Source organism: Pinus tabuliformis, chromosome 8, assembly GCF_031772625.1.
Source record: "Pinus tabuliformis cultivar Carrire ecotype Pingquan chromosome 8, CPIR1, whole genome shotgun sequence".
Lineage (NCBI taxonomy): Eukaryota > Viridiplantae > Streptophyta > Pinopsida > Pinales > Pinaceae > Pinus > Pinus tabuliformis.
The window spans coordinates 544,795,210-544,867,298 of NC_142294.1; the positions used below are offsets into that span (position 1 = coordinate 544,795,210).

Genomic DNA, 72,089 nt, shown 5'->3' on the forward strand with positions numbered 1-72,089 from the left:
AATTATGGGCGATAGGAGTAACTTCTTAGAATATATGTTGCAGGATAGAAATGAGAAGCAATTGTGTATTCAGAGAGGTACAGTGGGTGAAATACTTATAACTGAGGCACATATTAGAGTTCTAGTTCATTTCGAAAAGGACAAAACCCTTGGGCAATTGGAAGAACATCATTATTGGTCAAGCATGACCAAAGAGGTCACTATGTAGGTGAACAAGAGTTGCATTTGTCAAGTTGCCAAGGGTAAGCAACAAAATATCAGTGAGGACCAACCTTTACCAAAACCAGATAAATCATGGCAACACTTAATCATGGACTTTGTGGTGGGGCTACCACAAACTCAAAGAGGCAATAATATTAAATTTTTAAATTTTCAATAGCTTTCCTACAATGTACATGTTAGATATTGTAATAAACATGGAGATGCATCACACATTGTAAGTTATTTTTCAAGGAGGTAGTGATACATTTCAAGGAGGTAGTGATTCATTTTAATGTAACTCTCTTTATCACCTCTGACAGGGACACCAAATTCTTGGGCTACTTTTGTTGAACACTATGCAAGATGTTGGAGATGCATCTTTAGTTCATATCACTGTCAAACTGATCAGTAGATTGAAATATTGAATCCACCAGCTGGGAATGTGTTACAATGTATAGTCCAAAACCAACAAAGATGAACTTCTTGTGTACTCACACTAAGTTTGCTTGTAACAATTTTGTTAATATTGCTACAGGTTATTCAACTCCTAACATATAATAGAGACACACTGACAAAATTGAGACCTCTGCCAGTAGATGCCAATGTTTCTAATGAAATTTTTCACAAGGTGTAGTGTACTTCCTAGAGGAAAAAAGAAGAAACATTGAATAAAATAATGAGGTCTATAAGTATAAAACCGCTATGGAGGAAAGGAGAAACAATATCAAATTGGTGATATGGTGATCAAATATTTATAAAAGTCTCAGTTCCTGAAATGCCAATATAATAAATTAAAATAAGGAATTCAGCCGCTTGCAATTTTGAGAAAAATGGGCTACGATCCTTATATTTTGGGTCCGCCAAGAATATCAGATGTCTCTCCAATTTGAAGTATATTCACCCGATAGGATCATGCAAGGGATAAAGACATTGGTGTAGCGATAGAACTACAGCCAAGTTGAGTTGAAGATTTGCTAGGTTTGCTCAAAAAGCCATTTAGGACAGTGGAAAGAATTTTGGCAACAAAAGTTGACTGCAGTACCATCGTAGCAAATATAAAGAACAGTAACTATCGGAATGGAAAAACCCACTGATAAATGATGTCATGTTAGCCAGTAAGTAACTAAAAAGACTTGCACCAGAGATGGTGTAAGAATTTCATCGGAAGACTATATTTTCTGTTTTGAATCAGAAGGTTCAATACTTTCCAACAAAGAGAGCTTGATGCAGAAGCATATCCAATTTCTTCCTATAGCAGGATGAATCATGGTTACCAAGTTCAAACTTTGAAAAGTCTCTTGGTTTCAAGCGGGAGAGATATAGAAAAGTTCATGATTTCAAAAAAGCTCAGAAAGAGTTTAGGAAATATGGAACATATAAAATTTTACATATTACTCAGAAATTCAAATAAAACAGAAAATGCATAAACATACACAATGCTATATTAAACTCTGCATATTATGAGAATTTACGAGTGAATATAGAATTAGTAATCCTTAACTGATAGTATGCGGTGAAGACCAGAAATCCATAAATTCCAAATTAGTAATCCTTGACTGTGTGTATGCAGTAAATACCAGAATTCCTAAAATTTCATTATGGATGTATGTACAGTTAAACCCTGCAAATTTATTTAACATGAAAATAAATTAACTCGACATTCCATGTGGATTTCGCGAGGGCTGATTTCGATCATCTGAATGCATTCAAAAACTCATTAATCACCTTGAATCCCCAAAGCTGCCTATGAAGCGGCTGAGCGTTTGACTGTTCGTTACAGAGCCAAGGTGTCCTGTATCATGAAAAATCTGGAAAATTGGTTCAACCGCGGGAGCTCTGGGGAGGAAGGTGAGTGAGGGAGCAACCGCGGGATTTCGCCTGACCGGGATTTCGAATTGGAGCGAGCGAGACTTTCCGTGTTCGATCCACTCGAGCTGCGCCAGATCCATTGTCAGGGGATGTCAGGATTTACAGCTGCGCCGGTCAGGCTCTGTCAGAATGGCCAGGGAAGGGTGGCGGCGAGGGAGGGTGGTTGCGAAGGAGGGAGGCGGAGCGAGAGGGAGGGTGGCGGAGGGCGCCCGTTTTGCCGGCGGCCGGAGCCAGACGATTTTCCGGCCGGTGCTGGAAAACGGGCCATTCTTCCGCCCAGCTAGACTACTCCGTGCTAGAATATTGTATTTGTGAGAATCTATGTGCGTTGATTCAAATTTGGTTGGGTACTGCAACGTCATGTGTTTTGGGGATATTATACCTGTCATATTGGATAATGCTGGAGGAGTTCTTACATAATTAATAAATTTACTTATCTTTTCTCGCCCACTGCATATTCCATTCAGATAATGGGATTATTTTTTCCATTCAGATAATTATCAGATTAATTTCTATCATGCCGCACTGCAATAATTCTTAATTTGGGGACTATGTTGAACAATCCCGTGAAAGAGTGGCACTGGTCTCTTTATTGTTGCAGTGCAAGAATTCCCAATGTGGAGACCATGTAGTACATATGACTGGGGATTACGATTTTATTGATACATTCACTGTTCGTGGATAGGAACACAGGCATTTCTAATGGGACTCGATGAATTAGTTGTTAACAGCCCTGCAGTTCACGCGGATTTCTCCCTGGTTGCCAGTCAATACCTCAATCTTTCCCATTTTGACCATCGCAGCAACAAAGTTTTGCTGCCATGTGCACACGCTAAATGCGTCGGCGTTTGCAAAAACCAAATTGCTGGTGTTTACATTCGTCAACCACGTTGCGTCGGAGGTAAACAGATCGCGATTCTTTATAACGCCGTCGTAGTAGAGATTGTCGAGAATATTGGGCGTATTCACTTCCATGGGCACCGTCGTTTTATTATTAGGGTTGCCATTGGGGCACCTTGCCTTCAGCTGCATAGCGTACACAGGATCAAGCGACGGGTCAGTCGGATGCGTGTTGTTGAAGTTGTAGAGCCTGCTCACAAATGAAGAGCAATGGGAGACACCAATTGTGTGCGCTCTTGTATGAACGCTCAAAGTGTTGGAATTTAATTCTAACTGGAATTTAATTCCAACTGCAAGATAAACAGCTGGACAGAAATCTGATTTTCTGTAGATATTCCAAGCTGTTCGATGTATCAAAGTAGCGCTTGATATTTTGCACATTAATGTGCATTAAATTTTCAGCATTGAATTCCCCTGCAACTGGCGACTTAATTTCTCGAGAAAGGCATTACCGCTTTGTTGCATTCAATACGCAAATAAGCGTTAAGAGATATTTTGATTATTTTATTGTTTAAATCAGATATGTTTTAACATATAAATGTATCACATAGCAGTTCTATTTGAAGTTAAAAGAATGTAAAAAAAGACAGAGAAGCAGGCACAGCAAAGAAAACAGCAAGAAAACAGAGTCGCTGTGTTTTGGAGCAGCAATGGATTCTACAGGCTGTAACAGCAACTGTCTGTGTGTTTCAACAACAGACTGTGTTGCTGAAACTGTAATTTTCTGAGACAGTGAGAAATTAGTTTGTGGAACTGAAGCATTCATGTTGTAATCCCTCTGTCAAGAGGAAGATGCTTTTCAGCATAAATCTTTTGTGAAAATCCCTCTATGTGAGGAAGACGAATTTGTATGAGTTGGTTTACTGTTTATAAATACAAGTTATTTTTACGTTGTTACATCGTTGCACGTTGTTGTTACGCCGTAAGCAAAAAATAATCTCGACGTCCAAACAACGTGTTGCTGTTACACGATTTTCAGCGTTGCTGAAACACTGTTGCTGTTACACTGCAAACAACAACTGACGAAACTGCGTTGCTGAAACACCAGTTTCCGCGTTGCTGAAACATCGTATTCCGCAAACGATTTTTATTTCCGTTGTGTTAAAACAGAGTATTGTTCTGTTTTTTACAGTTTTTTTTAGAATTATCAGAAATTCCAACATGGTATCAGCGCTAGTCTAGGCACTCAGTGAGTCAAAAACAGAGCTTGTTTTTCACTGTAGGAGCTGTAAGAAGCTTGTTGAGCAGATTTTTCTCCAGCAAAGAAAGTTTCTGCTTGTGTTTAATTATACAGTCAGTATCTTTTCTTTATTTTATACAGAGTGAAGATGGCAGATGCTGGAACAGGTTTGACAAATTCCCAACTGCCACAGTTTAATGGGAAAAATCACAGTTATTGGTCCATAACAATGAAAGCATTGTTTGCTTCTCAAGGAATATGGGAGCTAGTTGAAACTGGCTATGCTGAACCTGCAGATGCAACAGCGTTGGTTGCTTTGACAGTAGCAGAAAGAGACCAGTTGAAGAGCGACAGGAAGAAGGATGCCAAAGCCCTCTTTTTTCTCTTCCAATCAGTACATGAAAGTGTTTTTCCATGGATTGCAGCAGCAACAAAATCCAAGGAGGCATGGGATATTCTCAAAACTGCCTATCAAGGCATGGAGAAGGTGAAGACTGCAAAGTTGCAGATGTTGAGGAGAGACTTTGAAACACTCAACATGAAGGAATCTGATACAATAGATTCATTCTTCACTCAGGTTATTGGGTTGATAACCCAGATAAGATCTCATGGTGAGATTCTTGAAGAAAGAAGGATTGTAGCGAAGATATTGAGAATTTTACCCTCAATTTTTGAATCTATTGTGGTAGCAATAGAAGAAACAAAGGATCTCTCACAGTTCACAGTAGATGAACTGAGTGCTTCTATTTTGTCTCATGAACACAGACTAAGTAGAGGAACAGATTCCTCTTTTGAGCAAGCATTCAAGACTCAGATGTCTTTTGGCCAAGGAAAAGGTCGAGGCAGAGCATATAACAGAGGTCGTGGAAGAAGCCAAAACAGAGGCAGAAATTATCCTGCAAGCACAAGCGGAAGGAGCTGCAATCAGAACCAACATGAAGGTTCAAGCAAACAACAAGCTCATGGACAAAGGTATGACAAATCCCAAGTCCAATGTCATTATTGTAAGAAATATGGGCACTACGCCAATGAATGTAGGAAAAAACAAAATGACATGAATAATAGGCAGAATGTTAATTTTGCAAATGAAGAAGATAAGAATCCAAAGAATGTGCTGTTAACATGTAACATTGCACAAGACAAACAAGAAGATTTTTGGTTCTTAGACTCAGGTTGTAGTAATCACATGACTGAAAATATTGCAATGTTTGCCAATCTGGATGAAAATGTGAAATCTGAGGTAACAACAGGGACTGATAGTAAGATATATGTCAAGGGTAAGGGCAGAGTCAGTATCCGAGCAAGAAATGGAGAACAGATGATTGTGCCAAAGGTATACTATGTACCTGGTCTGAAATGTAATCTTTTGAGCATTGGACAACTCATTAAAAAAGGTTACAATGTGTTCTTCAAAGATGATATGTGTACAATCAGAGACATACCTCCAAGTAAGAAGATCATTGCACAGGTGCAGATGACCAGCAATAGAATGTTTCCTCTCAAACTCAGGGCAGATTTGAAGGAAGGAAGAATTATTGCAGCTGTTACACAAGAAGTCTTTCAGGAACAAGTGAAAGATGAGAATTGGTTGTGGCACTTGAGATTTGGACATCTCAATTTCGGAGGCTTGAATCTGTTGCACAGAAAGGGAATGGTAAAGGGATTACCATTGATTGAGAAACTGGACAGCCTTTGTGAGGGCTGCATCTTGGGAAAGCAACACAAACAAAGCTTTCTAGTAGGAAAGAGTATAAGGGCAAAAGCACCCTTGGAAATTGTTCACTCTGATGTATGTGGACCAATGCAAATACCATCATTTGCCGAAAATAAATATGTCTTAACTTTCATTGATGATTACACCAGAAAGACATGGGTGTATATGCTGAAACAGAAGAGTGAAGTGTTTGAGAAATTCCGCCACTTCAAAACTCTTGTTGAGAAGCAGTGTGGGCATTATATCAAAGTGCTCAGAACAGATAGAGGAGGAGAGTACATCTCCAAAGACTTTCTGCGTTTTTGCAGAGAGAATGGCATACAAAAGCAGTTCACCGCAAGGTATACACCTCAGCAAAATGGTGTTGCCGAAAGGAAGAATAGGAACATTCTTGACATGGTCAGAAGTATGTTGAAGGCAAAACACTTGCCACATGAGTATTGGGCAGAAGCTGTCATTTGCGCAGTTTACATCTTGAATAGATGCCCAACTAAAGCTGTCATGAACAAAATACCAGAAGAGGCATGGAGTGGTCAAAAGCAAACTGTCACTCACATGAGAGTATTCGGTTGTGTTGCATATGCACATGTACCAGATCAGCTAAGGAAGAAGCTTGACAGTAAGGGGGAGAAGTGTGTCTTTATTGGCTATTGTGATGAGTCAAAAGCATACAAACTCTATAATCCATCCACCAAGAAATTGATAGTAAGCAGAGATGTGTAGTTCATTGAAGATGAAGCTTGGGATGGAAGCTTGGAAAAGACAGTGAATGTGAAGACAATAGTGTCTCATGAAGAAGAAGAGGAAGGGACAACAACAAATAATCCTTCCTTGGTGGCTCCTCCTCCACCACAGCAAGTACAACAAACCACACCACAAGCTGGAATTCGAACAGCCTTAAGAAGTCAAGGAAGTGCTTCTCCAAGCACACCATAGGGATCAGAAATACCCTCAAGTTCGGATGGAACCCCAAGTACACCAAGAAGACCAAGATTCATAAATTTGAATGAGATTTATGAACAAGGAGAGGTAAGTAACAATACCGGTCTGAATTCATTATTCGCTTTGTATTGTCATGTTGATGACCCGGTTCTTTTTGAAGATGTTGTAAATGAAGACAAATGGATTGAAGCTATGAATGAAGAAATTGGTGCAATTGAGAAGAGTAAAACATGGGAGTTAGTGGACCTCCCTAAAGGCAAGGATGCCATTGGAGTTAAGTGGGTCTATAAGACCAAAAGCAATGCTGAAGGCAAGATTGACAGGCACAAAGCAAGGCTTGTTGTGAAAGGCTACAAGCAGCAACAAGGCAAAGACTATGATGAAACCTTTGCACCGGTAGCAAGGATGGAAACAATCAGAACAATGTTGTCTATTGCAGCACAACACAAATGGAAGATTTATCAGATGGATGTTAAATCTGCATTCCTGAATGGAGTGTTAAAAGAAGAGGTTTATGTTGAACAACCTCCAGGTTATGAAGTTGAAGGCCAAGAGCATAAAGTTTGTAAACTGAAGAAGGCTCTTTATGGGTTGAAGCAAGCTTCAAGAGCATGGTACAGTAGAATTGATACTTATCTGATTGAGAATGGGTTTGATAAGTGTGATGGTGAACCCACACTCTACATAAAACAGAATGACGGTAAGATTATTATTGTTGTTTTATATGTAGATGATGCTTCTTTCATTGCTGATTTTAAAGCAGTCATGAAAAGTGAATTTGAAATGACTGACTTGGGCTTCTTAAGATATTTTCTTGGAATTGAAGTAGACCAAAGTGACAATGGTGTTTTCATTTCTCAAGATAAATATGTAGAAGCAGTGTTGAAGAGATTTAATATGCAGAACAGCAAGGCAGTTGTGACTCCAACTGTAATGGGGTTGAAATTGACCAAAGAAGACAGCAGCAAGGATTTTGATCCAAAATTGTACAAGAGCATAGTTGGCAGCCTTATGTACTTGATTGCAACTAGGCCAGACATTATGCACGATGTGAGTTTAATCTCCAGATTTATGGAAAGACCGAAAAAAACTCATTGGCAGGCAGCCAAGAGGATTCTAAGGTATGTGAATGGAACGAAGGGGTTTGGTATTTTATACTCCTCTTCTGAAAGTTTCATGTTGACAGGTTACACTGACAGTGATTGGGCTGAAAGTGTTGATGATAGGAAAAGCACATCGGGATATGTGTTTCATATGGGATCGGGAGCCATCTCATGGCCTTCCAAGAAGCAACCAGTTGTGTCTTTGTCAACAGCAGGGGTAGAGTATGTGGCAGCAACAGCAGCAGCATGCCAAGCAGTGTGGCTGAGAAGAGTTCTCAGAGATTTGTGTCATGAACAAGAAAAAGGCACAACCATTTATTGTGACAATAGCTCAGCAATAGCATTGTCTAAAAACTATGTTTTTCATAAAAGAACAAAGCACATAGACACCAAATTTCACTTCATACGTGAATTGGTTAACAATGGTGAGATTGTTTTGCAGCACTGCAGAACAGAGGATCAGCTAGCTGACATCTTGACAAAACCATTAGCAAAGAAAAGTTTTGATCATTTCAGGAAATGCCTGGGTATGCAGCAGTTGAAATTAAGGGGGAGTGTTGGAATTTAATTCCAACTGCAACATAAACAGCTGGACAGAAATCTGATTTTCTGTAGATATTCCAGGCTGTTCGATGTATCAAAGTAGCGCTTGATATTTTGCACATTAATGTGCATTAAATTCTCAGAATTGAATTCCCCTGCAACCGGCGACTTAATTTCTTGAGAAAGGCATCACCGCTTTGCTGCATTCAATACGCAGATAAGCGTTAAGAGATATTTTGATTATTTTATTGTTTAAATCAGATATGTTTTAACATATAAATGTATCACACAACAGTTCTGTTTGAAGTTAGAAGAATGTAGAAAAAGACAGAGAAGCAGGCAGAGCAGAGAAAACAGCAAGAAAACAGAGTCGCTGTGTTTTGGAGCAGCAATGCATTCTACAGGCTGTAACAACAACTGTCTGTGTGTTTCAGCAACAGACTGTGTGGCTGAAACTGTAATTTTCTGAGACAGTGAGAAATTAGTTTGTGGAACTGAAGCGTTCCTGTTGTAATCCCTCTGTCAAGAGGAAGATGCTTTTTAGCATAAATCTTTTGTGAAAATCCCTCTATGTGAGGAAGACGAATTTGTATCAGTTGGTTTACTGTTTATAAATACAAGTTATTTTTACGTTGTTGTTACACCGTTGCACGTTGCTGTTACACCGTAAGCAGAAAATAATCTTGACGTCAAAACAACGTGTTGCTGTTACACGAGTTTCAGCGTTGCTGAAACACCGTTGCTGTTACACTGCAAACAGCAACTGACGAAACTGCGTTGCTGAAACACCGTATTCCGCAAACGATTTTTATTTCCGCTGTGTTAAAACAGAGTATTGTTCTGTTTTTTCAGTTTTGTTTAGAATTATCAGAAATTCCAACACAAAGAACAAGATGGTCACTAAACTCGCTCTAACTTTAAGATAATAAAAACACTATTAGGTTATGCAGGTCTTTAATTAATATACCAGACAGTATAACCATCTCGTCCTGGGATAGTCCTTTGGTTGCAAATCTCTGAGTTAGCTGAGTTACATTGAAGGTAGCGGGTGGTAGATTTGTCGGGATATTTGAATCTAGTGAAATATTTCCATCCCTTTGTCCAACTGGGACATCCCAACTGAGGGGATATTGAGGTGGAGATGCCTGCAATTAATTTGCACATTATAATTAGAATGAATTGAACAATATTTTCTCCTAAGCTATATCCAGTTTGAAGGACAATAAACCAGAAGATTACCAGCTTTGCACTATCTCTTGCAGCAAATGCGAGGATATCTGCGCATGAAACTGTTTGGGGACATTGGCCTCTAGCTTGGCTTTAGCCATGTCAATCACATCGAATCCATGAAGACTTGGATTGTTAGCACGTGAATCTTTCTCTGCCACGTTTTCCCCTATGGAATCAATGAGAACTGACTCGTCACATCCCTGTCAGTCCACGTCAACAAATTTTTACATTTCAAAAAACTAATACAATTGTATGGGAGTAAACAATTATATTTATAGTATGGATACAGGAAAATCCTTACCCTCATGAAACAATCGTGAAAATGCATCCGTATGAGTACAGGAACTACTGCTGGATTGTTTGTGAATGCATTTTTCACCAACTCAAACACAGCGAATTCTACATTCGGACAGGTCAAATTCACTAACGCATAAAGGGGGTGTTAAGAGAAAGGGGGTTTTAAGACAATTTTTGGGTATTTGTCTAAAAAAATTATTGTCTCAAAGTTTATTGTTTTGAAAATTATTGTCTTAAAAAATATTGTCTTAAAGATTATTGTCTTAAAAATTTGTTTCTATAAAGACAATATATAACACAAGCGTTATTGTCTCATAAAAGACAATTTCATTTTTGTCTCTCTAGAGTCAACACTCGGATTAGAGACAATATGTCTTCAATACTAGCTATTCTCTCTAGAGACAAAAAAATAAATAAATGAATTTAAAGATCACTTTTGTCTCTCTAGAGACAATATAAAACAATGAATCCATAAATATCTCACCATTCAAATAAATCGATATAAAAAACATTTAATTAAAAATAAACTAAAAAACATTTAATTAAATATAAATTACAAAATCATTGATTAATTCATGTTACACCAACCTCATGTTTAAAGCAGGTGCTCTTCCACTGAGCTAGCACACTTTAAAGAATTAAGAATTAAAGTTAAGAGTTATGTCTTTTCTATCTTGATTTATTAAAATATAATTCCAATCTTAAATTCATTTGATATTTCAAGTTTCCTACAAATTTTATAAATTTCCAGAATGTTTGGGATACAGTTCCCTGTTGTGCCCCATTCATAAGAGAGTTCTTGAGAAGCACCATTTATAAATAATTCAATGCTTCCATAGTTTAAGACTCTTGTTTACAAATATTCTATCATCAGGTATTGTGACAAACAAAATAAGTGAAGGCAAAAATGAAATTTTTTAACAACGCCCTACTTCCATAAAAAAGTTGTTCCACCTAAATTTGAGGATTGTTTAAAATTGATATTCTAGCTTTGAAACAGAACATGCTAATTTGTTTGCAAACAATATATCACAAATTACTTCAAAATATCAAGGCAAAGATTGCATGTATAAACATTATGCCTGTACCATGGTAAATTTGTCAAAATCATATAATGATATCTATGACAAGTCAATTATGAGTTCTAAAATCATATCCATCGGAATTTATTATTGCATTCCTCTGATGTCAAATAAATTTGCACTTCCTATCCTCTCCAATCAGGAATAGTTTTAGTTATGACACAATGTTCATCTTCTAGACTTAATCCTACAATAGCATGTATCCATATATTTTGTTGCATCACATTTGTTTTTGAAGATCAGCATACACTACAAAATGCACAGGCAGGAAGTAGTTTACCTTGACTAGAACTGGCTGCAAGACTTATCTTTGTGCACTTGCATGTGATTGCCATCAAACTTGCACTCAGTAGTAATTTCTTTCGCTTTCATCTAAAACATGGGACAAAATGATCAGAATGCGTAAAAATCCAATATATAGTGGAACAAAGTTAAAATGGAGAATTTATACATTATAAGTTTTTATAAACACTGTTTGTATTTGGGCTATAGAAAACAATGTTTCGTTACATAAACAATGCATACAAAAGGCCTTATTTCCAAAGGGAAGGTAGAAATATCCATAGTAAGATTACTATCAGGAGTGACCACTGAAGGCATATTACGCTTTGATACCAAATTTCAAGTTATTCCTTTCGAAAAAATGGGCAAAAGATTAATTAAGTTTGTAGAAGAAGGTGGGATGTTGTTTCCAGCAGAAGTCTTCAATTAGCAACTTCCCATGACAACTTGTACAATGTAATTCCATTCTGAATGTGGATCGCAAGGTGAGGATTAGAAGATAACATTGCTAACCCACATAGACGTTAAAAACTACCCTATGTATTTCCCTATACAGATAAACATACGCTTGAATTTGAGTGCAAATTTGCATCCACGTAATCTGCTAAGTTAAGGACTAGTTTCAAGGATGGTAGGATTGTCCACATTTGAAGTTTCATAGACTAGTTGGTCTTGTACATGCTAGTCAATCCAGTATTGGCATCCCCTCATTGAATTTGTAATGCGCAACCATAGATGTAACAACACCTTGTGTGTGTATTCGATATCTATGCCTTGGGAGATGGCATATGTTTTTGGTCCCAAAGGCATGCCCCCTAAGACTTCTGGCAAATCAGAGCTTACTGCTAAGTTGCTAACTATTTTCATCAAAAGAATAATGTTTTTCCTTCCCAATTTATGTTATATCACTCTAACTGACTACACAATAAAACTACTAGTAAACATTATACACGTACAACAGAATTGGTAAATATTATTCTCTATCTCTATGTGCAAATTGTAGAGACAAAACAATTCAGATGTCGTAACAATATTAACAAATATAATCACACTAGCCGCAAACAAAAAGTAGCTACAATATTGGATAAATTAAGCAATAAAGGTTTATGTCTTACAAATTCCAAAGTAGTGTCAATAGAATTCATTCGCTTGGAGTGTTGACACTTGAACGACTTGCCTACCACAAGATCTTGATGAAGCTTTGACAAGAAAATATATTAACTCAAGCACAAAATATAATATGATTGCAATTAATATAATAATGAATAGCATTTCTGGTTTAAAAAAAAAGCAAAACCTTTAAATGGAGCCAGAGAAAGCAAAAATAACGAAAATGGTTAACATACACCATAACTTAAATGACTAAATGAAAGATATATTTATCAGTTTTGATGGGTCAAAAGAAGTGCTGATAGGTATCATTCATATCAAATATCAATGGAGGATCCAAAATAAACTTGGGGCATATATCGAACAGAACGACTGTGTAGATGTAAGCAGACAATTTTTAAATCTACACAAGAAACCATCTTGTCCCAAGCATCAGGGTGAATCTCATCAAGAACAGAATTTTCTCCCAACCCAATCCTGAGATCTGCAAATATGGATTTTGAATAAGATATTGGTTGGAAAAGAAGATATTAATACAAACCAAAGACCATGACCTAATGAAATAAACACCATCTCTGCCTCCTCATTTGTAAAGAGTAAAAATGTAGTTAACTATTACATAAGCCAGGCCTATTCTATTGAGACTGGGGATGGAGGATTGGGTAGCCCTTCTACATCTGCTTGACTAAGGATCTTTCATATTTGTGGTATGCCTAGACACCCCACTGACATTGCCCCTTACTTGGACAAATAATGGATGGCCAAGGATCCTATGGACTACTGGTTGACAAGGTACCAGTCCACCTGAAAATAACATTCTAATAAGCACAAAGTTTGGAGATAGATTCTCCTTCTACAAGGGTCAGTTGCCAATAGATTGGGGATGGCTTTTGCTTTTGATTTGTGTCACAAGGATGAAATAGAAGTTGCAAAAATATTTATTTTGGACGTGGTATCAGGCTAATTTTGATTTCTTTAGCCCTACCCTGCTTTCGTGGAAAGGTCCTCTTATGGGTGAGACTTGGATTGTTTAGAACAGCTGCAAATCTCTATGGCATCTATCACATTTGATTGTTATTGCCTTTCTACCGAAGCATCATTGTAAAGTTATTATTTAGGACCCCTCTTCTTTTAGCCTAGGGGATTTTAGAATCTTTAAACAGGAGTTGGCTCTGCTTATGGGAGTCAAACTCTGTCCATGTCATGATGTTGAGTCTCTCTCTTGATGTGAAAGCTCATATGCTTTCCTGTTTTAGTAATTTCTATGGCAGGATTTTTATAAAATCAATAGCTATCACATTGCACGTGAAAAGGAACTAAGAATGAGGTTGTTATCCCTCTAAAGTCCTTCCACTTTGTTGTAATCTGGAATATTGGGGAATTTGCAGCTATAACTACAAATTTTGTATGGCACATGTTATGGCTTGCTGATTCATGAGTTGCATGTTATAATGTGAAAACTAGATGGGTTGTTCATTCATTAGAAGGCTCACTACCTAATCCTATTTCCTTATAACCTCATGTTATAATTTCCCTTCATCATTCTATGGTTGCACATTATCTTTTGGCTACATCTTCATAATGTTGATGGTGCATCTTACAGAAGGGCCCTCATGTACTCTCATTAACCTAAAGGATCTACTTGGACTAGTCACGATACATCAGTGTATGGCTTGACTACAACTTCTCCATATAAATGAAAACCCTCTTTGTTTGTATTACTTGTCTTCATAACCCTTGGTTTAGCCTCTGCTAGAAAAGCATCTTCAGGAATTGGAGAGATGGAAATAAAGAAAGACCACCCTCCAAGCATCTGCCTACGTCCTGCTGTAATTCCAGAGGGTAAGGAGGGGTAGTGATAGGGTCAGGGAGGGACAGGCAGCTCGGGATATGGTTGACAAAGTAGAAAGACTACATCACTGAGTACCCTTTGTCTTTTCTATCTTGATTTATTAAAATATAATTCCAATCTTAATTTCATTTGAAATTTCAAGTTTCCTACTAATTTCATAAACTTCCAGCATGTTTGGGATATGGTTCTTTATTGCTTCTTACTGTAATTACAGAGTGTAAGGAGGGGTAGTGATAGGGTAAGGGAGGGACAGGAAGCTCAGGATATGGTAGTTAGAGCAGAAAGATTGCATCATCGAGTACCTTGTGTCTTGTTTATCTCGCTTTATTAAAATATAATTCCAATATTAATTTGATTTGAAATTTCAAGTTTGCTACTAATTTCATAAATTTCCAGCATTTTTGGGATATAGTTCTATGTTGTGGCCCATTCATAAGAGAGTTCTTGAGAAGAACCATTTATAAATAATTCAATGCTTCCATAGCTTAAGACTCTTGTTTACAAATATTATGTCATTGGGTATTGTGACAAACAAAAAAAGTGAAGGAAAAGATGAAATTTTTTAACAACTCCCCACTTCCATAAAAAAGTTGTTCCACCTAAATTTGAGGACTGTTTAAAACTGATATTCTAGCTTTGAAAGAGAACATGCTAATTTGTTTGCAAACAATATATCGCAAATTACTTCAAAATATCAAGGCAAAGATTGCATGTATAAACTTTATGCCATTACCATGCTAAAATTTTCAAAATTATATAATGATGTCTAAAACAAGTCAATTATGAGTTTTGAAATCATATCCTTTGGAATTTATTATCGCATTCCTCTGCTATCAAATACATTTTCACTTGCTATCCTCTACAATCAGGAATAGTTTTAGTTATGACACAATGTTCATCTTCTAGACTTAATTCTATCATACATAGAATGCATCCATATATTTTGTTGCATCACATCTGTTCTTGAAGATCGGCATAAACAAAAAAATGGACTGGCAGGAAGTATTTTACCTTGACCAGAACTTGATGCAAGACTTATCTTTGTGCACTTGAATGTGATCGCCATCAAACTTGCACTCAACAATAATTTCTTTCCCTTTCATCTAAAACATGGGACAAAATGATCTGAATGCCTAAAAATCCAACATATAGTGAAACAAAGTTAAAACGGAGAATTTATACATTTTAAGTTTTTATAAACACAGTTTGTTTTTGGGCAATAGAAAACAAACATTCTTTAAATAAACAATGCACACAAAAGGCCTTATTTCCAAGGGGAAGGTAGAAATATCCATAGTAAGATTACTATGGGAAGTGACTACTGAAGGCATATTATGCTTCGATACCAAATTTCAAGTTATTCCTTTCCAAAAAATGGGCAAAGATTGGTTATCTTTTTAGAATAAGGTGGGATGTTGTTTCCAGCAGAAGTCTTCAATTGGCAACTTCACATGACAACTTGTACAATGTGATTCCATTCTAAATGTGGATCACAAGGTGAGGATCAGAAGATAACATTGCTAATCCACATAGACGTTAACAACTACCATATGTAGTTACCTATATAGATAAACATACACTTGAATTTGAGAGCAAATTTACATCCACGTAATGTGCTAAGTTACGAACTAGTTTCAACAATGCTAGGATTGTCCACATTTGAAGTTTCATAGACTAGTTAGTCTTGTACATGCTACTCAATCTAGTATTGGCATCGCCTCATTGAATTTGTAATGCAAAACCATAGATGTAACAACACGTTGTGTGTGTATTCGATATATATGCCTTGGGAGATGGCATCTATTTTTGGTCCCAAAGGCATGCCCCCAAGACATCTAGGAAATCACAACTTACTGCTAAGTTGCTAATTGTTTTCATCAAAAGAAGAATGTTTTTCCTTTCCAATTTATGTTATATCACTCTAACTGACTACACAATAAAACTACTAGTAAACATTATACACATACAGCTGCATCGGTAAATAATATTCTATATCTCTCCATGCAAATTGTAGAGACAAAACAATCCAGATGTCATAATAGTATTAACAGATATAATCACAGTAGCCGTAAACAAAAAATAGGAAATAGTAGCATTATACAACAAAAAATAGCTACAATATTAGCTAAATTAAGCAATAAAGGTTTATGTCTTACAAATTCCCAAGTAGTGTCAATAGAATTCATTCACTTGGAGTGTTGACACTTGATTGGTTTGCCTACCACAAGATCACTTGGCTGGCTTGCCTACCACAAGATCCTGATGAAGCTTTGACAAGACAATATATTAACTCAAGCACAAAATATAATAAGATTGTAATTAATATGATAGCGAACAACATGTCTTGGTTAAAATAGAAGTAAAACCTTTAAAAGGAGCTAGAGAAAGAAAAAATAATGAAAATGGTTAACATCCACCATAACTTAAATGACCGAATGAAAGACATATTTATTGGTTTTGATGTGTCAAAAGAAGTGTTGATAGGTATCATCCATATCAAAGATTGATGGAAGATCCAAAACAAACCTGGTGCAGATATCAAATAGAACAACTCTGTAGACAGAAGTAGACATTTTTTAAATCTACACAAGTAGCCATCATGTCCCAAGCATTAGGTTAAATCTCATTTAGAATAGAATTTTCTCCCAACCCAATCCTGAGATCTGCAAATATGGATTTTGAATAAGAGATTGGTTGGAAAACAAGATATTAATACAAACCAAAGATGAAGACTTGATGAAATAAGTGTCGTCTCTGCCTCCTAATTTGTAAAGAGTAAAATGCAGTTGACTATTACATAAGCCAGGTCTTTTCTAGAGAGACTGGAGATGGAGGATTGGGTAGCCCTTCTACATCTGTGTGACTAAGGATCTTTCATCTTTGTGGTATGCCTAGACACCCCACTGACATTGCCCCTTACTTGGACAAACAATGGATGGCCAAGGATCCTATGGCCTGTTGGTTGACAAGGTACCAGTCCACCTGAAAATAACATTCTTATAAGCACAAAGTTTGGAGATTGATTCTACTCCTACAAGGGTCGGTTGTCAAGAGATTGGGGATGGATTTTGCTTGTGCTTTGTGTCACAAGGATGAAATGGAAGCTGCAAAAATATTTAGTTTGGACGTGGAATCAGGCTGATTTTAATTTCTTCACCGCTACTGTGCTTTTGTGGAAAGGTTCTCTTATGGGTGAGACTTTGATTCTTTATAATAGCTGCAAATATCTATGGCATCTAACACAGTTTATTTTTATTGCCTTTCTGAAGCATCATTGTAAAGTTATTATTTAGGACCCCTCTTCTTTTAGCTTAGGGGATTTTAGGAGCTTTAAACGGGAGTTGGATCTGCTTATGAGAGTCAAACTATGTCCATGTCATGATGTTGAATCTCTTCTTGGTGTGCAAGCTCATATGCTTTCTTGTTTTGGCAATTTTTATGGCAGGATTTTTTTGAAAGGTATATTATTCATGTGGTGTAATTTTTTTTGCTTCATGATCTTTTAAGTAAAATATATGTAGCATTTCAAAGAAAAAACATTGCAAATTAATATGTGTTGATGGCTATATTGTGTTGAGAATGTGTGTACATTGTGTTTCCCTTCAGCAAACTCCCTTAGAGACACACTCAGATAGGTGTGATTTGTTGCTGCTTTGACAATGTAACACCTCCCATTTTCAAGAACTTGAGTTGTTATGTAATAATTGCAAAAAAAAAAAACATATGCTAGTAAGTGATAACCATGATTATGTGAATGTTTATATTTTATTAATAAAGTTATTAATGTTGTGATCTTGAGTTTGGGAAATTCATGGACTGATCCTGGAAAAGAAGATGAAACTTGCCAGAATCTAAGAGGGATCAGATTTGTCATGATTTTTCCTAAAGTGAAATATATATAGAAATATATGTATGTGTTAATCCGGTGGGAGATAAAGACCGGAAATAAAAGCGCTACAAGTGGAAAAGCAGGCTTTTAGCTTTAAGGAAAAACATGGAAAAATCCTAGGCTGAAGGGACACATAACCCCTGAAGGCGGGAGGCTGCCCGAGAAAAATTTGTGAACATGATAATGATAAATAAGCATTATCAAGGCAGAGTGGAGGTTACTCATGCCTGGAAAGTTGTCATAGCTCAAGGGGAATCAGAGGATTCATGGTTGAGAGGTCTAGTGCAGTCAGCCATTGATTTTCCAAGCTTAAGAATATAGGTTTGAAAATTCCTAATTGTGCTTTATATTAGATGCATGTTATCTGATATGGGAAAAATGCTAATGGTTAAATTATTTCTGTAGGTGTCGTTTTCTTTATCTGTTACAGAGTTGTATATTATTAATTACAAGCTAATGGTCAAATGGTTTAGGTAGTTGATCACCCTTTATTAGCTGCAGAATTGTATGTTATTTCAATAGATGCATGTCGTTGGTTACTTATCTTGTGTTAATGATTATGCTTGGTAAATGAAGAATTGTAGATTATTATATGGCGGATGCATGCTGATGGTTACATATCCTGCGGATGATATTTTTTTATTAGTTATAGGGTTGCATGTTATGTTTCTATTAGATGCATGCTAATAGATGATTAACTATTGTGGATGATGACACCTTTTTTGTTGCAAAGTTTATCTATGCTAAGGGTAGTATACGAAACAATGACTGTATGCATTTATGTTATTTGAAATATGAAGTTGTAACTAAAAGTGCCCTATGAGCAGAGGCCTATGAAGATATTGACTAGTATGACCACAAATAGGGAGAAGGTGCATGTAGGGAATGTAATATTAGTATAATACACCTTGGATATACATACACATGTCTTCATCCAATTTAATTGTGGTATACGGTGAGGTTAGGAAACTTATTACATATTTGGATCCATAGATACTCTTGATGAAACTACGTTCCATCATTCAGATGGGAAACTCTATTTAAGGGATGCAGGTTTAACATAGAGCCTCATCCATTTCAGGTCCATTAATTCTAGTAGTTTAATAAACGAAAAATACTAGGGTTGAAGTAATTCTTAAAACCCTCAAGGTTGGGACAACTGTTGATAAAAAATGTAGCCTTAGAAAGAAAACCCTTCTTACTAAGAAAACCATAATAGTTCACGACACGATACTTGGTGTCATTAACGCAAGCAACCCAAGGTAAGAATTAATGCTTCTTCATCATGAATGAGTTAGGATGAATTCAACCACCAGGATCTATGCTTATGTAAACCCTATAACAGAAAGGCGCAATTATAGTCAGAATCTATGATATTTGGACAAGAAAATTAGGAAATTATATGCTAAGACATCAATTCTGGTGGAGAACTTACCCGATCACGGTGACAAGCTCAGACTTCATTTTGTTGTCGAAGAATACCATCAAAATCTCACACAGAAGGAAACCCATTAATGAGAGAACTGTGAGGTTACCGAAGAAGGAAGAAAGCCAAATGCCACCATGGTTGAGCTAGCTCACAATAGAAACTAGGTTGTCTAGAAAAGCTAAACCCTCAACATGGATCTCACCTATCACCAATGCAATGAGAATCTCAGAGGCCAAGTCTTAGTGGCAAGGGAGCTCAAATGATTGGAATAGTAACCTCAAAATAATGAAGAAAGCCTACAAGACTCTAAGTAGAGCATCTGGGTTAAACAAGCACCAAACTCTGAAACTTAAGGCCAAGAGTAACCCTTATTGCCTCAAAAATCACCAAGATTGTTGGATGGAGCCCTACTAGATCTATGGTAATGGAAGTACCAAATGGAAGCGTGGTGGAAACTTTGAGAATGACCAAAGGTGTTGCGGAACAGCTAGTGCCCACTCAGCATGAGCACAGGTAAGGTAAAATGTGTATACAGTCAACCATAAAACATTAAAACATAACCATAGCTACCGAACAGTGGAAATGAATTAGCCATTGAACCTTAGAAAAATATACACTATATAATTTATATAGGTCATCATCAATATCAAGTTGGAGGACTATCACATAGGTTTTAGTTAACAAATAGCTTTACCAAGTCATATAAGAGTTCATAATGTATTACATGTCTCACTATTAAAATTATGTGTGTAAGACCTTAGACATGTGATTCAATGGTACAATGTTCAGGTAATGATTTTTGTTAAAAGTTTTTATTTGATTCCAATATGATAAATTCTCATGAATTAATTTATGGTTGTGTAATAGGTCAAACTAGATGGAGAGTTCCTGGTAGAGCCCCAATGCATTCTTGAGCAGAGAGAAACAATATTACGAATGCGCACTATCACCCAGGTTAAGGTGCAATGGAGGGACTTTAGCCTTGAGGATGCCACCTCGGAAGATGAAAAATTTATGCTAGAAGCTTATCCTGAATTATTTGAGGAACAAGAAAACAATGAGGATGTTGTTATGCTCCAAGGGGTTCAAGATGTAACACCCTCCAATCATGGTGAAATTGTAAGTAAAGTATGGTTAATTTTGTTATGATTAAACACAAAAACTTTATGGCTGAGTTGAATCCTAACATAATTTTTAATAAGTAAAAGGTAGTCGTGTGGTTATTTTCTGTAATTATTAATAGCAGAAATAAAGGTGAGGGAATCTTGGAGCCCACGGGTGAAAAACCATGAAGAAAATAACTCTTTCACTAACAGTTATGAGGAAATAGTTACCTCCCCTTTTTGAAGGGATAAAGGGGATCTTGGGGAGGAGAAAACACATAAGAAAAAGGTTGTAAAGGAAGTAGGATGTTGCTGAATGTAATCCAGAGTTGGACATCGAGCCAATGGAGAAACCTTATGAAAGTTTGATTCCAGGTCGAACCTTTGGAAGGGTTTTGGTGCCTGAGAATTCAACCTAGTTGGGATGTTGATAGTCATAATTGTGCTGGTAAAAGGTGCTCGGGGGGGGGGGAAGGATGTAATTTCCTATTCTCACAGTTGGGAGGTCTGATTATTATGTGGATTCCCTAAGACCTGATCCTCACGTAAGTCTTGGTTACAGAGTGCAAGCCCGGAAGTGATGATTCATGTTATGTGATTCATTTCACTAGTTCCAATCCCACTTCTTCAACCCTATGAGAATTTTCCGATGCAATGAGTGCTAAGTGAACTATTGAAAAGTCATGAGAAATTAGTCAGCTACGACTACCTCTCATGGAAATGGTCATGCGTGAATGACTTACTTAACGTAGTTGAATCCCAAAATGATATCTAAGTTTTAGATAATTTTCCTTTTAGTTAACTACAATATCAATTACCCCAAGGGTTAGCTCAGTTGGTCAAATCAATGCCTCACCGATAGGGAGGTCACACAGGGTCCATTCTCCCCGAAGCCCTTGGGGTTAGGCCTAGTTGTTGGCTACGAGACTAAATTCCCTTTGGGGTCGATCAACCTAGATTTATCTGTGGACATATTAGCCACCCAATGTCTAGGGTGTCCGTGAACCACAGCTAAAAAAAAAACTACAATATCAACATAATTTATTTTATCAGTGAGTGCATGAGCATGGGATCAAATATGTATTTATAAAGACTGAAAAATGATTAACTACAATTAAATAAGCATGCATGTTGGTTATAGGTCTGACTGTAGTTGGCTAGAAATGGGTAGAGTAGCAAAATCTTTCCTTCAATAACAGTAAACAAAATTTATGTTCTGGTATGCATTGTGTAAGAACTAAAAGTTAAATACAAATTTTATGCATGAAACCTGTACATTTCTAAGAACTCACTGTTAAATACAAATCCTATGCATGGAATTGTGTGTTTTTGAGAACTGAAAGTTAAACACAAATGTTTTGCATAGAACCGTGTATTTCTCACTTGAAAGAGGAACTGCACACAGACTATACATTATTTACAGTATTTCTTTTAAATAGCATTGACAAGTACAAAGAAGTAAATCAGATGTTCTATGAAATAAAAAATACAATTTTTCAAAACACACACACACACACACATATATATATATATATATATCTATATATATATATATATATATATATATATATATATATATATATACATATATACATATATATAGATATATAGATATATTTACGAGGGAATCTGTCAAGTCAGCAGTACAATGGGAATAACCCCCAAAACTAGATTCAGTATGATAAGCTAATAACAAGAAAATAGTTCCACCAAAGTCGAAATAACCATAAATTATTTCTCATAACCGAATCGAGACCCAGAGGGTTTTATTCTAAAACTCTTGTAGGTGACCGCACCATGTTAGTTCTGAGGCAAGAATGTGAACTGGTCACCCTGGAACAGTCCTAGATGATGCAACATATAAGAAAGCATAAAAAAAAATCCAACTGGATAACCATATTAAAATCGAGAACATAAAAAGCAATCACATTTGAAATTTTGTATGTATTCAAGAAATTCACGAATTAATAGTAACAACCAGAGAATATACAATATAATCTCATGAATCCTATGGAGTAACCATTAACTGTAACTGTGCAAATCCAACAAAGGGAAAAACTACATAATGTTCACAAAATCTAACTGTAGAAAATATTTAACTGGAAATTACAACAGGAAGACACCTTACAGTTCAAGACTCTATATTACAAAACCTTAATTAGAAATTATCCATATAAAAACCGTCCCTATAGACCCCAATACATTATGACCTAGAATTCGAATGATTCCATTAGTTTAATAAAGGAAAAAGAATAGAGCCAAAGTAATTCTTAAAACCCTTAAGGTTGGGACAACCATTGGTAAAAACCCAGCCTTAGAAAGAAAACCCTTGTCGCTAAGAAAAGCATAATAGTTCACGGTACTTGGTGTCATTAACGTAAGAAACCCAAGGTAAGAATTGTTGCTTCTTCCTCATGAACAAGTTAATGCGAAGCCAACCACCAGGACCCGTGATTCTATAAACCCTACAACAGAAAGGCACAATTACAGTCAGAATATGTGATACTTGGACAAGAAAATTAGGAAATTATATGCTAAAAAATCAGTTTTGGTGGAGAAATTACCCAGTCACAATGGCAAGATCAGACTTCATTCTATTGTCGAAGGTTACCATTGAAATTTCACACAAAAGCAAACCCATTAATGAGAGAACTACCAGGCTACAGAAGAAGGAAGAAAGCCAAATGTCGCCATGGTTGAGTCAACCCGCAATAGAAATTAGGTTGGCGAGCAAACCTAAACCCTTAACACAGATCTCACCTATCACCAATGCAACCAGGGTCTCAAAGGCCAAGTTTTAGTGGCAAGGTAACGAAAATGACAGGAAGAGTAACCTCAAAATAGTGAGGAACACTTGAAAACCTACAAGGCTCTCAATAGAGCATCTAGGTCAAACAAGCACCAAGATCCGAAACTCAAGGCCAGGAGTAATCCTTATGGAGTAGTCTAACAAGGTGGAGGAAATGCCCGGTTTTCATCACCACCCGGAAAAACGTCTGACTCCAGCCACCGACAATTCCTCTGCCCTTCGCCACCTTCCCCGAGCTCCACCATCCTCCACCATCTTTTGCGAGCTCTGCCACCCTTTGCCACTGTTTCACCTGCCACCATTCCACATTTAAATCGTCTGACAGAGTTAATTCTCATTTCAATTCGAATTTTCCCCAAACCGCAGACTTTGTAACTCCCCTAACCAATTCGACTTGGCACAAAATTTTCATACCCGTGCTCTCCAGCTCACCACCCATGTGACAAACAGGCAGAAAACCAAGCTCCCCATCACCAGGTGACAGATATAGGCAGGTTCATTCATCCAATTCATTTTTGAATGATCTTCAATCTTTTAGATAGAGTAAGTGAACACTTAGGCTTATCCTAGTTAGAGATCTAAGAATAGGGGAAAAAGGAACCTTCGACTACCTTGAAGCCTGCCATGCGAAAAAATTTAGAGGACTGCAGGCCTCTGTGGGAGCAGAAGGGATAATTTCAGAGCCCGGTTGCATGGAATCAAAGAATTTGTATGATATACTGGAGATAAGCCTTGCGGTGAGCTTAAAAGATATAAAGAAGGCTTATATAACTCTGGCTTGGGAGTTTCATCCGGATTAGACAACTTCTGCTGAAGGGAAAATTGAGATTACCCAGATATTTTTGAGGATACACAATGCATATGCTACCCTCTCAGATCCACAAGACCGTCCTCAATATGACCGCCAGATTTCGAGTTAAGTGCGGGGCTTCGCTAAGAGGACATGGGGTAAAGCGACCAGTGAACGAGATCCCACATATAGATATCGTGGTCGTGTGGTGCGAAATTGGGAAACAGACAAATGTTGGAGATCTTCCTCTGTAATATGAGTTTTGAAGGCAAATCTATAAGGCACTGTAAAAAGAAATATCTCCATTCCTCCGTGTACATTCATTCTTTTAATACATAAATTCTTTCAATAGCCCCTTATGTTATATAGTAATATGATTTGTCATAATTTCTTCACTTTCTTAGAATGAATATTGGTGGCCTACTTTATAATTGAAGAGATTAAGTTTTTAAGAAGCAATTGGTTTGATAAAAATTCAATGGGCAATCCTTTGAAAATGGTTTTCCATCTGAAAGGGGTTTTGTTTCTCCACACCTGGAAGCTTTTTATACCCTCTTCTCTGCATCTTAGTGGGCTTCGTTTGTCTATAGCATTGAAACTTTTCCCTTAATTTAAATTCATAGGCAAATGATCTGTCGAGGGTCTAAAACTAACATTTGGAATTAGGTAACTTGATGATTTACAACGCTCTCCCTTCAAGCAAGATCTAAAGTTATGTCGATTGGTCTGGTCTATTGATTCAAAAAATCTTATCATTTGCATGTTTTATTATATATAACCTTTCGTTTCCATGGGTCAAGGAAAATCCATCGCACTATCGAACTATCAATTTTATGTAAGCAAGTCAATGAGGTGGGATATGCAAACACTGGGGATGGGGAGAAGGCACTTGGTTATTTTGTCCGAATCCTGAGGGTAGGGATGAGGTTGGACCAGATCAATTTTGAAAATATTTTAAATTGCATGTTTTCTTTTATCAAATCCAAAAACTATTGAGGAGGATAATGCCCTACTTGATGGATACGATTAAAAGTAGACAACATATTCTACCAAAATATTTGAGCAAGTCTTTTGTTTCCTATGCAGTGGCTGTGGCTTTTTCTCCTAACAGGAAGGCTTCTTTTCATAGCTGTCACTTTCACATAGGTGCGGCCAAACATGGTTTATCAAATATCTAGTGATTCTTGTAGTTTGATTTATTGCCACTACTTGGAAAACTATATTATTAGAAGATTTTTACTGCAGACCTAGAGCACAACAAATTTTTGGGGTTACCATCAGTCACAGGACCTGGACTGGGGAAACAACTGGGCAAAGCCAAAGAGCAAGAGTTTGAATATGTCAGACTAGGATAGGTAAATCCATGATGGTATTTTCATTAATGTGCAATCAGATATATACAATGGTGCTACCCTTTGTTTCATTTTCAAAGGGTCCCTTCATCTTTGCATTCTCCTACTTTATTTATTTACAATTTTATTTATAGGGTAGAAATCCTGGAAGATTATGTCCAACATAATTGAATTGTGAAAACTCAAGGCTAACATGAGTTACCTTCTTACACATAAGAGTACCATAATACCAGTGGAAGTGGAAGGTATTGCCAAGAATTATATTGATGAGGAACAATACATTTTCAATACATCCACAATTGAGGTTAATTTCAGGAAATTCTAAAACTCAAAAACAACTTAAAATAGGTAAATTTTGGTTGAACATAGTCAAACTTGCTGAGTAAATTGCATAATATCAGTGAAACTTGTTGAGTTCTAGTGACTTTGACAAGATTTAACTGAGTTTTGCTAAAATGAGAAGAGTTGGCTTGTTTTGGAGTTGAGCTGAGTGAATTCACTGAGCAGTGGACAAATTTGACAATCTTGTAAAATTGGTTAGCATGCAACATATTGTACATAATCAACCCCAGGGAGTATATTCATTAAGCTAATGTATTTTCTGCACAATGTAGAACCTTGCATCATCAAGGAAAGAAAAATGATTGACTGCTAGAATCCAATCTCCTTGTGGAGACCACCTTCCACAGGTCAAACACCATGTTTTCATAACTAATAAATCAAACCAACAAGTAGCTTGACATGACTAGACACTCCACCATATAACCATGGGCACAGGATGAATCTTTGATTCCTTACTAGCACTGAACACTTAACCTATCTGGAATTTCATGCTACCTGTTATGCAGCAAATGGGAGCAACAAATACAATCATATATCAATTTTTGGCACATGTGTGGGTTGACCCTATATGAACTTTGTGGAAAAAAATCAATTGCAATAGACACACATCAATTTCAACTAGCTAGGTGGTCCATGTGATTAGCAGGGATATTACTATGATGATTGATCTCCCATACCCGTAATATATTCTGGACTTAATAGATCACCCTAGGAACTTTCAACCATGGCACACAGTGAAGCATGATGGATGCAAGAAGTCAAAGTGAGATAATTATAATGGTACCAATAAATATTAGCACATGGTGATGATGATGATGTCTACATCCATACACAAGAACATGGAAATTAGACACAAATGAACCATACTAGAATATTTTGTCTAGAAACATCTTCAACCTCCTTTATCGACCGAGCATAGTTCACAAGAACCTGCATTACCATTTGATTAAAGAGAAAAGAGAATTACATTCCCATCTTACAAAGTGCTCCCTATATCTCACATAAAACAGAAAAAACAAGCATCCACCTATGGAGCAGGACAATTGTTAAAATGATCCAAAGTGCATAGGACAAGAAGGAAGGAAATACCACTTATAAAAGGATGAAAACAAACATTAATAAAAGAAAGATTAAAGTGATACTCCAGTTAGATATCCAAAAGCCAAGTAGATAGTTTACAACTCCACAATGAGGTGTGATCTAATAACTTTGAAGTTTGCATTATTACGAATATAGGGGTACAAAGTTACAAACTTCAAAGTGCCACAAGTGAAATGCAAACATCACTGAGAATCAGCAAGGGACAAAGCCTAGAATGCCTTCAGCATTAGAACTTATTAACTTCCCTCTCCAGCAAAAGCCTAGGCCTTGAACATTTGAATTCATCAATTTCCTTTACAAAAAAAACATAGTAAAGCCTTGTGTGATAAACAGTTGAGATCTGAGAGTTGCATTATAAAGATATCCAAAATATAGATTTTTTTTCAAGAAGAGGTATTTGAGTAAAGTGATGCAATTGAACATTCAAGAGGCTAGAAACCTGCCAGCTTCACAGAAAAATGATTAATCAGGATTCAAGTGAATATATGTTTCATAGAGAAAAACTGAAAGGAATTAACATTGTGAGCTGTCTCACTTTACTTATCAAAGTAATGATGGTATTGTGAATTTGTTTGTTTTTTGTCATGATAGTTGCAACTAAGAAGTATATGAAGCCAAGAAGACACATTTCTACACGACTGTTATGAATTATTTTCCTTAAACATGACCCAACCAAATCTAAGTATGGTAAAAGTTAAACATTCATACAAACAGCATGATACCATGCACTGATAATACAAAGTTACAAACTGATGGGCAACACTAATACCAGATATTGAGATATATTAACGGTATAGTGTATATTGCATTCTCTTAAACTGGAATAAGAACTATGATCAATTATCACTAATTATAATAACCCAGATTATAGTTTTTGATAATTTTTATTATTTAAGAGATCAGGATGTTGGGATACCTTCGAGAAATCACTATCATCTTAAGTATAAATGGCCAACAATCATTTTAATCTAAAAAATGGTAGGTGTAGGATTATGATAAGTCAGAGTTCATAATGAAATCACTTGCAATCAAAAGTCATATCATATGATGACATGGCAAACATATTGATAGATATGCCATGTTAGAAACATACAGATACAAGACTATAATTGGCAACATCAGCAATAGTAACTAAGTTCAATGGATGGTACTTGAAAGTGGTCGGAGTGTCTAGTTTTCATATGTTCAAAGTATGAAGCCGCACCCTAAATTTAAATGCTTGTGTTGTAGGCACAATATGAATAGAATCTGCGTGTTACAAATACATAACATGTTAATCAATTGTATGGGGTCCTAGGCTATCAACAAAATGATATCATTATTGCCATGTGTATTTCTTCGTGTATGGACTCTGGAGTACAATGAATTTCATTATAACAGATTGCGGAAGAACATGTCTATTGAGTGAAAGAATTCTACTATTATAGATGCATCATGTGCATTTTCAAAAGAAGAAACATATGGTACATAATTATGCAAATCAAAGACTAAGAAAATCCTACACTACTTGCTGCTACACACTTGCCCAATTCTGAGATTAAACTTTTCATTCAATAGAAGGTAGTCAACACACAAATAGATTTGAAACACACAAGCAATTAGAAAATACCCAACCCATGTCAAACAAGTTCGAAGACAATGATGGGAAACAAATGAAGCATAAAGCACTTAGTGCCTGTAAGAGAGGTATATAAATAAAGAAATAAGAAAAATATCACTTTCTTATGTGATCAAGAATTCTTGCATGCAATTTTTATAAAAAATGGGGCACTAAATGCAACTGATTTGATAATTAAGTAGCATATAACACAAGATAACTCTCCAACTGTAACAAAAGTTTTTGAGACAACTTTCAAAAGAAAAATGCAAAACTACAAACATGGTAGGTTTAACAAAGAACAAAATATTTAGCAAAATAATTTCTAACCACATATAAGAATACAAACTCCAAAGGGAGATGACAAAGAAAAAGAGAAACAAGAAAAAATCATTTGCTTACCTAATCAAGAATGCCTGCAAGCAAATTTTACCAGAAACGGGGCATTGAATGCAACAGATTTGGTAATACAATAGCTTATAACATAAGACAATTGCCCAACCGTATAAATATATCTCAAGACAACTTTTAAAAGAAAATTGCAAAAGTACATACATGGTAGGGCTAAAACAATTGAACCCAATATCTATAACAAAAGAAATTTCTGAAACATATATAAGAATACAAACTTCCAAAGGGAGATGACACACATCGCTTGTTAAAACTTAAGAGAAAAGTTCAAGTCGCAACTAACAAAAGTCAAAAGTTGGACTATTTAAATTACAATGCAAATCAAATAAAGAATGAAATCCACAACCTATCAATATGCCATGCTCAAGATACATTGAAAGTAGTAAATAAGTACCATAAATAAGGCCCATAAAACTTGCCAAAAAAAACTATTATGAATTCAATATGGGGGGCTACAAGATTATGAAGCATCATTGCTGAAACTAATCTTGAATATTACTAAATTATTCTCTCTTCCTTTAGAAATGCATCATTTATTACATAAGACATTAAAATTTGGGATGGTAAGCTTTTATACTAACTTATCATCTTTTCTTTGTTGCACTTTTCTTGGACTTCTTCAGGGTACCAGTTACCGTGTGTTATTTTTGACCTTAGTGGATGTTGAAGATGATAAACTGTATTACATTAAACCCCTTTACTCTGCTTTTCCCTTCTTACAATTACAAGGCATTTCCTTTGTCATGTCATACATGACTTGTATGAATACACAATGAGAAAAGGTCATGTATTAAACAAAGACCATCTACAAAAATAAAATATTGCATCTCTTAATAGTGCAAAAACAACTCACCTTATTCCTCATGCATTATATTCATCTAAAGCAACAAGAGAGAAAGTTGCATCATGTCAATTGTTGCATCATTTGTCCCCACTTCCTTTTCTAATAAATAAATCTGTAAGCAATTTATCATAAATGAGTGCAAACAAACATTATAATTGCATCTATTAAGTATGCAATGATATAAGTATGCACCTTACAGCCTACTCTACCTAGTGATAGAGCAATGGCTTTTCCAATTCCTCTCGAAGCTCCAGTTACAACAACCACTGGGGCTTCAATCTTTTTAGGAGTTTCAACAGTTGCTTGTTCAATTGATGCAACTTGAGCCTTGACACCTGCATGCCAACATAATAAGGCCTAAATTTCACTTCTTGTAAAAGCCTTCATGACAAAACAATAATTATTTGTATCCTTGTTTGTTATTTCTTGGGTTAGAGTATGAATTGCTATCACACACACACACACTCTTTTTCTCTCTCACATAGACACACATAACAATTAGTTATTTTATTTCTTATCCTTAATATATGAGATAGAGAGTAATTTGTCGTCAGGAAAGGATAGAATAGACAATAGTAAGTTAAGCAGACCTGTTCAGCAAAAGTAAAACAATTGACATTCATGGAGAGACACAACTAAGTCAATCCCCTAAAAGTATATTTAAGGCTAATAATAGCAAGCTGTGGTGTTTCCGAGGCAAATTCAAGGCGGTCATCAAAGGACCACAAAGACAAATCTATCTGTGCAAAAATATATTGTAGGATTTGACCCAATAAACTGCATGTAGATGCACCAAATGTAGACTATCTGGTCTCATCCCATTTCAACATAATTAAAAGATAAATATATTCATTTAGGTACAGTGGTTGAATAAACAAAGAAACTTCAAGACAATCAATAACTGTCACCTTCTCCCATCTTATCTTATTCTACTCTTATCTTATCTCCTAAACAAAAAAGTTGAGGAAAAAGCCAATCTACAATAAAGTAGTTGACATACAAATTACCATTTTAATTTGTTAATGCTTGTATATATTAGGAAATTCCACACATAACATAGATTGCCCTACATTGATGACCAAATATTCAAAGGAATATAAAAAATTTAAGCGTGGACAACCAAAAAAGAGGAAATGTCGAACCAAAGCTCTAATAATCCATTAGAATCCCTCGTAAATAAGGAGTGGTTACATGTTCCAAACAATTCTGAGCTCCATTGTATTTACAGCTCACAAAAACATCACAACAGTTAATTTTTCAGGTTAGGGGAGAGAAAATTGGATATGTTATAAACTAATGTTCTCCAAAGAAAATTACATGTACATTATTAAAAACATTAGGCTAGTTAAGCCTTCTCCCAAATTCTAAGGTTATTTGAAAAGTCAACAGAAGGAAAAATGGGACATGAGAACATAAGTTAATAGACTTTCGTGTACTTATGTAAGGATAAAGAGACTACAAATCTTTACTGATGCATCTTGAAAAAGGGAAAGCATATATTATTGAAAAAATAAACTGCAATGAATCAGGTCAAGCATCTTCAAGGAGCATCCATTAAGATCTTCAATGATAAGCATAGGCTCTTTGGAGGGTAGAGTGATTTAGAGAAACAAGTGAAGCTGAAAATCAAAGCAGTGATTAGAGGGACTGTAGAAGACATGAACATATCAAAGGTATGTGGCACATGGAGAAGGAAGAAATGGATCTCATCAAAAATAAGAGCTTGGAAAGTTGTTTTCAATCTATGCTTAAGCGTCGAAAAAATATGGTTCTCATAAACCTGAAAGGATTTCATTTGAAACCACCCAACAAGTTAAGTAAAATTAAAATTTGACAAAGCACCAAAGGGGAAAGTCGGAGAGTGGAGGAAATTCCAAAAGGAGGTGAGGAGGGACACGTATTTTTTGTCAATGCCTGAGTAAAAATTTTAAAAGTGTGGTAAATAAAAGTCACAAAAGGCCTCCTCATGGGTCTGAAGTTAGGCATTGAAAGAAGATATCAGAATCTAATAGTGAAAGGAGATATGAAATTCCTCTACGAAGCTGTGTCACCACATTCAATGAAGACATGGTTTTAGAAGAGCATCCTCATAGGCTGGTTGAGATACCCCTTTCTTACAAATGGTCTAATAGTGATGGTTAGCTTCTTGAGCAACAAGAGTTGTTCCAGAATCTATAAACAAATTTTGGTTGACATCTGAACTCATTGAAAGGATTAATAGCTTAATCATTATGTTGAACAGGGATCTACCAACCACCCCCCCCACCCCACCCTCTTAAAAAAAAATTGGTTACCCATTGTTCTGGAAGTTCAGGAACTTGGGGAACCCTAGTAAATGTACAAAAACTGTTGAGAACTTCATCAGGGACTCGGGGACTTGCTGGCCATTTCAGGGATGCTCTGGGTAGATTTCATTGATATTCTAGGCATGTAGTTTTAGTTTTGAGTCTTGAAAATGGACATGATTAATTAAATACCATTATCATTTTCTCCATCAATATCTTTTCGTATTACAATAAATCTAAATCTGTTGTACAAATTGCAGCTTAAAAGATGGGTTTAGTATGATGGATTTGTATTTGGATCCTACAACTAGCATACTGTAAATGACCAGAAAATATGCCTATAAAAGGGTAAAAACATAGAACAGTTAGACTCTGCTTTTATGAAGTGGCTAAGAGTTTTACAATTCTGGAAGCGATTATATCATATGATCCATATATTTGGGGATTCTACTTGCCTTTTGTGCATTGTGAGCATGGCGAAGTTTATAAATTATGTTAGAACCAATGCCATTTCTGGGCCTAAGCCATGTCAAATTCATGACAATGCAGAGATGTCTATGATTTCCCCGGGACTAATTATTCTGGGGAAGATGGATTCATTTGGATTCAGAATGAATCCAACATAAATGTCACATTTTTGGGTACTCCAGAATATAAAAAAATGATGAAAAATCTCATTAAATATACCTTCTGTGGAATTCTAGAACCTAAAACTCTTTCAAATAATTGAACCCCATCGATATTTTTAAATGCTATCAAATTTAATAAATTATGTTAAGGGAAATGAGCAAGGACAAAATTCTTGGAACATTTATAAAGTGTAATGTAACATAGGATTTTGTAGTTCCTAGAAAATGCCTAAGCCCTTTCAACTATCAGGGGGAGGTGGGTATAAGAATACTGTCATTACTATATGCATCAAAAAACAATTTGATCAACAATGGAAATATGGTGAAGGGTGTAGATTTCAAAGAATGAATCAGTGTTTTCATTGGCATGTTCGAGGAACATAGATGGAATAGAGTGGACACTTGCAAGGATCTTCCTTATTAGCTTAAATTGGTTAATTAATAATTTGAAGGGGTTACCATTGGAATGATAAGTACAGTGACTGCAACGGATCTGCTTTACTGACATAAAAAGGAAGACACCAAAATGGAGTGGAGTTGAACATCAAAAGTTTGGAAATATAACAGATTGCTAGCAAGAAATTCACTGCAATGGATTTCATTATATTCAATTTATTACAAAATGCTAGAACTATTTCCTCAAGACCATGGAAACTGCCATAGTATTGAATAATACTTCTCTTGTGCTTCCAGAGCATCATTTCATGTAATGATGCTTATACAAAAGGTAAATTAATATATCATAACTTTATCACTCGCTGTACAATTGGAAGTTGGAAAACCATGGACTAGATAAAATACAAGCCTTCAACCATGACCATCACTTCCATGATGTGTTTTACAACAAAAATATTTGTATAGATAAACATTGTGTGCTTGGCAAAAGACCACATTGTGTACTTGGATGAGAATTGCATGCTTGGAAAAAGACCACATTGTGTGATTGGCTGAGAATTTATGTCTTGAAGCATAACTGTAGAACAACATGAAAAAAAAAGCATCCATGTTAAAATTTTGAAAATTAATTAACACCCTCATTATCCTAGCAGACCATAAACTATATGTGACGAGGAACTTCAACACGCATATATGCAAGACCATAAATCATATTTCTTGGGTGTGAATCTTCCTTACATCCAAGGAACCACAGACAGGATTGCGAGGATTCTGAAGAAGTATAATGTTCACGCAACTTTCAGACCTCTCAATACTATCCGTGGCTCCCTCAGGTCTGTGAAAGACCCGATTGACCCTAAGGATATGAAGGGCGTCTATGTCATTCCTTGTTCATGTGGGACCCCTTATATTGGTGAGACTGGTCGCTCTATCAATCAACGGATCAGCGAGCATTCGGCGGATTTAAGACATGGTAGGACCAAGTCCTCGGCCCTGGCTGAGCATGCTGGGAAGACTATGCATCATGTATGCATAGAGGAGGCTCAAGTCATTGCCAAAGTTACGCAGTTTCACCATCGAAAATTCAGAGAGGCCCTGGAGATCGAGAAAAGGCCAATTAATCTTAATAGGGATGATGGATGGAAGATCAGCAGTTGCTGGGTCCCAGCCTTATCTTCCTAGCCGCCTCATTCCCCTGTCTTTTGGTTTTAGGTTTCTATCTTCCCCTTCCTTTTATTTTCTTTTAGCAAATTTGGTCCGATCATTTTGGAGTTTTATTAGAGTTAGGAATCAGTCTCGGGCTTGTCAGTGTATTAACCTTATCCTAATTATGAAGGCATTTATTATTATTATGTTCATAGATTTATTAATTATACCTTGATAATTATCTCTATGATTAATTGAGTTTCCCTTTAACTAGTGTCTAAAACGACCCCCTGTTTTAGTATAGTATTATAACAGAATTAACTTTAATATTTTTGAATAAATAAAATTTGAATATTGACTATTAATAATCTTACCTTAGATTTTAAGGTTAAATTATGATTGACGAATGATTTTTGTTATATTCTTAAGAATAATCATTCAACCCTATAAGTAATTATTTATTTTTGAATAGAAAATATTGAACTAATATGGATTATTTGGCCATTAAAGGAATAATACTCCTGGACCTTATCCTTAATTTTGGCTGTTACTTAGGATAAGAAACTGTTTAGTTAGTGAGTAGTTATAGATTATTCAATAAGCATTTATTATAGGTTTAATTACCATTATATTTAAATAATAAAAAACTAACCTACTAAGGGCCATTAAGAAATTATTACCAATTATCCATTGTAACTAAATTATAAATAGTACCGCATTATTACATAATAATTAGATAGAAATTGAATAATAATAAATCAATATTATATGATGACCATGTAGATAATTGAAATCATATTAAACTAACAATGAATTCAATTATATATCGTTTATTATTAATAAATATATTATTAATAATAATTATTTAGTAATATAATAGTAATAAAGCAATTAAATAATATATATAATGACCATTATAATTAAAATATTCTCTTAGTAATGTTATTAATATATCTAATTTTAAATTAATTTATTTATATAATAATTGAATAATATTGAATATATATTATATAATGACCATTAGAATTAAAATATTAATATTATCCTTGAATTAACAAATAAAATCCTTCATTTACCTATTTTAACTATCTCTTGAAATATGAATTGTTATTTGAGTAGTTTGACCAGGTTCATTAGGTCAAACTAGCCGTTATCCTATAGCCGTTGGAGTCTCTGCACACCCTATTTAATCGAGCTAAGCCTGATTCGATCTTCATCTTGTCCTGACGATGAACCACACTTGTTGGTTCGAAACGCGTCGACAAACGATTGATTATGTGATTTTGCCGAAGATTATTTAAACAAGTTATGGATCACAGAAGTCTAAATTCCTTAACCATAAATCATATTACTATATAACATAAGGGGATATTGAAAGAATTTATGTATTAAAAGAATGAATGTACATGAAGGAATGGAGATATTTCTTTTTAAGGTTCCTTACAGATTCGCCTTCAAAACTCATATTACAGAGGAAGATCACCAACATTGGTCTGTTTCCCAACTTCGCCCCACACGACCACGATATCTATATGTGGGAGCTCGTTCACCGGTCGCTTTACCCCATGTCTGCTCAGCGAAGCCCCGCACTTGACCCGAAATCTGGCGGTCATATTGAGAACGGTCTTGTGGATCCGAGAGGGTCACATACGCATTGTGTATCCTCAAAAATATCTGGGTCCTCTCGATTTTCCCTTCAGGAGAAGTTGCCTGATCCGGATGAAACTCCCGAGCCAGAGTTCTGTAAGCCTTCTTTATATCTTTTAAGGTCACCGCAGGGCTTATCTCCAGTATATCATACAAATTCTTTGATTCCATGCGACTGGGCTCTGAAATTAGCCCTTCTGCTCCCGCAGAGGCCTACAGTCCTCTAAAAATTTTTGCATGGTAGGCTTCAAGGCAGTCGAAGGTTCCTTTTTCCCCTGTTCCTGGATCTCTACCTAGGATTTAATGGGATAAGCCTGAATGTTCGCTTACTTTATTTGAAAGATTGAAGAGCATTCACAAATGAATTGGATGAATGAACCTGCCTCTATCTATCGCCTGGTGATGGGGAGCTCGGTTTGCTGTCTATCTGTCCACTGGGTGGTGAGCTGTAGAGCCTGGGTATGAAAATTCTATGCCGAGTTGAATTGGTTAGGGGAGCTGTAGAGCCCATTGTTCAGGGAAAATTCGAATTTAATGAGCATTAACTCTGTTAGATGATTTATTGTGGAATGGTGGCAGAGCTCGCGAAAGGTGGCGGAAGGTGGAGGAATTGCCGATGGCTGGAGCCTGACGTTTTTCCTGGCGGTGATGGAAACCGGGCAATTCCTCGGCCTTGTTAAACTACTCCAATCCTTATCACCTCACAAATCACCAACACCGTTGGATGGAACCCTACCAGATCTAGGATAAGGGAAGTACCAGGTGGCAGCATGGTGGAAACTTCGATAAAGACCAAAGGTGTTGCGGAATAGCTGGTGCACACGTGGCACCAATATAGTTAAGGTCAACTATGCATACATGCAACCATAGAACATTAAAACATAACCATAACTACCTTAGAAAATTGTATACTATAATTTATATAAGTAAGCATCAATATTAAGTTGAAAGATTCTCGCATAAGTTTTAGTCAACAAATAGCCTAGATGCTAAAAATATGGTAAATGTAATTATTTACATGTTGAATGGTAAATGTCATTTTTTTTCTTATTTATATATATGGTAAATCTTAAATTTGATAAATAAATGTTACATCTATCAACAATTATAATAAAATTTAATATATAATGCAAATTCAATCCATATAAATTATAACTTAATTAAAAATATAAAAAGTAAAAGTTCATATTTATATTACCAAATAAAGAAAAGTTCATATTTATATTTTTCAAGTTTTATAATATTTTCAATAAATATTTTATATAAACATAATAACTCATCACGAAAGTATAATTCAAATTACAAATTAATTAAAATATATTTATTAGTAAAAATACAAAGTTAGAAACCCAACTTTTCACTCATACATTTGAAATTTTTAACGATAAAGTATATAACTAACTATTTAGTAATCTTAAAACATCATCGAATGTGATTCCTCATTCTCTTTATAAGAAGTTGAATTATATTCCTATTAACTACACAACTAACTTTGTAATTTGATTCCTTATTCTCTTTAAAAGAAATTGAACTATATTCCTATTAACTACATAACTAACTTTGTAATCTTAGGAAGATGGTGAAAATAAATTTTCTTATTCAATTAGCCACATGTTATAGAGTTCAAACATCTAGAATTATGATTCACAATTTTAATATTTTATGTTAATATGTTCAAATATTTGAAATTGTGATTCACAATTATAATATTTGATATTAATATTTTGTGAATATGATATTAAACTTCTGAAATAATAATTTACAATTTTAAATTCAAAATTTTAATAATTAAAATTTATTTTTTAAAATTATTGGGAACCCAATTTTCATATTTTCTAATATAATATTCACACTTATAAAAATTTATAATCAAATTTTTGTACTTTGATGTTTACATTTTTAAATCTAATATTGACATTTTCTTAATCTAGTTTTTTTTAATTAACCCAATTTAATGAAATAGATATTTCAAACTCCTTTTACGTTTTCTTCAATGAAAAGTTGACAATGGACATAAACAAGTATATACATATTAGAGTGAAGGGAAAACTGTTAAAAAGTAAAATAATAATATTCCGTGTATATCATATTTTATTATAAGCTTTACAAACTTTCCTTATATTAATTAAAATTTTGGTTAACTATTATAGGTATTTATACAAATAAAGGAGTAAATGCTCTTAGTGCGAAAACCATTATAGGTATTTATACAAATGAGGGAGTAAATGCTCTTAGTGCGAGAGAACAAGATCTCATTTCAAATATAATATTTTAATGATTATTATTTAAGATTTTTTTAATAAATTAAATAACTTTTTTTATACAGTATTATAGGTTATTATTTTGTTCTGAGAATATATATAGATAGATAATTTAGTGAAAATATGTAATTTATTATTAAAATTAATATTTTTTATCAGTATTAACAATTTAATATAGATATTAAAAATAGGTGAATTTTTAATTAAATAATTAAATATGTTTTTTCTTTAGAAAATATGTAAAAAATAGTTTAATGGAAAAATTTAACCCCTAAAAAATTTCCTATCCCCATTAATTCGTTCTCTTGGTTCATGTGAAACCATGCCTATAATTTACCTATGAATATATGAGTAAGCACCAAGAGTAACTAATACTCTCAACAAAATTAGTTGGAAGATGATACATGAATGGTGTTGCATGAGGATAGGGAACAATAGTTTGAATCATTAAGGATCACTTATTATGCCTAAAGTAATGTGGTACTATTAGAAAGTAAGGTAGATTATTGAAATTCATATATCCAAGAATTGTAGGTTAGGTTAGAATATATGAGGAAGATTGAATCCCAAAAATAGAATTCCACCTTTGTGATGACATATCCCTAAATTGATGGTGGTATTTGCAATAGATTACCAATTACTATGTGGAAATATTCTCATTTATATCCAAACAAATTTCAAAGAAGATAATTATGTTCTCTTGTTGATGACTAATTCTTTCTCTTATGTGCTTATTAGTAGCTTTATTTGCTAGTAAAATATTCAAAATAGAATAAAAAATTAAAGCATAGCAACAAGAATACTATTTTACCCTAAAAAAGTGAAAATAGGAAAAACCAATGTCAATAAATTATTACTATCCTTACCAAACCCTACCCAAAGGACCAGTGATATTTCACTTTTCACCTCCATATGACCAAGTGATATTTCACTTCTCACCTCCAGGAGAACTAAAATGGAGTGTCTCGGGCCTATTTAAATGATATAGTACATGTATTCCAAAAGCACAAAAACATAGGCTAAAACCACTATTGTTAGCCATAAAACAATAACTCATTCACATAGTAAAAGTGAATGTAGCATTCCCTCTTTAAAATAGATTTGGGATAATTATCTAGTTCATACCCCACTCAAAAATTATAACTAGGGTATATAATAATATGGCATGTTTCCCCTTCCATCTATGTCTACCAAAAAACTTTACTGGTAATTTACCAATGATATACATCCTTAACTAGATATTATAGTCATATGTAGATTTACATATAATTTAGAAGTTCCAACTCCATGAATATATATATATATATATATATATATATATATATATATATATATATATATATATATATATAGATATATATATAGATATAATCATTTCCTTCATGCAATCACCAGGTCAGTTTCTTCTTTTATGAGAATTTATTTTTCTATTGCTTGATAAAGCCTCATAGCTTCCCATGGAAAACCCATTATGTGAATATCGTATTATTATAAGTGCCCGTGATATATCATCTCATTGAGGAATACCATAAAAATCTTTTCATACATCCTCCAAGTTGTCTAATTTGGCATACATATCCACAAGGGCACTCTTTGGTTTCCTTCACTCCTTGACAACAACAATACAATTTTTAAATTTTGGAGTTTAGATCCACATGTGGTAGCATATCCATGTTCAGCTATTGCAAAAAATCACAACCATGACTCTAATACATAAATATGTGACATAAAAGAAAATTACAAAATGGTGATACCAAAATTCTTCTATCCTCGAAAACCCAAAATAAGAAAATTGGCATTAATAGATATATTAATATCATTAACCAAATTTAGCCAAGACTACAAATCAAATCTTCAATGCTCACATCGAGACCCATTAGAGTCAAGTATACTATGCCGATTCAAAAGCACCACTACATGTAATCCACGTAAACAAAATCATAGGTTAAAACCACTATTGTTGACCTTAACATTATGACTCATTTATTGAGTCAAAATTAACCCAACATAATTATGTATACTGTAAAAAATTAAGCCTTACCAGTCGATTTCCACCCTTGCAATACTGAGATATTGTTCTGATCATCGATGCACTGATGAAGAGTATAAATGCCCTTTTGGTGAATGATTTTCAGTAAAAGAAATGATAAGGAATGGTTCCCTATCATCCTCTTAAGGGCATCAAGTCTCACCTCAATCTGGGTTCCATTTCTGACTTCCCCTCTCATGAAAATAAAAAAAAATAGGGTAAATTTTTCCTCATGCCACCCCAGATAACCAACTTATTTGTCGAGTTTTTGGATCCATTACGAACCCAAGAAGCAAGTGTTAGACCACACATGTATTTTTCTCTCATGATGACAGACCAAAGGCTTGAACTAGTCAATACCCTCCACATATTCTTTATTACTAGTGATTTATTGAAAGAGGTTGTATCTAATATGCCCCAACCTCCCTCTCGATTATCCTTGCTAGAATTGGACATGTTACCAAGTGGATCTTTCCCATTTGTTTGTTTCCTGACCACGGGAACTTTTCCATGATAGTATCTAACCTATGAAAAACCTCCCTCGGTAGTATGAAAAGTTGCATCTAGTAGACCGATATGATTTGTAGTACTTATTTCAGCAGCATCAACTAGCCCCCCCCATCAGCTACCTATGTTACCAACCGAATAGTTTTTTTTTTTCCATTTTATTAATTAACCAGTCCCAATATTTGATTTTATAACTATTTGGCTTTGGCTTGAAACCAATAGAATCAAAACCCAACTCCATATTTCTGCCTATAACATTAAAAATGGCCACAAATCATAAAGGAATTGTGCTTATTCATCATTAAACTAGTCACCACATCAAAGGAAAGGATGATCGTAAGTAAGATATTCCACTCTCCTGGATCTTTTGTCTCACCAAATAATAAGTCATCCATAAAGCATATATTTGAGACTATGGATGTTCTTGTAATTTTGAAGCCAATTAATTCCCCTCTGATCCTCAAATCCCTCACTTTAAGACTCATGCAATCAATAACCAAAAGGAAAAGGAGGGGAGAAAGGGTGCACCCCTGCCTCAAACCCTTGTGACCCGAAATTAAACTTGTTGGCAGGATATTTACAATCACAACAAAATTTGAGGACTTTACACAATCCATAATCCAGTTCGACTTGCATGTTCGCAGTCCCACTTTTATCAATACCAACTTTAAAAAATCCCAATCTACGTAGTCACGGACATTTCTTAAGTCCACCTTCAAGAGGCACAAATTTAAATTCATGATTTTCATTGAATGTATAATTTCCTGAGTGATAGCTACAACATCATAAATTTTCCTTCGTTCCAGAAACCCAAACTATTCTGAGGAAATAAACTTTGATAATGTCGGTTTAATTGTTCCAACAATAATTTTTTAAATGATCATATATACTAAGTTGCATATTTATATGGGATGAGGATCTGCGAATTTTCTAGGTGCATCCGACTTTGCGATCAAGGCTATGAGTGTGGCGTTGATGGCCCTAGTAATGTAGCCTTTTGTCCTAGATTCCTCAGCCATGGAAATTAGTTTCGGGTACATGAGATCCCAAAAATGGTAGAAAATATCTATACCTCAACCATCTAGTCATGGGCTCTTTTCCTTTGCATAACCTTTAAACACAACAAATAATTCCTCCTTAGTAATCGGATTTCCAATGTCAACATTGTCATGATCCGAGAAAATTTCATGAACCAGGTTAATAAATGCCAATTGGACCCTGGTATCATGTTTATGTTGTCTGTAAAACTTGCTAAAGTATTTAACATCAGCCTCCTCAATATCTGGTTACGTTGTGTAGTGGTGGCCTTCCTCATCCCATATTTCCTCAATGGTGTTAATATTCTTTCTCACATTTGCATATTTATGAAATAAATCAATGTTATGATCACCAGTTTTGAGCTATATAGCCTAACTTTTAATCCTTATGCCCTCCTCCTGTGACAAAAGGATTCTCCTTTTTGTTTCCTTGAGTGCCAAAATTTTATTCTTGTAGAGAGAAGAAAAGAAGAGAGGGTCTGAAGGGTCATTTAAGTCAATCTTTGATTTTTTGATCTCAATAAGAGTATTTAAATATGCCACTCTCTTCGCTTTGCACCATGTGCTGACATCCTTTTTCAAAGCCTTTAACTTTTTAGAAATAAGTGATGAACAGTCGAGTGGAACAGGGATTATCGGCCTCATAGAAGCATTAGTAACCAAAGAGTCAAACACCTTCGTTTTTAGCCACTTCGGATTGAATTTGAAAGGATAATGTTGCGACATTGCCACCTCCTTCAACTCAAACAAGGTGAGTATGTGTTCCAAAAATATGAGGGAATAATATTTGATTGAAAACCTGCTAGCACAGTCTACAAATTGGAGCTAATTAGAAAGCGGTCCAAATGTTTGGATATACCCTCAACCCCAACTATTATGTTCCTCGAAGTGGGAGCCAGTGGGTGAGGGATCACATCAATGAGAGCACGAGATTCTAGAAATTCCTTAAAAAATACAAGAAAACAATCCACTCTAGCTTTGACACCCCATATTTCCCCAAGGCCCATGGAAAAATTGAGATCCCCTACAATTATTAATGAGCCCAGCCCCAATAGTCTCGAATTTGATATACGATCCCAAAATAGTCTCTTGTCCACGAAGGCGGAGTATCTATTGATAAATCTTAGTCTGATTTTTTAGGCAGCCAGATGCCCTATAAGAATTATACTAGCACATGATATGTATGAGCTAAGATCAATTTATTTGGGCTTCAAATCACCCCCAACCCACCAGAATGTCAAACCACATCTATGGTGCATACACACCAATCAGGGAAAATAGATAGTAATGCATCCCATGTCTTTTCTTAGGGGACTATCGTTTCCCATATGAGGACAAGGGAAGGGTTATGAGTCCCTATAAACCCTCTTAGGGAGAAAATTTTAAAGGTTGCTCCCAAACCTCTTACATTCATGGAAAAAAGGATCATGGGGGGGCATTATTATCAAGAAAATTTCCTATAAGAGCCTGAAATTCAATGGTATCATAAATTTTCAATTTGTCAGGCAAAAAGGGGGGATATGCGGAAAGAGACCCCTTGCTAATCTCATTCCTGGGATTACCCTCACATGCAATGTGATAGACCTTAGTTTCCAGGGAACAGGTTGAGACTTTTTTATATTTACGAGGTCGTTTCTTTATGAGGGTGACATTCCTTATAGAGGCAGGACTCAGAGGATCAATAGTCTCATGGAAGAAGGATTGTTTTATAGTCGAAGGTTCCATTCCCTGTGAGCTGAACAAGATAGCCTCTGGTTCCCTGGCCGGCGATAGGAGCCAATCATCATCAAAAAGATGATGAGAGTCCAAGGAAACACCAGTTATAGGAGCCATAGCCTGATCGAGGTTAAGGTCTGGGGAGGGAGGTATAGAGGAAAACATGTTGCAAACATCCCGCGGGTTACTTCCTAGATAAAGACCCCCATTAGTCCCCACAAATTCGTCATTTTAAACAACCCACCTAGACACAGGAAACTAATGATCAATAGTCACTAGAGGAAATGAAGGGTCAGGAAAAAATCGGAGGCAGACGGTAAGGGGACAGACACAGGAGACAAGCCCACGGGCACATTCAAGGGATGAATCGACCCAGTCAGAGGAGGGTATTAAGTAATGAGAGATTCATTTAAATGTTGAAAATATTCATTATAATCCACATATCGGTCAGGGGAAAGTGCTGGAGGATTACCTAGAGGACCCCTCATAATGTCGCTCGTCGAGGTGCCCATAAAGTCCCTGATGCAAGGGCTTCACATCGCCAAGTTTTTCTTGAAGCACGCCACCAAAAAGTGACCCATTTTGTGACATAGAAGACAATGGTAGAGAATTCCCCAGTAATCGATATGCATAATGATACTGAAATTGCTCCATCAAATCTCCAATTTTGCCAATAACCCTTTCCCCATGTTAACCTCCACCAGAAACCAGGCCATTCACTTTGCCAACTGACCAAATCTCCCCTTTTCCCAAAAATAAAATGACCCAATACGATTTCCAATGTCTCATTTCGTAGAGGAGTTCCACAATTCCAGGGGTAGCCCTGGTAGCTTCACCCAGACCAAATTTCGTCAAGGTGACTCAGTGTGGGGTGAAAACGAACTTTCCATGTCTGTAAGATAAGAACCCCCCTTCCCTTAATCCACAGAGCCTTTAATATATTCTTAGAATCCTCCACATTTAAAAAGTGGATTACCATCCAGTCATTGAAGAGTATAATAACCTTTAGCTGTTATTTGAAGACAGGCGGGCAACAATTTTCAACCCAAGTTTTTCCCTGCTCTCCCTTCATTTGGAGGTATATCCAATGCCCCATCAGAGCCTGTTGTCTTAACCTTTAGATGCTACCTAGAAGCACTCTGCTCCTAAGATAACTAGAGGATCCCCCATAGTCTCCTTCAACGGTTTATGGTTTGGCTTCTTTTTCCTGGTGGTAAAAGTCGAATCAGGCTTCGCAGGATTCAAAATTCCTAGAAATCAAATTTCAGGGCGATTTCCATTGGAATTGTGTTGCAGAGAGATGCGAGAAATTTTCTATCACTCTTCCTGTATAGTCATTCTGATTAGGGTCTCACGGGAAATGTCTGATGGATCATGCATGTCGTCCAACTGCCTGGTATCCATATTGAGAATCCCGGTGATCGCCACAATTATAATCAGATAAGTGCGTCCTGATAGAGAGGTCCCCTAGTCCTAGCTAGTGACAAGGATCCACCCAGATGACAAATAAAAACTTTTTACAGAGTAGGATGACAAGTAAAATCAAGATCACCCAACAAAAATCCTAACCCATACCCATGTCAAACAAATTAATCTATCGATGACACCTCATAATGGTAAAAGTATCCATCTACACAAGCCCCCTACCTACAGTAATGTGTAGGCCTCCCCAATCTCAACTGTCAATATTGACTAGAATTTCAAAATCCCTAAAAACTAGTTTTCCCACCCACCAATTCAAGATATCGAAAAACCAGTGCTCGGAAGCACCATGGTTTCACCAATCTTAATTAAAAAATGATAGTTATAAAGGAAAGAAGGAATGAGTGGGGTAAACTCTGATTCTCTTAATTCAGACTCTATCGACAATAACTAAAAAATGTTATGCCCCCGATCACAAATCAAAGCTCGAAACCACTCTTGTGTATGCTAAAATGTTGATAATTATATAGATTGTTCACTAAAACAGAAAGTTACTAATACTCTTTCACTTTATATCCCATCCATAAACAACAAAGATTTATCTAACTTGTGGTTAACTTACCAAAGATGTTATAGCTATCTCTATTGTATATGTGTAAATTTATATCACCACCTATTAAAATATAATTCACATTTTGTCAAACCCAGAAATTCAAGAGGAACAAGTCTACAATACTGTGAAGAATAAGACAATTGAAGTAAAAAATAGTAATAAGAATTCAATCGAATTCTCAGTTTCAACCCCTCTAACGATTGACGTGGTAGCACCATTCACAATATAGAAACTATTGTAACCATTAAAAAAATAGGATTGTAGTACTATTAACCATATAGAGTCACTCTAATTGTGTTGAAGCCATAACGCCAGTGTCCAGCACAACTATATTAAAAAAAGGGTTTTGACCCATGTTAATTTTCCTGCTAAAACCCTAACTATATGACAAGGAGTGAAACTTAAGGAAATTACATTACAAACCCATAATTAATATCTAAGTCTAATGGATGCATCAATGGAGACCAAAAAGTGGAATAGCCTCTCAGGATCAAGTGGCTATTACGACCATTTAAACTTTTAAGGAAACATGACAAGAAAACCCTGACTCTTCATGTCACCATAAGTCTATGAAATCCCTGGGAAATGAAAAGTAATATAATCTTGAGCATGACTACTAGAAATTCTTTGACCATAAGAGAAATGAGAGGTGGAACACCAGTGCAGACCCGAAAGCATTTAAAAAAGGAAGGTTTTTGAACTGTAGGTAATATATCATAACCATTCCATCAATTTCATAGATAATATCGAGCCATAACAGAGTCTTGGGTAACCCAGTGAGGGTTAACAGTGAATACCTAATTTCAACCTCTTTCTGCTGATTTCAACCTCTTTCTATTGGAGCCATCACCCACGGCAACCAGAACCAAGCCACTTTGTCTAGTTGCATATCAGTATCAAAACCCCAAGCAAAAAAATTGAAAGCTGGAAACTTAACGCAGAAACAATATTAAGTTCGTTAGAAAACCTTACATTGCCATTATGGAAATCGGTGGTAAAATGTCGCAAGGAAGGATGCAAAGGTTACCTTTCCAAACATCTAGAACATGCGAAGGAGAAGTTGTCTCAAAACCCTACAGAAAACAACACGAATGAACCTCGGCCATCATGGATAGGGCGGGTAGTTACCATGACCAAGCTCAACAAAACCTTCACCATCGAATGGGATTTGCATCCTATACCATTGATGAGATCCAACTCCCGAGATAAAGACAAGTGTAATGATTAGAAAAGGTCTCCATAAGTTTCTAGTGTGTGAATTCACTACGGGGTAATGTCTCTAAGAATATGATAAAAAATAATTTTACTTCATTTAATCCAAAACCAGGTAAGTTAACAGGGTATGGTAATCATTTTATGGAAAGATTAACTCTTTCTCATTTTCCTCTTCAAAGGAAACCTCCCAATGAACTAATGCTCAAATACAATCACTATACTTAACAAATCCAATAAGGAGGACTCAAATATTATTCATTTATAAAACCTAAATTTTAACCACTATTGGTGTATATGCTAATGAATGGGCCATATTACATTTATGGCATGAAAACTACCTAGTATGAATTATTTAATAATAACTAACATAACAGACTTTGTATACGTTACATTAAAAGACCACCATACTTATAATATTATTAACCATTATGGACCCCATTACATCACTAGGGGGGATCCCACTATTTCATCCCCTTTGAAACACACTTCTCTCAAATTTTATATCTATGATGTATCTCCATAACCCAACTTCCTATTTATGGGCATTGCCCCCAACCCTAAGAGTGAAGTAGTCCAAGAATTGTGTCCATAAAGGGATCGTCCATAAACCAAGGTCCCATGTACAATTAATACACTCCACACTAAGAATGAAGTTATCCAAGCAAGGTTAGTTCAATACAAGACCAACCTTAGCTAATTTAAACCACCAAACTAGAATAGTACAACTCTAAGACCATTGGGACCAACCAATTCCACTAGTTCTAGGCTAGTTCCAATAAGAGTGTTCCCTTCTCATCTTCCTCTCAAGTCGTTTTGTTGGATCCTTTCAGGCATGGTGATTTGGAGAGTGTCATAAACTGTCAAACTGTTGTAAGCACCTAAGATAATAAATAGTTAAGACTTGACAAACAGAAATTTTCAAGGAACTAGTACAGACATCCCAAAAAATATTTAGTGAGGATGTGCATGCAAGGAAATATTACAGACCTCCCAAGATACTTAGTGAGGACGTGCATGACCAAAAAGCATCAGAAAAAATTATCCACCATCAAAAAACCTACCTAAAACATTGAAGTGTGGTGCAAAAGAAATTGTTGGTAGGCTATTAATGCTACCAACAATCAATACCTCTCTAATTTCACAAGAAGCTTCTACTCAAGCCACCTCCTCCACTATGGTTATAGTAAGTTCTTGCAACTGTGTGAGCTACAATAAATTAAAACTTCCATGGAATCTCCACCAATCTTAGGGAACTTGACTTCTCTGCATGCCCCAACTATTTTGGGTTGATTGATTAGTTAACTAGATGATCACTAAGTTTGACTAAAGTCCCACTGCTTAAATGGCCTTCCACTAGTTCCTCCAAAAGTTATAACTATTTTAACTAACAACAACCTAAGATAATTGACCTTTATTGCTACAAATTAGCAATTGCATATGCAGAATCGATTCTCTAACTCCTCCAAATCAAATTTATTGAGTAAACTAGGTGAAGCAAGCCATGTCCCACAAGTTAACATCATCCAAGTTGTCTGTTGATGTGGAAATTCGAATTTTTTCAATTTAATCAAGGAAAAATCAAATTGAGAATTTCTTGCTGCATTTTTCAACACATAGTTCACTGGAATGTATTACTTTCATTATGAACTTGGCATAGTTCACAAGTTAAGTTCATAAGGTTTTGGGATGATGTGGTTCTATGTGTTGTGTATATAAAGAATAAGTGTCCATCTCCTGCTATTAGAAACAAGACTCCCTATGAAATTTGGTATGGCCACATTCCTTCAGTGAGGCATCTCAGGGTTTTTGGTTCCTCCTGTTATGCCTTCATACCTAAGGAACAAATAAAAAAACTCAGTGCAAGGAGTCACAAATGTATTTTCTTTGGGTACTCATACCTCCAAATCATAACATATCTATGATGAAGTGAATAAGAAGTTTATAATATCTAGAGATGTGATCTTTCTTGAGTCTTCCAAGATTGACAATGTTGTTGAGTGGCAGCTTAATCGTTTGGATAGATTCAAACATGAAAAGTATTTTCAAGAGTTTGATAGTGAGATTCCATATCTCCTTCTCTTAGCTCTATACTTTCTATGAAGAGCCTTGAAGAAATCAGGTTGAAGGAAATTCCTTCCCCTACTTTGTCAAGAAAGAACTAAGAGACTACTGGAAGCAGGTAGCCAAATCTGACAAGCAATGAGGGTACATGCAAGATACAAAGCAAGGATTAATGCAAAGGAGTGTAATGACTATATACATATCGTCAAGCATCTTTCATCCCACTTAGGATGCCTTGCATCATGCCTGGTTAGTCATAAGATCATGTTGGTCAAAACCTTCGTAGCTTAAAGTAAACAAGAGTTAATACTCTTCATCTTCTAAGCTATGTAATAAACAAGTGAAAGCGAGCAAGACACGTAGAGGAAACACATAGATGACTTTCAGTTCTTGCAACCACGCATGTCATTAAAGATGGAATGATATGAAAATGATAAGAAAACTTTTAAGCTACAATAAGAGGTGTATTTCAAAAGATGTGCTTTGCTTTTGCATACCTAGCCTCCAAAGTGTTATGCATCAGATGGAGTCTTCATGTGGTTCTGATATTCTATCATACCTTGGGTTCCTTGTTCTCCTTATTTTTCTCCTCAGCTCCTTGAGAGTCATCTATCATGTCATCTTTCTTCGTGGCCCCTGAGAGACATAATTATGTAGTTTCATTGGGCAATGACTGTTTCGGATGAGGCCCTAGGAGTACACATTTATGTAATTCATGATGCAAGGAAGACTGGGTAGTCAAGGGACAAAACTGCACAGTTTCTGGAGACAGTGGATTTCCGCTCAGGGAAGGAAATTAGAGGAAACCACTACGCAGTTTTGAATGCTAAGGGAGGTTTGGATTTTTGTGCATTGCACAGTGCCAACAAGCAAGGGAAAAGATTGAGGGTTACATATGTGAAGTGCGTAGTTCAGGAAAGTTAGATAAGGCTAGGTTGCTAAGGAAACTTTGAAATTTGGCTAAGTTTGGGATCAGTGGAACTGATGTGAACAGTGATAAAATTTGACTATGATCACACACTTGAAAACTTAGTGATACAACATAGACCATCCAGAACATATAACACATACTTCACTTAATGCAACAACCTTTGTGGCAGCTTATGGCAAGTGTGGCTCCGATGATAGACTTTAGGAGGATAAAGGCAATACTTGTGTAAGAGTGTGTGAAATGAGTGTGAAACATGTCTATGTGGTGAGGACAAACCATTCTCATAAAGATTTCCCCTTGAAGAAAAACAAGCCTCCCTTTGAATGACAAGCGATAACTCTCATGCCCAAAGATGACACATTCTACGTAAAGATAAAAGCATGAACGACTCTCAAGATCGGAAAGGGGAGTTTGAGATCATCAATTTACCAATAAGTGACTAAGGAACGATCGATCACAATATCCATAGTAGGCTCTGAAATTTAAGTGCAGGCCAAAATTTTGGAGGGTGTTGCAGCCGCTACAACAAAGCCTTCACCTTCTTACTAGCTTCTTTTTCAACCAGTGTCTTGAATTCTACAAACTTGGAGAATGTCTCATCTTTCTTCCACATGAAGAAGATCCAACACTTCCATGAGAAGTAATCAATAAAAATGACAAAATATTTTTGTCTGACAATGTAGGTTGTCGAGAATGGTTCATATACATTATAGTGGATCCTTTCTATGACTGCATGTGCTTTGTTGTCCCGAGCATGGAATGTGAATTTTATGCACTTCCACAACGTACATCCTTTGCATACATCCTACTGCTTAAGTGCTCTTTTAGGGAGACCTGTGGTTATTTGTTGTATAATATTCGAGATACCATGATGCAAATGACCAAGTATTTTGTGCCAAATTTCATCGACATCACGACCTGCACTTTCTCTGCCTTAGTGCTTAATGCAACATAGTCTTCCACATCTAGCTTATATAGGTTCTTCACACGAACCCCAATTTGTTTCACCTGTCCCATGGCTATGTGTCTCAGGAACGCTTTTCCTTTGTTGAATATCACTACACAACCATAGTAAACCAACCACTTGGTGAATGCTATTAGACGAACCCCTAATCCTTTACCTTTACCTTTTTTACCAGTGCCTCATATTAAAAATTTGAAGACAAAATATTTCTTTTATCTTAAAAAATTGTCTTAAAATCCCCCTTCGTGTAGCAACGCCGAATGCAACAATAGACAAGTTGCCTCTAATCATATCAGCAAATATGAAAGGGGTAGAAGAAGAATTGATGTCCGAGAAATCTTGTCAGTAAAAGTTATCGCGTTCTTCTTAGTCGACTACCCCCACAAAACAAAGAGCCCAACAAATCGTTGTCATTATATAAGATAACGTGAATGATAAGTAAAATAACAACCTCGGTATATAAGCAAGACAATAGTTGCCTGCAAGGAGGACTTAGGGCGCACTCAGAGTCAATTTTGCAGTTGTTAGATAATATTGCCTTAAATTGATATGTTTGTATCTTAATTGTTAATTGTATTAAACAGATTTCATCTAAAGTGGCCATTATCTTAAATATAAAATTTTATCTTAAAATATTTTTGTCTCGAAATGTGTTTGTTTTAAAATATTTTTTGTCTTAAACTATTTTTGTCTTAAATATAATATTTTATGTTAAAATATACCATTTAATTGATATTGGCTACATAACCCGCCAAAGCATAAAATAATGCGTAAGAGCCGATCTGCAGCGGCCATTCTTCTCCATCTCATAACACTAAACATACAATGAAGCCATTAATATGATTTGACTGACATACAACCATAGAGTTTTCTAATTCCAATGAACAAAATATTTCTAGTGAATTGAAGAATGCGTAATCTGTAATTCCTGAACTTCTAACCTGGGATTACAGTATAGAGGTGCTCGTAAGTTGTCTTCTGGAAAATCTGGAGAAACAAATATCGGAAGCTACGTACTTATAGATTTTTCGAGTCTTCTGGACTCAGATTTTCAGGAAATTCTTATGGTTATTCTTGGAATCACCATTTGTGAAAGTGAATGCCAGTGGTCATCTCCTAGCTTAGGAGAAACACTTATCACTCATTGCAGGTATTTGTTGAAAAATCCATGCAGCTCAGAACTCCACGCACGGTCCAGCTCTTCCTACACACCCCGTTATTTAATTATATAAATTGGTATTTAACTAACCAATATTCACAGATCTCTCTCTAGGTCTGCAATTCTGATTCTCATAGATGATATGTCGTGCATTACATTTATACTTCTTTTAGTAAATTTAAAAGGCATGTTCACTTAGGTTGTACCGTTGTCGTCGTATGCGGTATTTTAATGTAGAGAAAGAATCATCCACCTAATCACAATGTCTATTGTCATGTCTTATACCCCGAATCTGGCAACGAGAAAACCATATAATGGATCCATAAATATCTGTACAGATCAGTATGGCTTAATTAAGTAATGCTACAGATTGTATTTTATTCGTTTGAATATGATTTGGAAACGTCTACTGACCGAAAATGTTTTCTGCGCCTCCCATGGCGGCTACCTGTTGAATATAAATATTGTTTGAAGTTTAGAGGAACATGCAGCATTTCTCGATAAGAGGCACCTGTGCCTTATCTAACAATGCCAAACTAAATTGGTCAAAGTGCATAATTAAAGTGCAAAGCTGAATCTTACGTTCTGCTCTGCGCAACGTGCCTAGAAATTCATTGGGTTCTCGCATTACCTAGCAGAGCCAAACTAAATTCGTCGAAATGCCAAGCTAAACCTTACGTTCTGCTATGCGCCCCGAGCCTAGAAATTCATTGGGTGCTTTTGTACGTGTCACTAATACACGAAGGGAACTTTTGAAGGGAACTTTTGAGACATTTTTTTTATCTCAAAAAAATCTTTTGTCTCAAGAAATCATTTTTTTATTTTATTTATTTTATATTAAAAATTAATATCAATTAATTTATCTGAAATATAAATTTTAAAACAAAAATAGATTGAGACAAAAATATTTTAACGCAAAACATTATATTTAAGACAAAAATAGTTTAAAACAAAGATATTTTAAGACAAAAGTAGTTTAAGACAAAAATATATTAAGACAAAACTTATATTTAAGACAAAAATAATTTAAGACTAAAATATATTTTGAGACAAAACTTTATATTTAAAACAAAAGTAGTTTGAGACAAAAATTTAAAGACAAAACTTTATATTTAAGACAAAAATAGTTTAAGACAAAATTATTTTAAGACAAAACTTTATATTTAAAACAAAAGCATTTTGAAACAAAAATATTTTAAGACAAAACTTTATATTTAATACAATGATCACTTTTATATTTAATATTTATAAGAACTACTGTTGGTTTGAAAAATTATTAAGAATGAATATATAGAGATGAGAATGTGAATATTAAGAAAACTATTAAGAATGACTATATGGAGATGAGAATGTGAATATTAAAATACACTAGAAATAAAGAAAAAAATGATTTAAAAAAAGAAATATGAAGAAAAAATCATTAGGCGTATATTAGTAGGTAACATATTTGTAATGATAATGAAGCTTGAAAAGAAAGAGGTATTCCTGTTGCTTAAGAGATGCATTTCTAACATTTAAGGCCATAAAGAAAAGTGTAATGATGATGATGTTAAGGGAGTAATTTAAGCTTTTGAAATTTTGTTTATGTAACTTTTGAAGTTAGCCATGGGGCCTCTTCCTAATAGTGTTGGAGGATTGGATGTAAGAGGCAAGCAACTTGGTGTATGTTAATCTCTAAGAAGGTAGTTAAGTATACTTGTTACTCATAAGTTATGAGTGTCTCGAGAGAGCTAAGTGAATCTTTGAAGAAATAAAATAATATCTCTGATATCACAATAAGGTGGAGCATTTGAATACAAAAATACCAACATTTAGATATGGCATATGCATTTTTCTCCAGGAAGGTGGTGATATATCTCAATGTAAGTTAGGTATGATCAAACTCTAAGAATAAGAATTATAGACAATCCCCTTCCCAATCGTGAATCATGAAGCTCATCTCATGGAACATCAGAGGGCTCAACAGCCCGGGGAAGGGACGATTAATAAGGAACATGCTACAACAGGAAAAGCCTCAAATTCTCTTCTTGCAGGAGACCAAGTGTAATTCCACAACGTTGGATCAGATCCTTGCCAAAGCATGGCCAGGAAGCAAAGAAGTGGTGGTGGAAGCCATGGGAGCCTCAGGAGGGCTAGCCATCGTTTGGGATGATAGAGCTATAACACTTACCAACATACATGCCAGTAAGCACTTTATTCAGGCCAAGTTTCATTTAACAGGGACAAATGTTCATGGACACTTAACTAATGTCTACTTCCCCCAGGAGGCAACAAACAAAGTAGACACATTGAACACCCTAACTCAAATCAACTCAGAAAGATCCCACCCACTTTGGATCACAGGAGGGGACTTCAACATGATTACAAGATTGGAGGAAAAAAGAGGAGGACGGATCAAGCTAGACTGTGAAAGCACGCACTTCAAAAACTACATTCATAACAACAAGCTTATAGATATGGAATTCAATAATGGCATTTATACTTGGAACAACAAGCGTGCAGATGCCCACCAAATTGCATCTCGGTTAGACAGATTCCTGATCTCTGATAATGCAATACATCTTGGCGGGGATCTGGTGGCCTCTATATTGCCACTCTTTGGCTCGGACAATTGGCCTATTATGCTTCACTGGGAAAGACAAGGAGACAATGTTCTCAGGCCCTTTCGCTTTGAAGCCTTTTGGCTGAATGATCCCGATTTTCATAACCTGATAACAGAGACATGGAGAAATTTCACACCACCAAAAGGCGCAAAAATGTACAAGCTCCAACAAAAGCTAAAACATATCAAGGAAAAAATAAAACAGTGGAATCGCTTTACCTTCGGCAATATCTTTCAGGCACAAAACACTCTTGAACAAGAAATGCAAAAATTATAGCAGAGAATCATAGCTAAAGGCAAATCCCAAACCATAGCAGAACAAGAACATCAACTACAAATGCAGATCTCAGAAAGAGCAAGACAGGTAGAGATTCTTTGGAGACAAAAATCGAGGATCCGATGGCTTAAAGAGGGCGAACGCAATACAAAGTTCTTCCACCATACCACTATCCAACGGAGAATGCACAACAACATTACTCTCCTCCAAAATCGACAAGGGGAACATCTAGAGAAGCATGAAGATATAGAACAGGAACTCCTCACCCACTTTCGGAGAGTGCATCAGGGAATGGAGACTGACCGGCTGCCAGTTATAGAGAAGATCATCAAGATTATTCCTAAGATAGTAACTGAGGAACATAATCAAATACTCCTCAGGCCTATTTCTTTACAGGAAGTGGAGACAACTATGTGACAGCTCAAAGTTGGGAAAGCACCCAGACCAGACGGCTTCACTTCGGACTTCTTTCACAACTTCTGGGATCTAATCAAGGAGGATGTATGGCAAGTAGTCGAGGAGTCCAGAGTTAACAGATGGATGCTTCCATCCTTGAATGCCACCTTCATCGCCCTCATCCCTAAGGAGGAGAACAGCCAGACTCTGGACAAATTCCGACCTATTGCACTATGCAATGTATTGTATAAAATTGTCTCCAAAGTGATAGCCACATGCCTCAAGCCCCTGCTTCCTCTTCTTATATCATAGGAGCAATAAAGTTACGTGGAAGGAAGGCAGATCACCGATGGCATAATTCTCACTCATGAAATCATTCACTCCCTAAAGAAAACCAAAAAGGTAGGTATCCTCCTAAAATCGACCTCAAAAAAGCTTTCGATACTTTAAGCTGGAAATATATTCAAAAAATACTGCTAGCCTTTGGCTTTACCCCCCCTTGGGTAAGATGGATTATGAGTCTCATCACTTCTACCTTTTTCTCAATTCTTGTCAATGGGACCCCCTCCACCCCCTTCCACTCGTCTAGAGGTATCTGACAAGGGGACCCTCTCTCACCCTTTCTATTTGTTATTATGGCGGAAGGTCTTGGACGTTACATCAAAGATGCCCTTCAAAACCAGCAATTACGTGGCCTTTCTTTCCAGAATACCCCTGCTTTCACCCACCAGCAATTTGTGGATGAAAATATGTTATTTGGTCATCCTTTGGTCCAGGAAGCCTGTAAGATGAAATCAACTTTGTTTGACTTTTCGGATGCCTCTGGCACCTGCATTAACAAATCAAAATCTCAAGTCTTCTTCTTTCACACACCTCCCATCACTCAAGCCTCCATAGCCAGAATTTTGGGCTTCTCGATTGCATCTCCGCCCTCCAAATACCCGGGAGCTCCAATGACAACCTCTGCCTTAAAGCACTCATCCTAGAAAATTCTCTTAGAAAAATTGGAAGCCTGTATCTCTTCATGGACCTTCAGAGCTCTCAATATGGCGAGTCGCCTAGTTATAATCAAGGCAGTGCTACAATCTATGCCGCTCTACCTGTTCACGGTCCTGGCAGCACCCAAATGGGTTCTTAAAGCAATGAAAAATCTTCAACGGGATTTTTTATGGGGGAATATGAAACAAAAAATAAAATGGGCTCTGGTAAAGTGGGAAATAGTTTGTCACCTAAAATCCTCTAGAGGCACTAGATTACGAGATTCTCAGCACAACAACGAGGTCATGGGAGTGCGCATCTTGTGGAGATGGCTCTCGAACCCATACACTCCTTAGGAAATCCTCTAGATAGCTAAGTATGCTCATAATAGACCAGTGGATGATTTAATTCGGCTCAAAGAAGTTGGCACAAGCTCTCTAATTTGGAATGCTGCTAAAAAACATAAAGATCTAATCCAACAACACAATTTTTGGGAAATCAGGAATGGAGATAATGCGAGGTTTTGGGAGGACTCCTGGCAGCAAAGACCAAAATTGAAGGACCTACTCACGCCCCACCAGCTTCAGGATTGGGTAGAGCAACTGACGATCAAAGTAAATCAACTTTGGGAGGAAGTTCACAACCAAGGTTATAGCCAATGGTTATGCTCGAACCTCATTCTTGGGCAAGCCACGCAATCCATCAAAGATAGCTTAGATATGGGAACTCTCAAACAGGAAAATTCGCCAATCAGATAAGAAAGACATCATCAGATGGGGTTATGAAACGAGAGGTACCTTCACTTCCTAGGAAGCATATCATATAATACTAAGGGAGCATACTATCAAGGATAGCCTCTGGCACAAAGTTTGGGAACCACCAATTTGGCCAAAAATCTCCACCTTTCTCTCGTTGTTGTACCAAAATAGAATCCTTACTTGGGATAATCTAAGGAAACAGATTTTTCACAGACCTTCCATCTGCCCAAATTGTAAACAGGCAGAAGAAACTAAGGAACATCTCCTAAACTCATGTCTGTTAGCAACCCGACTTTGGGAGAAGGTTAGCTTCATATGTCAAAGAGATGGACGAAATAAGGAGGATTTAACCAGCACTATTCGTTCTTGGGCACCTCACCCTTATAAAAGAAAAATCTTAAACACCTTATGGAAGCTAATACTAGGTTTCCTCATGTGGAAAATCTGGAAAGAGAGAAATAGCTGCATCTTCAAAGACCATTCCTCTCCCATAGAAGTTCTATGGAACAATATATGTCAAAACATACGAGAAACCTTGACGCTCCAAACATAGCTTGATGGTGATTTCCCATCCAAACCACAGGAACAAAATATATGGCTAAACTGGAACCTTCAGTGGAACCATGAGCAGGTACACCTAAGGAAAATCCCTCCCTCTGGAGATACACCTGACAAATGGACTCCACACCTACCACACATGGTACTGCTCTACTTTGATGGAGCATCAAAGGGAAATCCAGGTAAAGCAAGATTTGGGGGAATATTTAGAAATCACAAGGGCAATGTTCTCCAAACATTCATGGGTTCAATAGGTTGGGATACAAACAACTCAGCCGAATTAGAAGGAATTTGGCAAGGACTTCTCCTGGCTCAGAACAATAGATTCTTCCCACTCATAATTGAAGGGGACTCTCAGATCTTAATTAACATGATCAACCAGATCTTATGGGGAACTCCAGCACATAAAGTGGGTAGCAGTTGGAGATTGGCATAAAGGCTGGAACAGATTGAACAATGGCTACTCATTCATAGAGAAGTTACCATCAGGCACACCCGTCAGAATGGTAACAAAGTAGCAGACCTCCCAGCAAACATTGGCATTGAAAGTGGTAAGACTCTTCATGTAGGAGCTCTTAGCACTATAGCCAATACTCATCAATTGCAGGATTTCAATGATATAATGCAAAAGGAAAGGGAAAATACAGAGGAAACACACCCGGATGCGGGTGTCAACAACGACATTTAAATGACAAGACGGATCGCCAGCAGGTTGGGAAGCCATCTGGCTAAGTGCTTCGTCCTGAGAGCTCACTGCAGATGGATTAAAAACACCTTGCAGGGGACATTTATTGACTCCGAAAACTGTGACGAGCTCACCTCCTTCAACACCATGACCCCTGCAAACCGTTTTGTTACTGATCCCTTTCTCCATGGCGTTTGTCCTCCGTAAGCGGCTGAACCGTGTTTCAGAACTACTACAGGCAGTCGCTGCCTAATTCTCCCTTGTCAGAATTTTGGTAATGGTTTTCATTTTTCACATTCCTGTCATTGTCTTCTTGATTGTGGTTTTCCCACCCCTGCTCCCGCTCATCGTCGCCTTCATTCCAATTCTTCCGTTGTCAATTTAGCCATGGCTCGCCTCAGGCACCGCATGTGCAGTAGGCGTGGAGGTTCGCATGGAGGTTTTAACCGCTCACGAGCTTCTACCAGTTCCACCTCTGACTCCCCGGACTCAACTACTGAATTGCCCAACTCGCTCATTAACCCCACTCATAGCTACCCGCATACCAGAAGTGGGAGAGGTTGGAGGGACAATGTTGTCCACACTGTGGATCTCCCACTCCCTCCTGTTTTTGGCCCTCACAGCACACAATTTGATTTATGCAGTTCACTAAACAGACCTACAATCATTTCTACCATCACAATTTCTTTCAAGGAAGAGTCTGCAATGCAAGCTACTCTGTTCAGTCGTGGGAACAAGCAGAATAGGGAAGAGACATGTAGTCATGGGATCAACAACAAGCAGCAAGGTGAAAGCAGTAAGGCTCTGCATGACAAAGATAACACTGGGGACGCTGGTAAGCGACAGATGGATGCTGAAGGCACTGTAGATTCTCCAACTGTTCAAGGTTGCGGCGCGTTTGAAGAGGATGATGATTGGTATCAGTTTGCCTACTGGCTTGAGGAAGAGCCAGCTCTGGAGGAACCACCAGCTTAACATGTGGCCTCATGCAAAGGTCTCCAGCTCCCAGGTGGATTCGTCTCACTTTTTGTGGTTTTTGGTCTCTCGTAAAGGTGTCTGATTTCCAGGCGGATATGTTTCTATGATTCATGGTTTTGTGTTCTAGATGTGTTCTGTCTTCACGCCAAGTGTCTTAAATTATCTGGTTGACTCTCTGCTAGGTGGCAATGGCATACTATTACTTGGTTATGTCCCTATCTTTTTGGTTCAGGATTGCATTCCTCTTTGTTCATTTTGGAAAACCAAGGTCTACTTTGAAATAGTTATTCTGGTTCAATCGATGGTTCCCCATAACAGGGGCAGTCTTCAAAGCTTCTTGGACTGGTTTCCCCTCTGTTGGGGCAGTCTAATACCAATAGTTTCATTTTGTGATGATGACTGATGCTTAACATCTCTGAGTTCAGGTTTCTCTGTAACTTTTTTTGTATTATATTAATAGATTAGTACTACTTAGAAAAAAAAACCTATGTTTAATACAATTAACAATTAAGACACAAACATATCAATTTAAGTTGATATTATCTAATTACAACTGAAAAATTGATTATGACAGTGCGCCCTAAGTCGGCCAGCTTGTAGACAGCTATTGTCTTGCACCTATACTGAGGTTGTTATTTTACTTACCATTCACGTTATCTTATATAAGGACAACGATTTGTTGGGCTCTTTGTTTTGTGGGGGTAGTCGAGTAAGAAGAATGCGACAAGTTTTACTGACAAGATTTCTCGGACATCAATTCCTCTTCTGTCCCTTTCATATATGCTGATACGATTAAAGACAACTTGTTTATTGTTGCATTTGGCACTACTACACGGAGGGGGACTTTAAGACAATTTTTAAAGAGAAAAGAAATATTTTGTCTTCAAAATTTCAATATGAGGCAATAGTAAAAAAAGGTAAAGGTAAAGGATCAGGGGTCTATCTACTAGCATTCACTGAGTGGTTGGTTTACCATGGTTGTGAAGTGATATTCAACAAAGGAAAAGCATTCCTGAGACACATAGCCACGGGGCAGGTGAAGCAGATCGGGGTTCATGTGAAGAACCTATATAAACTAGATGTGGAAGAATGTGCTACATTAAGCACTAAGGCGAAGAAAGTGAAGGCCGCGATGTCGATGAACTTTGGCACAAAATACTTGGTCATTTGTATCATGGTACCTCGAATATTATAAAAAAAATAACCACTCACCTCTCTAAAGGAGCACTTAAGCAATAGGATATATGCAAAGGATGTACATTACAAAAGTACATAAAATCCACATTCCATGATCAGGACAACAAAGCACATGCAGTCCTAGAAAGGATCCACTATGATGTTTATGGACCTTTCTTGACAACCTACACTATCAGACACAAATATTTTGTCACTTTTATTGATGACTTCTCACGGAAGTGTTGGATCTTCTTCACGTGGAATAAAGATGAGACATTCTTTGAGTTCGTAGAATTCAAGACACTAGTTGAAAACAAAGCTAGCAAGAAGGTGAAGGCTCTGTTGTAGAGGCTGCAACACCCTCCAAAATTTTGGCCTGCACTTAAATTTCAGAGCCTACTATGGATATTGTGATCAATCGTTCCTTAGTCACTTATTGGTAAGTTGATGATCTCAAGCTCCCCTTTTCGATCTTAAGAGTCGTTTATGCTTTTATCTTTACATAGAATGTGTCATCTTTGGGCATGGGGGTAATCGCTTGTCATGCAAAGGGAGGTTTGTTTTGCTTCAAGGGGAAATATTTATGAGAATGATACATGTTTAACACTCATTTCACACACTCTTACACAAGTGTCACCTTTATCCTCATGAAGTCTATAATCAAAGCTGCACTTGCCGTAAGCTGCCACAAAGGTTGTTGCATTAAGTGAAGTATGTGTTATATGTTCTAGATGGTCTATGTTGTATCGATAAGTTTTCAAGTGTGTGATAGTAGTGAAGTTTTATCACTATTCACATAAGTTCCACTGATCCCACACTTAGCTAAATTTCGGAGTTTCCTTAGCAACCTAGCCTCATCCAACTTTCCTGAACTACATACTTCACATATGTAACCCTCAAGCTTTTCCGTTTCTTGTTCGAACCGTGCAATGCGCAGAAATCCCAACCTCCCTTACCATTCAAAAATGCATAGTGGTTTCCTCCAGTGTCCTTCCCTCAGCCGGAACCCATTGTCTCCAAAAAATGTCTCCAAATGATGAAAAATGATTTTGGGGTAAGGCCAAAACCCCTTTCATATCAATATTCAACCCTGAGACCTGTGGGTTTTGGCCCACAAACTTATCGGAAGAATTATTCGTGGCCTTAGCCTTTAAAAACCAGGACCATACGACTTAGTCGATTTTTCTTTATAAATCGGGACCACAACACTTTATTGGAAATACACAGGAATACAGGGGAAAACACACAGTCGAAAGCATGGCCAGACTTCAAAAAGAATGAACCCGCGTTCATAAATCATTGGGTCCCCACATCCGGTCCATCGGCATCCCGCTGCGCTCTCCATTCACCGATCTTTGCCGTCCATTACTTTCCCGGATCCAACGGTCAACATTCACTCTGAATATTCAAACTGGCGCATCAATCCTCCACCGTCGATCTGCACTTAGTGGATCCGATGGTCCACATTGATTTCAGGTGGACAAATAGCACGAGGATTAACCACCTGATAAAGCGGTTTCCTCTCTCCTCCTCGCTACTACGTGTCAATCACTAAGTGGAATTGGGTTCTCACCCTTCAATATCACTTACCACTTTTCGCTCACCCAAAATACCACTTCCACTGTTTCGAAACCACTTTTTTTCACGAAATAACTTCCGTGCTCTTCCACCATGTGATGACCGTCGATCTGTTCCATCGGACAGTTATGATGGTTCCTTCAGGTTCCTTTGTATTTTGATCTGGACCGTTGATCTCTGAGATCCAACGGATCCTGTGCATTCTCTCATTCGTCCGCCATTTGATGGATTTTGTGCTTAAAACACAGTTCTTCCACCAACTCTGTCTACACATGACACACCGTATATAACAATATTTTCGTTAATCAATGGATCACCATCGATCGTTATAGTGATCGATGGTCGATCAACAATCTCGTAACACAGGAATTAAGCCATCATCGCATATATATACGGATAACATGAAAAGGCATGATTACATATACACACACTGAAATCCACACAATATCAATAGTGAACACACTTTATATTATACACGATATGATTACAGATCTAAGGCATTTCAGCCTTGGGAGCAAATTCCCCTTCAATTGCATTTTGATCACTCTATTCTCACAAATTTACTTTGTTCTCACTCTTTCCTATTGAACACGAAGGTTCATCATTTATAAACACATTGGATCAGATCACTGAAAGGATCCAATCAAATCCTCTCCATGAATCACTCAACTGTCCCTAATTCTCTCTACATGCATACATACATATGGCAGATTACATTAAATAAGTCTTCTAGAGACTTTATCCATTCCATCAAACTAGCTTTATTTTAATAGAAATGTCCCATGTTTACTCCGATGGTCCACGTCGTCCTCCTTGCTCCGCTTTGGATTCCTTGTTTGATTAAGAGTGTCGAATGCTCCTGCATTAGGCTCAATGATGTCATGTTTGTTCTAGGCCTAAAGAAAAATCTCATCTTTGTTGCAATTTTGGAAGACCATGGTTGTGAAGTGATATTAATCAAAGGAAAAGTGTTCCTAAGACACATAGCCACGGGACAGGTGAAGCAGATCAGGGTTCGTGTGAAGAACCTGTATAATCTAGATGTGGAAGACTATGTTGCATTAAGCACTAAGGTGGAGAAAGTGCAGGTCGCGATGTTGATGAAATTTGGCACAAAATACTTGGCCATTTGCATCATGGCACCTCGAATATTATACAACAAATAACCACTAGCCTCCCTAAAGGAGCACTTAAGTAGTAGGATGTATGTGTAGGTTTTAATCCCGTACAAAAATTACCTGCATACGAATTCTAAAACACAGAAAATAAACAATGCGAGAGCATAACACATAAAACACATATACACAGAGATTTTCCCATGGATCCCGAAACCGGGACTACCAGCTTGATTTTTTCATTATGTTCCTTTCAATGTTATAATACATATTTCTACATGCCGAAGCATCCAATACCATGGACCGAAAACCATCGCGTCTAATACCATGGACCGAAAACCATCACGTCCAAAAACATGTGCGAAAATCATGCACAAAACCATAGGTGGGTCCGCCCATCCTAACATAGGGTCCGCCCATCATGCACAAAACCATAGGTGGGTTTCGACCCAAAGAATGCATTACTGTCCCAAGCTCCTTTGTTGTGATACATCCACCTCCATCCTTGTAAAAAAATCTAAAAGCCTCCCTGAACTTAGACATAACCTCCATCCCATATTCCTTTAGTAGATAAAACCCTTCTCTCATTTTCTGACCATGCCAATCTACCCTCCATCCCATATTCTCTCACGAGCCCTGTGTAAACCACCATTTCGTTCAAGGATGGGGATTTTGATGCCTACTCTAACCATATTTGTTAGATAGCTTCCCCCTTTTCTTGCTTATGGTTTCTTGAGTTGGCCTCCTCTAAATATTACCTACTCTCCTTAAATTATTTCGAAGGTAGTCTTTGGCTGCTAACCACATTTTACCAGAGATCCTTGACATGTCCCTTGAAATTTTGATTCGGCCCCATGATCTATTTTATGCCAGTGAGTCGAAAGCTTTAGATTTCTTTTCCGCATATTCATTCATGACCAAGCACTATACCACTACTTCTAAGAATCTTCTGGTTACTATCACCACAATAAATGTATATTGCATTTTAGAGGAGATAAGAATTGTATATTTCCCTTTGGGACACTCAAAAAATATTTTGATGCACCCTATTTATCTAACACTCTAGTCTACTTTATGACCTTAATTCTCATTCCATGTTCATCCACGTGGATGCACTTTATGATGTTATAGGACAACCTAATGTCCTTGTCAACTGCCTCTCATCTTCCTTGCCATGTTTTCTAGGACTTGTGTAGCCAACAAGAAATTTGGGAGATGAATGACAACAAGGTACAAAATCAAGGGGTTTTCAAGTCATTTATTTAGGGTTCCCACTAGAATAGTCCCACCATATGATCCACCCAATCCCTAAATTGGGGTTTAGTTCTATTTCAATTAATTATTAGATGATCATGGTGGGCCATGATTCCAAGTTAAATGTTATGACTCTTCATAGGATATTATTGGAGATACTTTAGGAGACACCTCTTTGGCTAAAGGGTTAAGGAAGGATTTTGACTTCAATATCAAGACATCAACCATATCCTCAACATTTCTCCCATCAACCATATCCTCAACATATTGAACCAACAATCAAGAAGACAACTAAGGTGAAGCATGGGCATCCTCTCTCGCCCATGTTGTTCAGGATATATATCAATCTATGAATGCCTCTACACTCCACCAACTGTGCATCAATAAAAATTTTGGTTTCCCCACTGTCCACCAAGATGGATACACGTTGTCCCTGCATTGTGCCTCTGATTGCCAAAATTTCAAAATTTGGATTTTCCATGTCAAAATTTTAATTCAAGATTGACCATGCATGAATAATTGACACAATACCAAATACAATACATAAATTGAGTTTTATCTCACAAGGTATCTAGATGCTAATTGAGCAAGTTCACATGAAGAGAGAAAGGCAATGTCATGATACATTGTTCAATTTGTAATCAAGAGCATTATCTTGGATAAGGGAGAAGTAACATTTAGTTTCTTTCTCATATACAAAGGAAAAATTATGAATGAATGTCAAATGCCTTTTGTGAAGCAATGTTCTTGTAAAGGGTGTTAGAAAGCTTGCATTGTAGGCAAGACCCTCACACCATACTAGATTGTGTTAACCATGTCTAGTGATCTCAAATTTCATGAGCATGTTCAATGAGTGACCATAAATAAGGGGTGTCAGAGTGGCTAATAATCATAGCTTATAGTGGATGACTGTCATCGTACATAACATTCATGGTCCAAGTCATTTGTTTGGTGCCCAATGTTGGTGAATCATTGCATTGCATCATGGTAGCATATCTTGCCTTTTTTAAAGAAAAAATATATTGAAAATAAATTAAGTTATGTCTCATTCAAATGTTCAATATTGTTGTGTTGTGAGTGGTTTGCATATTATATGTATCATATATCTATAATCACTTATTTCAAGCATACTTTAAGAAATAAAGGAAGAGGTGCAGGGCCTTGCCATAAGAAGGACTCCCACCAACTCCTCTCCTCGTAGCAATTTTTCAAATGTTAGCCCATAAATCAAACACATGCCCTTGTTTCTCTAGTTTGGAAACCCTTGGATGGATATGACAATGAAATCCTCCCAACCAATGCTTTAAACATCTATTGAATGCCTTTGATTAGTATGTATAAATGATTTTGATTGATTCCTGGAGAGGTGTGAAATCTAATTTTGCATTGACATAATACACATACCAAATTTAACCCGTGGTAGCCAAAATTTCAGCCTTACAACTCTCTCATCCAATATTAAATACTTCACTAATTAGTCAAGGGGTAATCTCCTTAACAATATATTAAATATTATAAGAATTCATATATTCAGCCAATAGATATACTTCTGCAGTACTGCCACTGTTTTCTTGACCCCGAAATTCCTAGCGGCCCAACTGTAGTGCGCTTCCCAAATCATCTTCGCATGCTCGCTTGAAGGAACACAAAGGTGTCCCATATGGCATAAAAATGCATCCTAGAGGTGAAAACCTAGAACTTATTGACCCCCCAAGAGCATATGGTATGTGTGTCTGAATTCTGGGTTGCTTTTGTAGAGAAGTGGCCAATCAGAAGTCTCATTCCCACAAGAGTTGAGCACAGTAGTTAACACCATGATCAGTGGTCGACTGAGGAAGTCTGCAACATTATTTGTGTTTCCCTTATTTTACTTGATATTCAAATGGAACTGTTGCAAGTATGTGGACCACTTCTGATGGCAATCATTCTGCAAATTCCCTTGCGTCTGTATGAATTGAATGGATCAGTGGTCGGTGTGGATGACTGTTTCCTTCCCCAAAATGTAATGATTCCATTATCCGCAGGCCTGCACAATTTAATACATCTCTTTATCATAAGTGGGATACTTTTGTACCGTGTCTAAAAGTGTCTCACTGTGATATGCCACTGGATGCCCATGTTGAGTAAGGACTACTCCAATAGCATAGTCAGAGGCATCTGTCTCAATCTCGAATGGTTGTTGCAAGTTTGGTAATGTGAGCACTCGTGCAGAGCAGAGGCGATGTTTCAACACTGTGAATGCCTTCTATTGAGATTCAAACCAAAATAATTTTTCTTTCACTCCTCCTTTGGTGACTTGACTCAAGGTCCAAGTGATATGAGAGAACCCCAACATGAACCTGCGGTAGAAATTAGCAAGACCCAGAAGGCTGCGGAGCTCTGTCAGAGTGGTTGGGGTTGGCCAATCTTGAATGACTTGAATCTTGGCTGGATCCACCTGCACCCTCCGTTCATCAATAATGTATCCCAAATACTAAACCTGGGTCATGCTGAAAGTACATCTCTCCAAATCGGCACACAGCTTGTGTTGCCACACTATTTGGAGAACCTGTTGGATGTGGTGAAGGTGCTCTTACTAACTCTGGCTGAAGATCCAACGGTTCCCAACTGATCCAACGGTTCCTGTGCACTGTTGCTTCATTACGTCTTCCTTTCGCTGATTGCAATCTTCGATTGCTCTTCCGCTTGACTCCTTCCCGAACATTGCTATGTGTATCATTTAAACGCTACCACTCCTCAGCTTTGATTTGGTTATTCAATCAGACTCCAACACTATCCAATCATCGCAAACACCAAAAAAACCAAAAAAAGTGAAAACAAATTTAGTTTAGTTTCCTTGCTTACACATTAGTATGGTTTGATTCTCTTTACTTTTGTAACTTAGATAACAACATTAGGTTAGTGTTGATTTAGAAATTTTGCTTAGCATAGCTATTTAAATGGTTAATTAGGATATGGTGTGATTTAGCATTACATGTTGTTTTCTTCATTTCTGCAGTAGAGTAGCTCTCTTAGAATAGATTTGCTCTTCTTCCATCAAAGAATTAATGTTCTTCTGACTCTATAGAAGTCTAGCTTGGAACCCCTAGGGTCTCTCGCTAGGTGAACAGTGATAACAGGTAGGTCCTTCACTTTTACTTGTGCATATAGCACTGTCACCTCCAAGTTTGTTTGAACCTCGGGTTGATAAGTAAAGCTAGTAGCCCAAGAGTTGCAGCATCCTTGCTGCAATATTGGCGCTCATCAGTCATCCAAGTATACCACTACAAATGAGTTGGTGAATGGTCGTAAGATGTCATCCATGAGACTCATGAAGGTTGCAGGAGAATTTGTCAACTCGAAAGGCATAACCAACCATTCGAAAAGGCCCTCCTTGGCTTTGAAGCCAGTCTTCCACACATCAGAGGGTTCGATTGGTACCTAATGATATCTAGACTTCAAGTCAATCTTGCTGAAATATTTTTCTCCTGTGAGTTGGTCCAGAAGGTCATCAATCCATTGGATCGGGTACCTATTCCGGACAGTGATCTTGTTCAGTGCCCGATAGTCAATACAGAGTCTCCAAGTCCCATCCTTCTTCTGTACCAACATGATTGGGCTCCCACAGGGCGATGAACTTGGTCGAATGTGACCTTTCTGTAGCAACTCCTGAATTTGCCTCTTTATTTCATCGTTCTACAGAACAGAGCATCGATAGATTAGTCCATTGGTTAATGACGCACTTGGGGTCAGATCGATGGAGTGCTTGACCTGACAGTGCAGAGGCACCGATATGGGGGGAAGTGAAGATGTCCTCGTACTCCTCCATGACCTTGTCCATCTGTTGTTGTCGTGTGGAGGGTCCTTGTCTCAAGGTCGTGGCCACTGTCTTCTTCTTTCCTTGAGGGCATATCATCAGGAAAAAAAATTCCTGGTTTTTGAAATTAGTTTACTGCATTGTTTTGCAGTAACCAGAGAGATGGCAGTAGGCGGGTGTGGTGAAGTAAAATTCTAAGTGCGGACACAAACAATTCCTCTAGCCCAATAGCGGGTCTAGCCACTAATAAGACATTCTATGGAAGATTTCCTTAGGTTAGAACCAATTAAGAGGGTCTACCTCTTAGTATGCTTACCATTAAAGAATGGGCTAAAACAAAGTATCAACAACCAGAGAAGGTAAAAAAAGAAATTAAGAACAATCTGGAGAGTATCCAAAGAGAAATAGAGGATAATGGCCTTTCCCAAGAGAACAAACAACAGGAAAATGAACTCTACTTACAGCTATACCGAGTTAACAAAGAAGAGGAAACAAAATGGAGGCTCAAGTGGAGACAATTATGGTTACAAGGGGGTGACAAGAACTTAGTTCTTTTTCACAAGCAAACGATAGCCAAAAAGATAAGGAATAATGTTAGCTCCATCCTAGATGCAGAAGGTGATAGACAAAGCACTCAGGAAGCCATTCGAAGAGATGCTATAGATCACCATCGGGACTTGCTACAGATAGGCTTAGGATTTCTTTCATTTTGCTTGCATTTAGATTTAATTCTACATTCCTAGAAGTCCTCTTATCAAAGGGGCAAAATTTAGTTGTGGCTTGGTTGAGCCCCAAATTAGCTTAAGGATCACTTTCTTGTGTGATCAGTAAGAGCGTTGATCTGATGTCTCTTCTCTATTGGTAAGTAAAAGGCATACTTTAAGCCATTAGCAATAGAAAGAAGGTAATTGGACCTAGTTTAACCAGTCATAACCACCATTTCAACGGAAAATGAGCTGCTTTAAGTTCCCGGCTAGATGGTCTCCCTTATAATGTTGAGGCAAAGAATTTTGAGCCTTCAACAGGTACACAGACACAACTCACAACTATCATGTGTACTCTCCATCTCTCAAGATGACAATGGTCACAAGAGATGTGAAGTTTGATGAGGAGAAGGCAATGAGGTGTTCTCCTGAGAGGGAGATTCAATTGCAGCCTGATCAGGAGATTTTGGCTCCAAAGGAAGAACCTCAGGAAGTTGTGGAGTAGCCACAAGCAAAGGAGCAGAGAGTGGAGACATCCAGAGAAGGAAGGAAGTAGACCAGGGAAGCTAACAAATTATTGCAGGATTCTCGAGAGAATGTGGGAGCACCCACATCAGAGTGCAAGTAAAGGAGGTCATAGGGTCAGTACACTGGGTACATGGCTTTGATGAGTGAGCTAGTTGAGACATAAACATCTTCATTCGAGGAAGTAGTGCAATAACCAATATGGGTTGATGCTATGGTAGAGGAATGTGATTCCATTGTCAGAAACAGTGTTTTGGAATTGGTCCAAAGACCAACAAACACATCAGTGGTTGGTTCGAGATGGATTTATAAGATAAAGAATGCAGAAGACGGGAGCATAGAGAAACACAAGGCCTGATTTGTGGCCAAGGGGTTCTCTCGGGTGGAGGGAATTGACTATGAGGAGGCCTTTGCTCCAGTAGCAAGGTACTCATCCATCAAGTCAATTCTAGCATTGTTAGCACAGATGAGGTGGAAGATCCACCAAATTGATGTGAAGATAACATTCCTCAATGGATTTATTGAGGAGGAGGTGTATATTGAGAAATTGAAGGGGTTTGAGACCTTCAACAGAGAGTCGCATGTGTGCAGACTCAAGAGAGCGTTGTATGGACTCAAACAAGAACGTCGTGCTTGGTATACTAGGATTGATAACTATCTCACTAGTTTGGGCTTCACCAAAACTAAAGCAGATGCAAACCTTTATCACATTGTGGTAGAAGGTAAATTATTGATTAATACAAGAAGGGTACCACCAACCACATTGTATAATGCCTCAATTAGCCCCTATTTGTGGTGCTAAAAATAGTTCTTAACTCGTGGGTAGGATATTTTTGGGTGGAAAAAATTACAAGAGAGTAGCTATGACTTTGTTGCCACATATTAAACGTTGGTCACTCAAAAAAAAGTTCCATAATTCAAACTCTAGGATGTGGTCCTATGATACTTAGGCTAAATTTGTGTTCCTTCAAGTGAGCATGCCAATATTATCTAGGAGGCACATTACAGTCATGTCTCATGGCACTTTGGTTTCGAGAATACAATAGTAGTAATTCAAAAATATTTCTACTAGCCAAATCTTCAATAGGTTGTCCATTGGTATATTAGATCATGCACTGCCTATGTCATTGTAAACCAAGCATCAAGAATTAGGGGTTGTACACTCCTTTAAATAGCCTAGGAAAGCCTTAGGATTTAGTCACTATGGATTAAATGTTATATTTTCCCTCCACCAAGCATGGTAATGTTTGTGTGTGATTCGATTCTCTAAGATGGCCATTTTGGCACCATGCAAGAAGAGTATCAAAGTTGAAACCTTTTTTGGGCCTTATACCACCATTTTTCAACCTTGTGACACCCAAAAACCTTTATGACTACTATTGTTTTTCATTTAAATTATTAAAAAAGATTCATATTAATACCTAACATCTGTATTAGTTGTTGTTCATGACCAATATGGGATTAAAAGATATATCTTTGGCACTTTTTATGCACCAATTCTTTATATACCTTTGAGGTAAGTGATTTAAACTTATATATATATATATATATATATATATATATATATATATATATATATATATATATATATATATATATATATATATATAGTGATAGGTTAGTATATTTTAGGTCTATGTGGTGTGATTTTGCAGATAAAGAGCTCAGACTTTCCATAATGATCTTTGAAACTATTGGCGTTTTGAATCCAAAAGAGGCTCCATCTCCGGGACAATGGTTCAAAGAAAGAGGAGGCGAGTAAAATGTATAAGTATAAAAAGTAGGAGAGGAAATGGTTGGTAGATCTGTATATAGTGATAGGTTTCTCACTTGCATAGTGCCTTATTAACCTGAAATCATGTCAACATCGTGCCATAGGGTTGATCCCTTCAAGTTGCATAATTTCCTTGTCTTATTTGTTGTGAGATGTAATTTGCTTTTTAGTGCCAACCCTTAATGGGTTACTTTAGTTAGAACTATTTTTTACTTATCTTTCAGCCCATCAATATCTATCGAATCATTCTTGATATGTTACATTAGTATCTTCTTATTGATTTCATCCCATGTCACTTGTAATTTCCAATGAATGAACTCCTTCAAGAACTAAATTATACTCTTGTTATGATGATGATTATGATTAACATCCATTAAGATCATAATTTATCTACGTGACCTTAAAAAGAAAAGAGATAACCTAGATTATTTTAGAATATCATTTCTGGTTCAAAATGCATTAGGAAAAGCATTCCAAGATTACCATAGTTTTGATGAATTAGGAGCTTAGAAGGTTAGTGTTGTAACAAATATTTTGAAATCGAGTTCTAATTTGGGTGTAGTCATGGCACTCTAGGAAAAAGTTCCTTTCATCTTCAACCCTCTTAGTGTCACAGAGATGATAAGTTCTAGCATCACACTATATTTTGAGAAAGTGACTTTCATCTTCAACCTTCTTAGTGTCACAAAGATGATAAATTCTAGCATCACAAGTGCCTTTCATCTTCAAACCTCTTAGTGTCACATAGATGATAAATTATAGCATCACACTATATTTTTAGAAAGTTACTTTCATCTTCAACCCTCTTAGTGTGACAAATATAATAAATTCTAGCATCACAATATATTGTGGGAATAGTTCAATGCCCAACTTCATTGTGGAGCTTATAAAAGTTCATAAATGTTTTATAAATGTTGATTTTCTTGTTTGTACTAGTTAGAATTG

The 72,089-nt window shown here is 36.7% G+C and overlaps 1 pseudogene; it reads right to left on the reverse strand.

Moving 5' to 3' along the window:
- Positions 1-2,787: 2,787 nt before the first annotated feature.
- Positions 2,788-36,246, reverse strand: LOC149236588 (peroxidase 5-like; annotated as a pseudogene).
- Between the last annotated feature and the right edge of the window lie 35,843 nt (positions 36,247-72,089).